This window comes from Lupinus angustifolius, chromosome LG18, assembly GCF_001865875.1.
Source record: "Lupinus angustifolius cultivar Tanjil chromosome LG18, LupAngTanjil_v1.0, whole genome shotgun sequence".
Taxonomy (NCBI): Eukaryota; Viridiplantae; Streptophyta; class Magnoliopsida; order Fabales; family Fabaceae; genus Lupinus; species Lupinus angustifolius.
The window spans coordinates 5,984,957-6,057,045 of record NC_032026.1 but is presented as its reverse complement, the minus strand read 5'-3'; the positions used below and the strand labels follow the sequence as shown (position 1 = coordinate 6,057,045).

General features: G+C 32.9%; 3 protein-coding genes and 1 pseudogene across 4 annotated transcripts in view; 3 read left to right on the top strand and 1 right to left on the bottom strand.

The window, feature by feature from the left end:
• Positions 4,274-8,893, top strand: LOC109332298 (annotated as a pseudogene).
• Positions 46,185-50,719, top strand: LOC109333333 (protein NRT1/ PTR FAMILY 7.3-like). The gene is made up of 5 exons (XM_019568773.1): positions 46,185-46,375; positions 46,571-46,688; positions 48,146-48,363; positions 48,456-49,018; positions 49,443-50,719. Exons 1-5 carry the CDS (start codon positions 46,349-46,351, stop codon positions 50,293-50,295), a joined length of 1,779 nt encoding a protein of 592 aa, XP_019424318.1. The 5' UTR covers positions 46,185-46,348; the 3' UTR covers positions 50,296-50,719.
• LOC109332155 (ribose-phosphate pyrophosphokinase 1-like) lies at positions 52,199-56,306 on the top strand. Of its 2 annotated transcripts, none has more exons than XM_019567014.1 (8): positions 52,199-52,512; positions 52,651-52,785; positions 53,735-53,983; positions 54,290-54,433; positions 54,512-54,679; positions 54,936-55,005; positions 55,591-55,672; positions 55,812-55,992. In XM_019567014.1, exons 1-8 carry the CDS (start codon positions 52,384-52,386, stop codon positions 55,990-55,992), a joined length of 1,158 nt encoding a protein of 385 aa, XP_019422559.1. In that variant the 5' UTR covers positions 52,199-52,383. The 2 variants fall into 2 exon arrangements, with proteins under 2 accessions (XP_019422559.1, XP_019422558.1); XM_019567013.1 differs by having other exon boundaries at positions 52,384-52,512; positions 52,612-52,785; positions 55,812-56,306.
• The window catches only part of LOC109333260 (tobamovirus multiplication protein 2A-like), a 7,507-nt gene continuing 1,841 nt past the window's right edge, over positions 66,424-72,089 (bottom strand). The window contains exons 3-7 of the mRNA XM_019568650.1: positions 71,177-71,276; positions 70,914-70,994; positions 70,733-70,837; positions 69,561-69,770; positions 66,424-66,793 (exon numbers count right to left, since the gene is read on the bottom strand). Of these exons, the coding sequence (XP_019424195.1) occupies positions 66,686-66,793; positions 69,561-69,770; positions 70,733-70,837; positions 70,914-70,994; positions 71,177-71,276 (604 nt within the window). The 3' untranslated portion in view covers positions 66,424-66,685. The remainder of the gene's footprint in view (positions 66,794-69,560; positions 69,771-70,732; positions 70,838-70,913; positions 70,995-71,176; positions 71,277-72,089) is intronic.

Here is a 72,089-nt window from a genome sequence, read left to right as displayed (position 1 = left end):
TGACATAGTGGTGTCCGAATATGACACCCGGATCCTCTAAACCATCTCAAAGGTTTTGGGGTTAACTTGGGTTTTAAGAAACCCAAGATTTTTATGTTTGAATGCTTTTGAATATATATGATTGTTGATGAAATGTGTTGAATATTGTATATGAATGTGGTTGGGAACTTTTCTGTGTGCAGGTGTTTGAAAAACCATGTTTAAATGTGTTTCAGTAGTCAAAAAGGGGAAAATTGGTATTTTGTCCAAGTCTCTGTCGCTTGGGCGAGAAACTCTCGCCCGGGCGAGGACTAGGCGAGGGGAAGTTTTGGTTCTGGGATTCCCTCGCCTGGGCGACAGAATCTCGCTTGGGCGAGCAAGTCTCGCTTGGGCGAGAACGCCCATGATTTAATGAGCCACTGGAACTCTTTCGCTTGGGCGAGAGATGTCTCGCTTGAGTGAGAAGAGGCCTCACTTGGGCGATAGTACCTTCGCCCGGGCGAAGAAGGCTTCATTTTATTTGATATTTAAAGATGAATTGTCGCTTAGGCAAGAGACAGTAATTGCATTTGACTATTTGGATTGATTGGTTGAGTATGTAATAACCCTAGTAGGGGTATGTGATATAAACTACTTTAGTATAACACCGTAATTGAATTAAAAAGTAAAGTATTCAAGGTGTTCGAATTAAATAGTCAAACTCGGTAATTAATTTTAAAGAAAGTATTCCGAGAAGGATGTATGACTTAGGGCGATGCCCAGAAAAGGATACGTGATACCGCGGAGCGAGATCGTCTGACCGTAAGTGGCTTGGTCTGGGACCGTCCAGGGTGATTCAGCGATAGTCGTAGTGGTAGGGACGTTACCCTTTGAGTTATGATGTGAATTAGGGCACTGCCCAGAAAGGCACCCAGGATACCATGGAGCGAGATCGGCTAACCGTAAGAGGCTGGGTCTGGGACCGTCCAGGGTATTTTGCGATGGTCGTAGTGGTTGGATGTATTTCCTTTATATTACATGTTAACGTAAGATCGGGACCCACAAGAAGCATTCCTGAGGGAGATGACTTAAGGTGGGCCAAGCATGATAAATAATGATTAAAAGATTTAATTATCTAACTGCGGTTAGTGTTCATATGCATATGATTAATAATGGAGTAGTGGAGAGGAAATTGACGGGATGCCTTAGAGCACCGTGATGTTGAGAGGGACGGCGTTGTTGGACGGTGATTCATCAACAATGTCTTGATGGAGAGTCTAGGTGAGTTGAGTCCCTTGTATTCCTGGGAGAGGACATCTTGTTGGATCAGACAGTTCTCACTGGCCAAACTAGACGATCTCTGACAACCCCTCTTTGCAATCTGGATCAATGAGAGGGATGGCCAGAAAGCGTTTGTACGACCTAGGTCCGGGTAGGACTGTTCCTGAGGGAACCGATCGATCTATTTTTAATTCCTTGCGAGGATATGTTATTTTAGGCACGCACAAAGTGGCTTGGTATGAGACCTGTACTCTTGATTTATTTCCGACTAGGTTATTGGGAGGATATTGGTGTGAGGTGGATGATCATGACATAACATGCATATATTGCACTTGTGGAAGTGGATTTCCACATTTGAGTTACAAACATCATGCATCATTAACCTTATGCACATATTATTACTTATGGTTCTGATATTTGTTTATGAAATGTATGTTGATACATTATTGTTTATATTGATAAATGGTGGGTTATGATGTCGGTTATAATATATGTGTATGTTATTATTTGGAGTATGATCTTCACTTATGTGCTATTTAATTATAGTCATGATATCTTGCCGATGAATTATACATTGATAAATGGTGAATTATGATATTGTTTGGGAATAAGTGTTATTTACCTTACATAGGTTGATTAGATAATTGTTTATGAGAACAATTGATGAGTTTGGTTATATTACTCATGTAGATTGGAAAATTGTTTACGAGAACAACTGATGAGTTATAATGTGATATGTTATATATATATGATGATATGTTATGTAAATATGAACTGTTTTTCATATCCGAGTGTGACATTCTGAGTAAGTCCACGCCGTCAATGAATTTACGTTCATTAGATGTTTTACTCTCTCTGCTGTATTGTTCTTGTTCTGTATATATTTGCTATGCAGATGGCTGACAACAACATTCACATTCGAGGTTATCACTTCACGATGTCCCCGAAGGGACAATGGGCTAGTTACGGGCACATATATACATACACAGGCCCCTGTGGTTTGTCGTTGCACATGGTGTGCAACGGGTCATCAATGATGATCCCTCATCCCGACACCCATATTGACGCTTCCTTCACCTTGCCGCCAAAGTGGCTGATGTCCCGGGAGGTTGGACTTTGATACTCGCCAATCAGGAGTGATGGTGCTGTTCCCTCCCACGGTTATAGGACGTGGCAAGATTGTTTGGATGGTCATCCAGTAGAGCCAAGAGGAGTAGTGGTCTTGGGGGAGGTCCTTGCAAGAAGGCTCCGGTTTTGAGTATGTCATACCCTCCGAATTATGCCGCTGCGTTATGGCATAATGAAGTGGAGGAAGAGGAGGAGGACCCGAGTGAGGGGTCCAACATTCCTGGAATCTTTTGAGTCATCTTGTGGGCCAGTCGATGTCCCCTTTTGTTTTTGGTGGGGGCTGTGTTTCTTTGGATTTTGTATATGTTAGTGGCGATGTAGTTTCTGCATTTACTAACCTAGTCCGTGTGAACTGACTATGACTTAACCCATTATATATATCTATGAAGATGTATATTCAGAAAATGTTGTATCATTTCAGTTACCGTTAGGTAACCGGTTTTGATTTCCGCGTTATATGTTACTTAAAGTGATGTCCCGGAAAATAAAGGTTTTAAAAGGAAACAATTTTATGTCACCAATTCAAAAGAAAAAAAATTTACTCACTTTTTCGCGTAATAAATAAAGAGTATTTTTCGGGCATTACAATCCCCACCCCAAGTCAAGCTGGTGCTTGTTGTTACACCCGGGGCCGTTGTGCTTGGTGCTAAAGCGTGGGTATTTTGTATCCATTGAGCAAAGACAGGTTGTAATTGTATAGCGGTATCTAAAAACATATCTTGGGGGCGCCTTAAAGCGCTCATGGTATCATTATGAATATACAAACCAAAACTGTGAAAGCCTAAAAATATACATGTTCTTAATGGAGGATGGTTAGTGAATAACATAGTAGTTCTTATCAACTATAAACTGAGAATGGTGATTTCGTTCTATCAAAGCCTCACTACATATGTGTAATTGAAGAAAATTATGTGCATATAAATTTATACCTATACTTTTATACTATATATAAAGGTAAAATATGATGTAACTGTCACTGTGGTGTAATTTTCACTTCCTATTTTGCCCTTTACATTATTTAATTTTTATAAAAAATCATATAATCCTAATTAACCACCAACAACACATTAATTAATCATATCTCTCACCTTAAACTAAACATTATCATAAACAAATAAAATTATAATATAAAGTACACTGAATATAACAAATATATTCTAATTATAAAAAATTAAATATATAAAAATTAAATACGTAATATCATGCAATATTGACTGACTGACACAAAGTACCTTTATACACTAGTAGCTATAATTGCTATAGTTGAGAAGGTATTCCTTTTGCTGCTTGAACTTATCCCATGATATAATAGATGCAAAATTTATTGCATATTTTGCATCAAGAAAACCCTAAGTAATGTCAAAATAATGGAATTAATAACATTTTGATGAATGCTTATACTATTTAATATATTAATTTCAATTTCGTTATTATAAATTTAAAATTGTATATATTTAGGGACGGATTTTATAAATAATTAAAGTTTAAGGAGTAATTAGAAAGAAAAAATAGTTTACAATATCTACTTGTAAAACACATAAAATATATAAGGGATTAATTTTTATTTCACTCTCCCATCACTTTTTCCTCACATGGAGAGAAATTTTTTTGTTAGATACTATGTAATTTTTATTTCTCCCATCCCTTACTTTCTTCTGAGGGCTCCAATAACAAATCATAACAAAAAAGAGGAAAATGTACAATGTAACTGTTTTATGATGGTATCATTTACTACTTATATTAAACTATTTTTCATTTTTTTTAAAATATAATTAAAAATAAATAATAAATTAATTGTATATAAATTTGTAACGTAATAATATATAGATATTAGAAGAATAACATAATGATTTTCAGTCCTAAAGTAAATGTTGAAGGTCATTCTCTGACACTGGCACTCCGAGTGTGTCATAGGTCCTTCCTCTTTCTCCTTCTTCATCATTCTCTGCAAAATCGAATCTATCAATCTCAAACCATAATCTTTAGCTTTCTCTGTGATCTCTCTTTCTCTCTCTCTCTCCCTCAAAATCACTTCTTTATGTTTTCTTTTATTTTGAGTCTGATTATTTATTTATTGGTTTCATAAAATTACAAAAAAGAAAAAGAACCAGAGAGGAAACAAGTTTTTTTTTCTTAGGTCGAAGGCTAATACCTTGAATTTAGTGTACGGATTGTTAATGAATGTCATAATATTTCCGTTTCAATTTTTGTGTGGCTTTTCAATCAAATGAATATCAGAGTTTTTCTCACAAAGGAAAAAAATGAAATGGAAAAGAAAAAATCGATTTAGTTTTTTTAGGTTAAACTTTGGATTTGGTGTACAGATTATGAATGGGAATATTTAACTCTTCAGTAGTATTGTTGAGATTTTTTAATGAATATGTGTATGTTTTAACTCGCTTGTGGTTCTTGAATATCTGGAATTCAAGTTTTTCTTTTTAAATTTTAAGATTATCATTTCACTGAATTTGTTATTTTTGGCAATGGTTGCAGGTGTTCATTATGCTGCAGAGGTTACAGCACTGATAAGTATAATTTGTAGAAATTCTTTTCCTAAACAGTTTAATTTCTTCTGTAAAGGATTAACATTTGTGTGTTTTTATGTGTCTGTGTTGCATTATTTTTCTTCTTTTGTTTACCTAATTAAGTAGCTGTCTTTTACTAGCTTTAAGTCCCTTTAGCGCCTTCTTATTATTGTAATAGTATTTTGCTACTACCAAGGGTATTTCCTCACCCTAAGGAATTAATCCCTTTCGGGGTGTGTGAATGCCCCATCCAACAAGTGTCGCTCTCAGGAATTTCTGACGATGTAGTAGAGCCTTATATCACTAGACCAACATCTTGTTGGTTTATTATCGTAATAGTTTGGTTTGCACTATAAAATTCCACGATATTTTGGATATGTTTGGTTCCAAATCTATTTTCTTGTACAGACTCAGTTCTGCACCAATTGGTTGCCTTCTATTTTATTCCATGAAGCTTGTCATTTTGTTCTCTGTTTTTTAGTAGTTTTGGGGGAAAAGGGGTAGGGGCTCATTTTCATTATCCTATCATCCTATGAGAGTGACCATTGAATTTAGACTTTTGACAGCCTTATGCGTTCTAAAAAATTGGAAACTTGGTCATGAAATTTGATATCCTGTTTTGGATGACGAATTTGTCATAAATTTGCTATCTATGCTGAAAACCATGCCCAGACCCTTGTGATTGATTACATATTTATTACACATTTTGGTTGGTTGGAATTCAGGTGACAGATAACGAGATAAAACAAAATAAGATAGCTTAAACAACTACGCATGATTTGTGTCATAATGACTGAATCTCTTGTTTTTTTGGTCCCAAGCACATTTTCATTTTAAATTTGTACTTTTAATATTCAAGTGTAACTTGGACTTAATATATTAGAGAACCATTTTTCTTCCTTGTATTGAGTCATGCAATCTTGTAAGACTACTTTTTATTTAGGAATCCAATTACTCGAATTTCCTTTCTTAAATCAAACTGAAGATTTCATTGGGAAAGGTTTTTCATTATTTTCAACTTTCCACGTGGTAATATGAGAAACTTTGCTATATACTCCTTACATATTGCTACATAAAATTGTTGATTATACCTTTTAGGCTTCACACGAAAATTGTTTGCTACATAAAATTGTAAAGAACATTTCTTATCATTACTGTTTTTCTTTTCTTAAAACTTGGCAATATATCTTGAGCTAGTGATCACTTTGTGTAATAGCCAGTGAGAAGATTTCTTTGAAAGAAGAAACCAGTTTTGATACTCTATCATTCATGTATTGTCCAAGACTTTCATTTTCTTTTGTGCACCATTGGCATATGCTTTTTCCTTTTAAATTTAATCTTGGCTGTGAGTTTACTGATTTTCTAATCGATTTTCTGATTTTTAATTGCTGCTAATTACAGTTAGGAAAGGATGCATACTTTATGGACTGGGAGCATGAGTGTTCTTACGTGTTTACTTATGAAGTGTCAACTTGATTCCATGTTAACGAAATTGAAAAAGGAAAATTAATACTATAGTCATGATAGGGCCCTTTTATTTAACTGATCTCATATGAGGAATTTTATGGAGGGGGTTTGGAAGTGAACTATAGATTTTAATGCGGGGCAAGTGCACAGATTTATGAGATCACAATAGTATTTTCCCCTGTTAATGTGTTACATTATTCAGATTTGGATTCAATTTGTTGATGAAAAGACATCAGGTTACCAAGTCATATGGTTTATCATTAGATTACGGAAAATGATAAACTACATGACGCGGTAACCTGCTGTGCTAGGCCAAATTGAGGTGCAATTCCCTTGTATTGTGATTTAAAACATCTCAAGCACCCACGTTATTTCACCACACTATTGTCTGTCAATATAATCTCAGATCATTTGAATCATAATATGCAGTTAGCTATTGATGTTGTAATAGTGTTGTGTTCTGTGTTTTAAGGAGACAAGTTAATCATTATGGAGGTTCTAACTCATATTTTTTCTTTAAACTTTTGAAAAAATTATAATTATATAATGTTGAAATTTTACTGTAGACACTTGAGTAGCAGAAATAACAAGATGGACCAACAAAACCCAAATAACACCCCAGTTGGTTCATGAGATGTGCCTTTAAAGCGGAAACGTGGTCGTCCTTGGAAATATCCAAGACCAGATTCAGGGAGAGTTCCTATATCCTATTTGGACAAAATAAAAGGCCAAATCCTGGTAGTGGTGAACAGACTTCATTACCTCCTGGATATGAAGGGGTTGATCGAAATCAACAACTTCAAAGGGACCAAAAAAATGGTTCATATGACACCATAGTGGGCCAGGCAGTTTCTGGTGTAATTGAGGCAGTATTTGATGCTGGATATTTGCTAAATGTTAGAGTTGGTTCCGATACTATTTTGAGGGGGGTAGTCTTTAAGCCAGGACGTTAGGTTCCTATTTCACCTGATAATAATGTGGCGCCAGGTGTTCCAATGATCTGAAGAAATGTAACCAGTCAGGTTCAGAATCTTCTCCCAAAGGAAAGGAATGAACATGTGAGTGTTCACAGAATTGAAACTCTTTCAATGAATGGGTCACCGATAGGCGATAGTGCCTCAGGTGCCTCAAGTAGCAGTTAGTCCTATTAATTTGGTTGCATCCTCATGAAAGAATGCACCTTCTGCAAGCCAAATCACTTCTCAACTACCCGGAGGTAACATGGTCAGATAATTTTTCAAATGGGGTGCCAATTTCTAATCAACCATTACAAGTCATGACCCAAATTTCTCTAGGAAGTGGAACAATTGTCAGCTCAGAAATTCCAGCTGGTGGAAGCCAAGCAATCATTTCTCATACTCAAAATAGCCAAAATATGTTGTCAAGCGGCATGCCAAGTGAAGGTGTTCACATTATCAACCTTCATCTAATGTGCTGAATGGAGTTGAGGCCAATTCAATGAGAATGCCCAGTCTTCCTTTTGATCACCTGGTTACAGAAGTTGTTAAGAGGGTTCAACCTCCATCAGATGCCATGGATTCCGAGACTGACAACAGCAAGTCAGGGGATAGGATTCCATTGAAGGATCCCAGCAGTGGGAAGGAAGACAAAGCTAATAACATGGATCAACCTGTCCTAATTAAGCTTGCGCAAGCAGTGCAGTCTCGTCCTAATGAGAACTCCACATCTGTCCAACAATTTTAGACTATATGAAAGCTGGTAAAATGACTGAGCTGTTGCAGGTAAAAACAAAGCTTTAATGTGTAGTTGTCAATACTGTACCACTGGTTCAATTGGAAAACCGGTCCACATACCATACGATATGACAATTATACCTGACATGCAATTAAACTAGTCTCAACCAGAAAATACTGGGCAGAACCCGTTCGCGCATGATAAAAAATTAGTTTTTCAAAACATGTCAAGAATTCGTATCTTGAACCCCGTAGTTGTTTGTACCATGGTCAACTACTATACTATTGTGATAATTGAGTTATATGTTATAAATAATAATATTTATAAATTTATTATATTTATGATAATATATAACTTAACTGCCATGCAGTTTAATTAGTGAACTATCTATTGAACCATTATACCAGTAGTGTGATTGGTTTGATAACCGGTATGGTAAAAATAACACCATTTTAGTGCCGAAATATTGTGACATGTGTACTGATATGCTATGATGTCATTAGATTTTGCAGGATAACAGTATTGAGAACCAGACATCCAAAGCAGCAGAGGTAGCATCTGGAAACAAGTTGGATAGTGTAAGGAATTTAGGAACTGAGCATGAAGACAGAGGAACTGTTCAATCAACAAAACCTATCTGATCATTCAATGCTTGAGTTTTATGTTTTATCACTAGTAACTATTGTGGCAGCAGGTTTATCTATCATAAGGTGGGTAAAAAGCTGGCACATTGAAATGTTTGGGTATTATATGGTTCAACTTCTAATTTCAGGGATTTTAAATAATTTTATATTTGCATTCATACCTTATTCCAACTGCTATTTATTGCTTTTAAACTAGACCTCGCCTTCAAGTTGGATGCTCATTACTTACTCTGCCAAGTTTGTTTTACAAACTCAATTTCATGTCTGAAGTTAGTTATTTAATCAAGGAGTATCACTTGGTTGGTGGTTACATTGATATATTCTTTCTCATATATCATTCAAATAAGTTCAAAATCATCTCCAGCATGGGAGAATCCCAATTTTTTTGGTTCAGATCTTTATTTATTTTTAAATTAAAAAGCTTATAAATATCCTCTTCCCCTCATATTCAGGTACTGAAGGGTAAGAATTTCAATTTCATTCAAATGTACAATTGCATTTATTACCTATTTAGTTTTTGCTATGTAGAGGAAGCTTTAGGCCATATAGGTGGTCCCCCGTAAAAAAAGAAATTTGTCACTCCCTTAACAATTTTTAAGAGTGATTATATACTACGATTGCTCAAAAAATTCTGCGTGTACCAATATGGTCTTTAAAAAGTAAAAATTTAAACTAGTCCTTAAAAATTGGGAATGTGAGTTAAAGTAGTCCTTCATGGATCATGAGGACCAAGATTGTTAAAGTGTAGAGTCAACCTTGGAGCATAGGAGGGGATAAGATTGTAGAAATGGTGGAGCTTAACATGAAGTGTATATACAACTAAAATATAAAATTACATTATATCTAGAAAAATAACAAATTAGTAAATCACAAGTGACAAGACAAACTAATATCATATAATGTCACATACTCAGATGTCCGATAATTATAGAATTATAAGGTTACTTCTACCTAGAAAGAGTTGAAGGAGTAGAAACTATTGAGATGAAAGAGTAGTATGAGTTGAAGAATTGGTCGATGAGTCAGAAAGGTATTGAAGCAAGAAGAGTTGAAGCAGATAATGATAATGATGGGTTGATGGGTAGGGAAGCAACCAATGAGATCATCATTGTGAGACTACAACAAGGCTATTCAGATTCATGTGAGGAATGAGTGTTAAAATTTGGTCAAGGCATAATTTTGATGTGTGAGCCTCACCAAGCTTGTTGGGTCGCAACAGAAAGGTTAGAATTAGGTTAAATTTTAGGTTTAGTTGTGTTAGGCCAATACACGAGTTGAAAACTTGGGGACACACTCCCCTTCCCCAACGTGAAAATGCATCACAATTTTGCAATCTGATGCACCAAAGCGTTGTGCCCCATGCTCCACCCGAGGTATGCTTTTTCGTCAAAGTCAACACACTACTCAATGTGGAAAGCATTGAATCATGCAATTTAAGACTTCAACTCACGATTTGATTACCTTGATGAGGATTAAAGTGTCCCAAAAATTAGACATATATAAATGACAAAAATGACTAATTTGACACATTTTACATGAGATATTTGGGATCATTTTAGTTTTATTTTATTTATTTTTATTTTTCACATACTAGAACAAAATTTTGAGAAACTAAAATGAATCTTTACCCTAAATTTTATTACGTGCTTTTGGTTTATTATGCTATTTTAAAATGTTCATTTTCGTTTGGGAGTCATCAAGAATGAAGTTGCCCAAAAAGTGAAACACAAAAATAACATTAAAGAAATAGTAAGAGAACGATAATTCTACAAAAGTCAGCAAATAAATTGCTAACAAAATTTCTATAAGGAAAAGAGAAAATGTGGTCCAAAATCAAGCTCTAACATTTTATTTACTTGCTAATTTATGCACGCGTTGTATGGTAGGAATAAGAACATTTTCAATGTCTCTTTTTTACCTATTCTTATTCAAATGTAAGAATATTATCCCCTCATCTTGAGATTCTTATTTATTATGGACTTATGTAAGCTTTGTTTTATATAATTCTTAATATATTTTTTGTTTCAACTTTTGTTTTAACTTTTAAATTTTTTGTTTCAACTTTAATAATTTTTAATCATTTATGTTTTATAAACAAATTACAACTAGACTAAAGTATGTTATTTTAATAAAATAATAATAACATTTTTACGATGGATATGCACTAAGGAGCTTTAGTGATTTAAGCAATTACTTTTATGATTTTATGGGCTTGTGCAAATTTTGGTTTATATAAATGTACTTTTTGTTTTAACTTTTAATTTTGCTAATATTTTTTTTGTTTTAACATTAATAATTTTTAATATTTTATATTTTAAAAATCAATTACAAGTAGACTAAATGATATTACTTTAATAAAATAATATTAAAGTTTTTATAATCATTTAATAATTTCTAAAGCTATGCATATAACTTCAAACATAAAAATATACAAAGCGAATAAAATATTTGCTAATTAATCAATCTTTGGCCTCATGGACAAGAAAGTGGATGAGAGCAGGCGGGAAACAAAATACATGATTTATAAAAATGCTTGAAAGTAAAAAAATGTGCGAAGTTAAAAGCTCATATCAAATTCAACACAACCAAATAAAAGGTATAATTGTCATAAAAAAGTGTAAACTCCCGATTGTGTCTGGCATATACTTTTAAATCATAGAATAAATAATAATAAATAATCAAACTTTGAACGAGGCTTGATTCCATAAAAAAAATGGTGGATTTAAGAAACATATAATTTTCACTTTTCTGCTCATATAAAATGATATATGTTTTTAATAAAATTAATTAACATAATTTTTTATTATGGCACCTGTTATCTTTCTTAATAAAAACTTTAAATAAATTGGTTTTCTTTTTACCAAATTTTATCATTTTAATAATTAAAATCATATTTGCTTTCACCCTTTTTTAAGATTAGATCCGATGTTGGGCATAAGATTGCACTTCACTCTCTTGAAATATGTGAGCGAATAACGTTAAATGATTAACCATTAATTTACACCTAATAAAAATCTAAAAAATAAGGATTGAAATGCAAATGAAATCACACTTTCACCCTCCTTAAGATAAGATATGGTATTAGATATAGGACTATAATTCATTCACGTAAGAAGGGATGACAGACTAAGATTAAACATTATTTCTTCTTTTGGAAGCTTAAAATAAAAACCACACAATCAACAAAACATTTTTTATTCAGAAACTACACAGTTTTGATTTTCTATTACTCATAGGGACACATAGGAGCAAAATTCAATCTTAATAGATACAAAAACAAAAAAATAATGTTTTTCCTTCTTAAAAAATAAATAAAATAATAGGGGTACAAAATAGTCCATATAGTTAGTAAGGGTACAATCTAGTAAGAGTGGATGAAGTATTAATACTTTCACTGATCTGTAATCAACTCTCGAGTTCAAATCTCTAAATTAAAGACCAATGTGTTACAACAATGAGTAGGAAAAAAGTTTTCTATATTTTGACCATAAAGATATAGTGGCGACTCCAACCAGTCACATAATCATTGTTTGACCGAAAATCGGGGTATGACAACTAACGACTCCAATAGGGACACTTTTTAAGAGAGTCAAGCTTAGAACCGTTGACTACATTGACATAATACTCTTTCGCCCTGTTTGATTTTTTTAGTTACTTTAATTGAAGACTTAGAAGCATGCTCAACACAAGATCAAAATTAATTTGGCTTTTAAAATATGTACTTCTATCCTAAAGTCTTTTACTTTAAGCATCACCAAATTCAATAGTGAACCTTTTCGAAAAAGTATTTAAACTTTGTTTAAAATGAACATAAATTTTCAAAATTTTGAGTAATGAGTTACTTGAATTGAGTAATGAGTTTCTATGACAGAGTAATCGATTACCTAAACCGAGAAGAGATTATCAAACAAAATTAACTCAGAGTAATCGATTACTTATGAGAGTAACTGATTACTCATTGGAACAAAAACTTCTAGTAACACCCCAACTCAAATGGACATAAATAGTTAGTTGGAGAAAAAAGTTTATGGCAGAAGTAAAATAATAGTGAAAATATGAAAAAATTTCCCAAAATATTTTTTCCTCACTAGGCATTTAAAACTAATGAAAAATGTCTTGACACTTCTTTCCAAAATCAATTATACCTTACAATATAAAATTATCAACTTGTTGAAAACAAAAACATTAAATATTGACTCAGGTGTTACATCCGAGAGCAGAGCGACACACTACCTAGCTATAAAAGTGTATTTCCTTTCCTTCAAACAAAGGTTCGATCATACTTCATGAAGTCACGTACTCCCTAAAATGTTATTAGGAGATTAAACACTTCCTTATATATATACATAAGGGGTCACTCAAGTGAGAACAATTCTCATATAAAAACTATGAGAACAATAAATTTGACCCTTACAACCAATCATGGATGATGGGGATTAAAAGTTAGTTATTGGTCACATGATAGTCATGTACATGTATCTTTTAATCTTAATAGTTCAAATAAGATCTAATGGTCCATATTACCTATTCTTGTTTCTCACGATAACGAATTGTTCTCATGTGAGTTGCTCCATATATATATATATATGACACATAAAATATCAAAATCATATAACATATACCATAAAATAATTATCACATGAATGTAATCGAATATGGGATGCCAATGTCATAATGTATGAATATCTATGGTGTCAATCTTGACGCAAATATCGACTCTCTAAATGAGTGAATGAACAAATGTCTCATAACAGGGCCCTAATACATCATCAACAACAATGGTGTCGACACTAGTCAAGCCCGACCAGTCCTATAAGCAAAGATAACCGCTATATCAACCCAAACACGATACCTTCAAGGGGCGTCAAGGTTATTGTAGTTAAGCAAAGAGTTCCTTCAGCTCGGCGGAGCTGTCCCTCATCATTTTACTTATTTTTGTGATGTTAGTGTCTTCATTAAAACCGCGTCAAGTTCAAAAGTAAGATATTCTTCACAATCTCCCTCTTTTTGATGTTAGTGTCTGCATACAAATTCTTGATTTATAAGATGTAGACATGTGTATGCTTCCCATATCTTGTATACCCCCTTGTTTTAGAATAATTGCCATGAAAATATCAAATCTAGAAAACATAACTCAAACTTTTCTCTCCATTTTGACTTCAACAAAAAGAAGGAAAAACCAAGTTTTCCATATGCACAATATATAGTCATAATGTGGATACAAGATATCTAATTTTTTTAAGCCAAAGTTATATCCTATGAACAATATAAATAGAAATGCTATTTAGATGACATAAACCATTTAAGCATAAAACAATTAACACTGAAACACATATGTTCATACAACCATAAAATGAAAGGTAAAAGACATAAAACCAACAACAATAAAGTTTTACAACAAAAATACAGACAGACACAACTCTATGTCTAAGATTCTAGCTCACCATCAACATCATCATCAATGTCCAAATATTCCAATAGATTTGATAGATGTTTGAGTTTAATCTGGAATTGTTGGTTCTGAGAATCAAGAGTATTCATCATTATAGTGATGTAGCCTTAAAGAGATACCAAATTATCCATGATCATTCGATTGGTAGGCTCGTTGGACAATGAAGAGATATCGAATTGAGATTGGGAAGGTTGAGCATCAAGATCTGGAGTAGAAGGAATATCTGAATGAACAACATATTAATCATTTTGTTGGTTGAAAAGCAAATCATTTGGATCTTGAGAGAAGTCCATTTTGTGGATAAAATCCAGATTGATCTTGTTATCCCTAGCATCTAGCTCTATTTTGGATTCTCCATCAGTAGAGATACAAAATGATTAAGTATGATGGGTGACTATGATAACTTAAGGTAATGAATTGTGTTTTCCTCTAAATTACCACACCTGTCACATAATCATGATAACCCAATTAACAATAGTGTTATTTTTATGGCATACATGAATTGTAGTTCCATATCATTAATTTATGAATGACTAGAAAACTTAGGAACTAGAACATAACTTATACAATAATGCAACAACCAGTCATCTAGAGTGAAATTTCCATCAGAGATGATAGCTCGATTCTTAACAGACTCAACCACTACCCTTGCTTCTTGCTTTCAATATCCCTTGAGGAAGTTTACACAAAAAGTAGTAGAATTAATTCCTCTTGAATTCCTACCATGGATAATGAAGTCCAAAGTCGACTTCGACTCCAGTATGTGGTATTTTAAAGCAAACAAAATTAAAGTTTTTCAAATCCATGATAATTTCTACTCCCTTAACATATGAAAACAATTTTTTTCCCTTACATTAAGATTACAATAAAATACCCTCACTAGTTCATGGTAATATGCATGTTGTTCAATAGAAAAATCATAAATATTTTATTGCCTAAGGAACTTAAGAAATTAAAATTGCTCAAATTCAAAACATTCTAACCTACCATACTTAGGAGCAACCAATAGTCGTCCCAGGAAGTATTCTCGGAATACTACTCATTGCTCACCATTTGACTAAAGCCTTGACAAATCCAGAGGATTAGTCTCAGAAGCACTTAGTTGACCTCTTTGAGTAGCATTGGAGCGTGGATTCTTGGTTCTGCAAGTAGAAGCCATGATTTTGAGTTTTTGAAATTTAGGGTTTTCAAGAATTTGAAATTTTGGGAATTCTTGATTTTGGGAAAAAGCTGAAGTTTGTGATTTGAATGTGTTTAAAATTGAAAATGTAGAGTATTTTGCCACAAATATCATGAAAAACGAACAAGAAATGAGGTTTATGGGGGATGATAACCACAAGTTTGGAAGGAGGGTGAAGAAAAAGTTCTGGAAAAAAAATGAAGAGACACATATAAAGGAGATCAGAATAATCAGTTACACAATTAGAGTAACCAGTCACTCTAGCAATGAAAAGTTAGTTTTCTAGATTTTACATCAGGTAATCACTTACTCCTCAAAGTAATTGGTTACCCAAACTCTTTGTTCCCTCAGTAATCGGTTACTATCCTCAAACTTTCAATTTTCTTGGGACCCCAATACCTAGTAATCGGTTACAGATCCAAAAAAATTGAAAAAGATGAAATAAACACATATAAGAACAAGTAGGCAAACAAATATCTTAACGAAGCAAACATTTAAGCATATATGCATGATTTAAGATAAGTTTGCTTTATAGTTCAAATAAGATCTAATGGTCCATATTACCTATTCTTGTTTCTCACGATAACGAATTGTTCTCATGTGAGTTGCTCCATATATATATATATATGACACATAAAATATCAAAATCATATAACATATACCATAAAATAATTATCACATGAATGTAATCGAATATGGGATGCCAATGTCATAATGTATGAATATCTATGGTGTCAATCTTGACGCAAATATCGACTCTCTAAATGAGTGAATGAACAAATGTCTCATAACAGGGCCCTAATACATCATCAACAACAATGGTGTCGACACTAGTCAAGCCCGACCAGTCCTATAAGCAAAGATAACCGCTATATCAACCCAAACACGATACCTTCAAGGGGCGTCAAGGTTATTGTAGTTAAGCAAAGAGTTCCTTCAGCTCGGCGGAGCTGTCCCTCATCATTTTACTTATTTTTGTGATGTTAGTGTCTTCATTAAAACCGCGTCAAGTTCAAAAGTAAGATATTCTTCACAATCTCCCTCTTTTTGATGTTAGTGTCTGCATACAAATTCTTGATTTATAAGATGTAGACATGTGTATGCTTCCCATATCTTGTATACCCCCTTGTTTTAGAATAATTGCCATGAAAATATCAAATCTAGAAAACATAACTCAAACTTTTCTCTCCATTTTGACTTCAACAAAAAGAAGGAAAAACCAAGTTTTCCATATGCACAATATATAGTCATAATGTGGATACAAGATATCTAATTTTTTTAAGCCAAAGTTATATCCTATGAACAATATAAATAGAAATGCTATTTAGATGACATAAACCATTTAAGCATAAAACAATTAACACTGAAACACATATGTTCATACAACCATAAAATGAAAGGTAAAAGACATAAAACCAACAACAATAAAGTTTTACAACAAAAATACAGACAGACACAACTCTATGTCTAAGATTCTAGCTCACCATCAACATCATCATCAATGTCCAAATATTCCAATAGATTTGATAGATGTTTGAGTTTAATCTGGAATTGTTGGTTCTGAGAATCAAGAGTATTCATCATTATAGTGATGTAGCCTTAAAGAGATACCAAATTATCCATGATCATTCGATTGGTAGGCTCGTTGGACAATGAAGAGATATCGAATTGAGATTGGGAAGGTTGAGCATCAAGATCTGGAGTAGAAGGAATATCTGAATGAACAACATATTAATCATTTTGTTGGTTGAAAAGCAAATCATTTGGATCTTGAGAGAAGTCCATTTTGTGGATAAAATCCAGATTGATCTTGTTATCCCTAGCATCTAGCTCTATTTTGGATTCTCCATCAGTAGAGATACAAAATGATTAAGTATGATGGGTGACTATGATAACTTAAGGTAATGAATTGTGTTTTCCTCTAAATTACCACACCTGTCACATAATCATGATAACCCAATTAACAATAGTGTTATTTTTATGGCATACATGAATTGTAGTTCCATATCATTAATTTATGAATGACTAGAAAACTTAGGAACTAGAACATAACTTATACAATAATGCAACAACCAGTCATCTAGAGTGAAATTTCCATCAGAGATGATAGCTCGATTCTTAACAGACTCAACCACTACCCTTGCTTCTTGCTTTCAATATCCCTTGAGGAAGTTTACACAAAAAGTAGTAGAATTAATTCCTCTTGAATTCCTACCATGGATAATGAAGTCCAAAGTCGACTTCGACTCCAGTATGTGGTATTTTAAAGCAAACAAAATTAAAGTTTTTCAAATCCATGATAATTTCTACTCCCTTAACATATGAAAACAATTTTTTTCCCTTACATTAAGATTACAATAAAATACCCTCACTAGTTCATGGTAATATGCATGTTGTTCAATAGAAAAATCATAAATATTTTATTGCCTAAGGAACTTAAGAAATTAAAATTGCTCAAATTCAAAACATTCTAACCTACCATACTTAGGAGCAACCAATAGTCGTCCCAGGAAGTATTCTCGGAATACTACTCATTGCTCACCATTTGACTAAAGCCTTGACAAATCCAGAGGATTAGTCTCAGAAGCACTTAGTTGACCTCTTTGAGTAGCATTGGAGCGTGGATTCTTGGTTCTGCAAGTAGAAGCCATGATTTTGAGTTTTTGAAATTTAGGGTTTTCAAGAATTTGAAATTTTGGGAATTCTTGATTTTGGGAAAAAGCTGAAGTTTGTGATTTGAATGTGTTTAAAATTGAAAATGTAGAGTATTTTGCCACAAATATCATGAAAAACGAACAAGAAATGAGGTTTATGGGGGATGATAACCACAAGTTTGGAAGGAGGGTGAAGAAAAAGTTCTGGAAAAAAAATGAAGAGACACATATAAAGGAGATCAGAATAATCAGTTACACAATTAGAGTAACCAGTCACTCTAGCAATGAAAAGTTAGTTTTCTAGATTTTACATCAGGTAATCACTTACTCCTCAAAGTAATTGGTTACCCAAACTCTTTGTTCCCTCAGTAATCGGTTACTATCCTCAAACTTTCAATTTTCTTGGGACCCCAATACCTAGTAATCGGTTACAGATCCAAAAAAATTGAAAAAGATGAAATAAACACATATAAGAACAAGTAGGCAAACAAATATCTTAACGAAGCAAACATTTAAGCATATATGCATGATTTAAGATAAGTTTGCTTTATCTAAAATTTATAATTCTCTTCTTATTTTGTAAAAAGATTATTTTGCTAAGGTTTTAGTAAATATGTGTGCTAGTCGACCATAACTATGAACAAATTATAAATGCACATCTTTCGTTTGAACATGGTTCCTATGGAAGTAATGTCTTATATTTATGTGTTTGGTTTGAGAATGCATGATTGGATTCTTAGTGAGGTTTACAGCACTAGGATTATCACACTTCAAGGGAATGCACCTTAATTCTATACCATAATCATGTAATTATTGTGAAGAAGATCATGTTGCTCATCTTACACGATTTTGATGAAGATACCAAGATCACCAAAAAGAAGAAAAAAGGAAGAAGACATTGAAGACAAGCTTAAAAAGATTAGTCACAATTCTCAAAGTGGAAACTTATTTTTATCCTAAATCTTTCATGTATACTTAGTCACAATGCTCAAAGTGGAAACTTATTTTTATAATCAATTGAATACTTAGTCAAAATAAGTTAATTTTAAAAATGCTAAGTAACATGTTACTTGACCTGTGTAACAAGTTACTGGACCTGAGTAACTCATTATTTGAACTCTGTAATAGTGAGTAACAGGTTACTGAGATTGAGTAACATGATACCAAGTTTAGTAACATGTTACCCAAATTGAGTAGTAAGTTACCCCAAAAAAAAACACACTAACCGATTACTCAAATGAGTAACTGATTATTCAATTGAGCAGTAAGTTTTGGAAATCAGTTACTAATATACTATAATCAGTTATTGAATGTTGTTACACTAGATTTTCAAATCCAAACTGAACAACTTTTATACAAAACGAATGGGTTTCGTTCCAAATGTCTCCTACATTTATCTTCAGGTATGATGGCTATTTGGAAGCCAATATAAAGGCCATGGAAAACTCAATCCGTGACACACAACATACATACAATCTTTCAAAGAATTTTCTGCACTTTGTTCTTGCAACTTGAGTTTTAACTTTCAGATTTTTCTGAAGTTTCACCTAAGTGTTTGTCTCCGAGTTTTCATAACTAAAACATTAAGATCATCATTTACTATTCTTATAGAGAGATCCTAAGGATTACAAGTTATAGAATTTTCATATCTTGTAAAGCAATCCTTGCCCTAACAAATTTCTTCATTCATTTATTGTCATTTTTCACCATAGGATGAGGTGAAAAAGGGAAGAGTATTTCTTAGAAGAGGAATTCTTCTAAGTGTGAGAAATATTGGTGAGTGTGTGATGTATTAGATATCTCAGTGTGAGATTTATAATTGCAACTCAAAATATCAATTGAAACTCTCTTGTGCTACAACAGGACTAGACATAACCTTTAGCGAACAAGAAGGTGAACCAATACAAAACTCCTTCTATTCTTCTACTCTTCTCCTTACTATTTCATTTTTATGTTATGTACTTAGTTAATTTTCTGAAACATTTCTACTACTACATACATTTTTAGTGTAGAAAATTCTAACTCAGTGCAGAAAACTAATTCACCCTTCTTAGTTTTCCATCTTGATCTTACAATTGGCATCACAACTTAGTTTGGGTAAGATACTCCCTAGATCTTGGTCTTAAGATGACCTCAAAATTCTCTGGGAGAAGGTCCCAACATCAACCACCATCGAACTTTTATTGGAGAGTGTTATGATTTTTAGAAAATTAGGATGAGAATCTTCATAGAATCTCAAGGCCTCAATATTTGGAACATGATTGAGGAATGACCTTATGTACCCTTTGTTGTGATAGATAGTGTAAGGGAGATTAAAATAAAAACCTCTTGGAATGACAATGACAAGAAAAAGGTTCAATGTGACCTTAAGGATATTCTCACATCAGCCTTAGACATAGATTAGTTCTTTAGGGTGTCAAACTGTAAATCAACCAAAGAAATATGGGATCCCCTAGAGACAACTCATGAGGGAATTGAGGAAGTCGAAAGGTCTAGGCTCACTACTCTTTCACAAGAGTATGATATGTTTCGCATGAAACCAAGAGATAAAATCCTAGATCTTTAGAAAAGGTTTACCTATCTTACAAACCATCTCATTGTACTAGGCAAAGTGCTGTCCAAAATTGATCTCAACCTTAAATTCCTTAGACAACTAACCAGACCTTGTCAACCTAAAATGACAAACATCTTAGAAAAAAAGAATATTTCCAAGATGTTGTTGGCTACACTTTTTGGGAAATTGCAGGAACACGAATTGGAGTTAAGCCAACTTGAGTACCATGAGAAACAAGGAAAGAAGAAGATAAAATTTTCACTGAATGCAAAGGTAGACACATATGAGACTTCTGATGATGACTCAAAAAATGAAGGAATGAAGGACATGGGTTTACTTGTTAAGAAGTTGATCAAGTTTCTTAAGAGAAACAAGGCACACAAATTAGGACCACCAAAGATATTCACAAGAAGCAATGAAGCTTCAACATCTGGTCAAACATGTACTTGTTTCGAGTGTGGGACCTCAGGCCAAGTGAAGGCAAATTGTCTTTCAATGAAGAAGAATCCCTTCAAAGGGAAGGCTGAGAAGAAGGCAAGATGAAAAACATATATCACTTGGAAAGATAATGATAAAAGCTCAAACTCAAAGCTTGAAGATGATGAGCAAGCGCACCTGCCCTTAATGGCATCTCATCACCCAGAATGCTTGGAATCTATTCTTGGTACACAAGGATGAGGCGTTTAATGAACTTCATTTTCCGAACTTCAAAATTATTTCAATGAACTATATAGTGAATATGTCAAACCATCTAAATTATTTTAAAAAAAAAAATCTGAATTAGACATTTTAAGAAATAAACCCTCTTCATTTTCTTCATGTTCGAATTGTGTTACTCTTAAAAAGAAAATTTCAACTTTAAGTCATGAACTTAATAATTTAAATAAGAGTAACAAAAACTTAGATATCATGTTGAGATTTCAGAGACACTCCACAAACCGAAGAAGTCTAAGGATATTCAAACGGACACACATCAAAGAAAAAGGAGGTCTATAAAAAAAAATTCTTAAACAAAGTATCCATACTCCTAAAAGTCATAAAAATAATCTTGAGATACTTCAGCATTAACACATGTGTTCTCAATGTAAATTTTTTAGCATACACCAAATACGTGCATGATTAGAAAATATGGCATGCCCTCAATAAATTTTAAATGGGTAGAGAAAGGTGCTAACCCTCTAGGACCCAAATCAAATAGACCTAACATAGCTTAACCGGTTTTGCAGGAATGCTTGGGATTAGCCAATGATTTATGGTATTTAGATAGCAGCTGCTCAAAACACATGAGAGCGATAAAAGCAAGTTCTTTGCCCTGACTCTGGGAGACAAAGGCCATCTCACATATGGGGATAATAACAAATGAAAAATTCTTGGAGTAGGCCATGTTGGAAAGCCACCTTCTACCACAATAGAAGGAGTTCTATATGTTGAAGGACTCGAGCACAATCTGTTAAGTATCAGTCAACTATGTGACAAGGGGTTTCACGTGGCTTTCTACCTCGACAAATGCATCATCAAGGACATGGTAATTATGCATGGCTTTGACATAGGAGAATAGCTCATATTTATATGAATCATTTGAATGAACTGATAAAGAAAGATCTTGTTGTTGCCTTCCCTAATATGAAGTTTGTTAAAGACAAGCTATGTGATGCATGTTAAAAGGGTAAGAAATAAACATCTTTTAAACCAAAATATATGGTTTCATCCGATAGACCATTGCAGTTGTTACACATGGACTTATTTAGCCCTTCTTAGACTAGAAGTTTTGGTGACAATTACTACGCTCTTGTTATAGTAGACGATTCTTCTCATTATACTTGGACTATATTCTTGGTACACAGGAATGAGGCGTTTAATACCTTTAGCAAATATGCTAATAAATTTCAAAATGAGAAGTCCTTAAAAATCGCTACTATAAGAAGTGACCATGAGGAAGAATTTAAAAACACTTATTTTAAGGAATGTTGTGATGAACTTAGAATCACTCATAATTTCTCTACTCCTAGAATACCACAACAAAATGGTATTATAGAGAGAAAGAATCGATCTTTGGAAGAACTGAGTCGTACTATGTCGAATGAGACTAATCTCCTAAAATACTTTTGGGCAAACGCAGTTGCATGTGTTTGGTTGTAAGTGCTTTGTTCTTAATACTGGAAAGGATAATCTTGGTAAGTTTGATGCAAAAGCAGATAAAAAAATCTTTATTGGTTATTCTCTTACAAGTAAAGCTTTTAGAATATTTAATAAGAGAACTTTAACAATGGAAGAATATGTGCATGTTTCTAGTGAATGCAAGTATGCAAGAACATGATTTTGATGAAGACAAAACTCAAAGTTTATAGACTATGGATAAGGACAAATCAACTACAACAACATGAAGACTCAAGTTCAATCTTCATAAGGATCAACAAAGCTAGAGTAACTTTTTATTGTAGGCACTAAAATGTTTTGAATGAATAGAGCCTAAGTTTGGTGAACCTAATGATAAATCTCACATATTAGAGTATGAGCATAATGCATAAGAGATTTTCATCCATTACACGATTTAGGTGCATTTAGCATAAATACATGATTTTGATGAATTAAAACTTATATCATTTTTGAAATCATGCATCAATCACTCATGTTAGAGGTTCATGGAATATTAACTAAGTCATTTCAGAAAATTGTTAATCAATTAAGACATTGGTTAATCGATTAAATCTTTGCAAATGAGAAACTATTAATCAATTCAGAACATGGTTAATTTATTAAGTCATTTTCTGTTTTGGAATCTTGGACATTTTAAAGAAACATTAATTGCTTAAGTAGTAACATAATTGATTATCCCCACCAGAAAACAATTTGAAATTGAAGGTTATTTCACCATCCTTTCCCATGGAAATTTTTTTGACATACATGAACTTGAAGCAAAATTTATACACGGATTTTCAAGAGTGTTTTTTCTGAAAAAAAGTGATAGAAACTTTTATGTGAGAAGAGATAGTTTTGTGAATCTTTGAAGGAGCTTTACTTTCAAGCATTGATTGTTTTCAAAGATTTTCATTTTCTATCTCATATTCATCTATGATATTGTGATATTCATCAAATGGTTGTTAGTTTATTAAGTGCAATGTCGTGAAGGAAATTCATATAATTTTTGGGCAGTTATGGTATAGTTATGATGAAATTCATGCACAAATCTAAAGAATCTAGTGTGATTAATCATGTTGAAGGACCTTACATGTTTTTGTGCCAATTGCAGGAGAATGAGGAGTAGAAAAGATGGAAATTGAAGGAATCTGCGTAAAAGAATCTCTGGATCCCTAGCCTAAGCGACAATTGCTAATTAAAGGAAAAATGCTTAAATCACCGCTTGTCCCTCGCTCAAGCGACAATTCCCACTTTTGGATGTCAAAGTTTCTGTGTCTTTCTCGCCCAAGCAATAGCACCTCACTCAAGCGAGAAAGACAGGTTCAAAACTCTGATTCTCTCGCTCAAGCGAGAGATCTATCGCTCGAGCAAGAGATCTATCACTCAAGCGAAAGATCTGTCGCTCAAGCTAGAATATTTTCTAAATGCTGAAATTTGCTCTCTCGCTCGAGTGAGAATCTCTAGCTCGAGCGAGAGACCAAAAGTTTGGAACAAATATAGGCGATTACGAAAAAGAAAAGAGGAGTGATCCAACCATTTTTCAAGCTTTTTCACACGATTTTAGACAGAGAAACACTAGAGAGGAAGAGAGAAGTCGCGGGAACGATTTTAGATCTAGAATTTCTTGTATTTCTCATGATCAGAGTGTTGTAATGGTAAGGATGGGTGGCTAGTTCTTTGTTGTTGTAATTTGAAATGTAATCTTCTTACCTTGTACTAGCAAGTAAACGTTGTTTTGTAGGTGTGCCTAAGGACATATGGACATCAATGGAACTTGAACATCAAGTGTTTTAGGCACATTAAGTCATCACCTAATTAAAATTTATTGATTTCTTCTAGATCATGGTGGTGAATTTGAAAAGCACAAATTTGATAAGTTTTATGAAAAACATGGTATTGAACACCAATACTCCGCACTTAGAACTCCTGAACAAAATGAAGTTGTTGAAAGGAAAAATAGAGTTCTTGAGGAGTTAGCTAGAATCATGTTGAATGAGAGCAAAGTGCCGAAGTACTTTTGGGTGGATGCAGTTCATACCACTTGATGTGTTATGAATAGAATAATTTTGAAGTATATTCTTAAGAAAAACCCCTATGAACTTTTTAAAGGCCGAAAACCAAATATTTCTCATTTTCATGTTTTTGGATGCAAACGTTTCATTTTGAATAATGGAAAATAACTTTTAAGTAAATTTGATTTAAAAGTGAACATAGGAATATTTTGTGGTTATTCTAATCATAACAAAGCTTATAGAATTCAACTATATCTACCTTAGGCATAGTCCTCTGTTGGATCATTACCTAGCTTAGAGTCATTATAAGTTTTTGGTTGTTTGGCTTATGATAGCACCCTTGCTGCAGGGAGGGGTAAGCTTGACCCAAAGGCTAGAAAGTATATGTTTCTAGGCTATAAAGATGGGACTAAGGGCTTTATTCTTTATGACCTGGTCTCTAATGACATTTTTCTATCGAGAGATGTTATATTCTATCAAAATTTATTTCCCTTGTCTCCTTCCCCATCTAGTCCCTTAACACCTACACATGAGTCATCCATTTCTCTCGTTCCTCTAGTTTCTGGTCATTCTCCTCTTGAGTCAAACAAACTTCCCCCACCTTAGTCCAGCACAATTCCCTTGTTTGAGTCAAACACATATTCTGAATCACACATATCATCTCAGTCTCCTACTCCATCTTCTGAGTCACATACACATCCTTATTCTAGTCTTCCTCTCATACAGTCCATGAGACAAAAAGACATCATTATGATTTGCAAGATTATCACTACAATCTTGCTCATATTGTTGCCACCACCACACAATCTTCTAAGGTCCTTTATCCTTTGTCTTCTGTTATGGATTACATCAGATGTTCTCTTGACTACAAGAGATTTTGACTCACAATATCTAGTATACCTGATCCAACTACTTATAAACAAGCTGCTAAGTTGGATAACTAGAGAAAGGCTATGGATTCTGAGTTGCTAGCCTTAAGTCAGAATAACACTTCATCATTGGTTTCCCTTCCACCTGGTAAATTTCCCATAGGCTGCAAGTGGGTGTACAAAACCAAGGTCTATGCCGATGGAACTCTTGAGAAGTATAAAGCCAAGTTGGTTGCAAAGGGTTACACTCAGTTGGAGGGCGTGGATTTCTTTGACACCTTTTCTCCTGTGGTTAAAATCACCACTATTAGCACTATCTTAGCTTTGGCTGCCATCAAGTCTTGGTTTTTGGATAAACTTGATGTAAATAATGTTTTTCTTCATGAAGAGGTTTACATGTCTCCTATTCCTGGTCTCTCCCTTGACAATCCTCATTAGGTTTGTAAGCTTCACAAGTCTCTTTATGGCTTGAAACAAGCAAGTAGTGAGTGACACACTACTCTATCATCTACCTGATCTCCTTAGGGTATTCAAACTCACAAGCATATCAAGCTCTTTTAGCTAAGTCCAGTTCCACCTCCTTTACTGCAATATTGGTGTATGTGGATGACATGATATTAGTTGGAGATAACCTTGCTGAAATCCAGCTAGTTAAGCAATTTCTTGATCAAACCTTCAAAATCAAGGAGCTAGGCCCACTCAGGTTCTTTCTAGGTCTTGAAATTGCTAGGAGAAATGATGGTATTCACTTAAATCAGAGAAGATATGACTTAGCATTTCTTGAGGATTCAGGTTCCTTGGCTGCCAAGCGTACCAATATTCCTTTTGATCTTTTACTTAAATTGCAGCTTGAACAAGATGAGCCTTTTTCCTGATGTTCTGAGTTACAAGAGGCGTGTAGGGAGGTTGTTATACCTCACTATTTCCAGGCCTGACATAGCCTGCGTAGTTCAATAACTTAGCCTCTTTATGTGTAAACCTATGATTGTGCCCTATAAGGTAGCTTTAAAGGTGCTTCATTATGTGAAATCATCACCTGCTCAAGGGCTCTTCTTCTCTTCCACCTTAGCCCTTAAGCTTGCTAGTTTTTCTTATTCATATTGTGCCTGTTGTTTGGACACTATGAGATCCATCACAGGCTTCTGTATCTTTCTTGGTTCCTCTCTTATTTCCTAGAACTCCAAGAAGTAGTATATAGTCAGTAGGTCCTCTTTTGAGGCAGAGTATAGAGCATTGGGTAACCTTGCTTGTGAAATGCAGTGGCTCAACTACTTGTTTATTGATTTGCATATTCCCTCGCTAAATCCTACATTTGCCTACTGTGACAACAAGTTGGCCATCTATCTAGCACACAACCTTGTTTTTTATGAGAGATCCAATCACATTGAAGTGGATTGTCATGTTGTACGTGAGAAGATTTAGTATAGCCTCATTCATCTCCTTCCAATTGCTTCTTCTAATTAGTTGGGAGATGCTTTCACCAAACCTTTGCCCTATGCATCCTTTCAATTCTTTGTTTCCAAGTTGGGTTTGTGTTCTCTTCACCACCCAACTTGAGGGGGATGTTGGTTTATAAGCTTGATTGGTGTTGATTGTGTGTTTGGTTTATGATTGTAGCTATCCTCCTTAAGGGATGGATTAGTTTAAGCTTATTCTATTTGTGGAAAGTTGTTAGGGTGGTTATTTAACTGATTACTATATATAGTAGTTTAGTGTATTTTGTAATTTATTCCATTCAATTCAAAGAGAATGTTTTCACACATTTCAAGTTCATTCTCCTCTGCGGATTCTAAGAAGAATAGAGATTTGTTTTATCAGATTATGTATCATATACTGTCATAAGTCAATAAAAATATGACAAATTGATTAAAAATTGAAAAATTTAATATTATAACTGTTTTTGCTTCATTATCAATGAGCCTACACGTCATATGGGTGAAGATATGAAATAATAGATATGTTCCTAAAAATCAGACAATATTGACTAATCTGAATTCAAGTAGGATAATACAAGGGAAAGAGATCTTCTGGTTAAGTATTTAATATATTTATATTCCTGAAAGTTTAATATGGAGATCTTAATTTAAGTTAAAACAACTCACATTCTTCCAAAGTCTAATTGTACATGCCTTTTTAAAACAATTCAATGCCATACAAATCCCATAAAGCAAAAAGCAATGAAAGATTTGCAACAAAAAGCAAAGAAAACTGGCCCAACCTTATGATGATGAAACCCATGTTTACTTGAAGAATTAGCAAAATGACATTTTTGTATTGTGTGATTGTCACTCTCCCATTATGGCACCTACCTCTTATTCATCCTTGATTGCTCATGCAATAGTTATTTATTTATAGTAATTACAATGGTGGGGTGGAAAAGCTTCATGCAGGACCACAAAGTGTTACATCTGAATTTTAATGCAGTGAAGCCGTGAAGAAAGCTCTTTGCTTGTTTGTATAAGAGTTTCAGTTGTTTCAGGAACTCCTATATACCCCACTTTCCTCTTTTTTCTGGTACATATTTGATGTCCTTAATTGCAGAGAATGAATCAAAGTATATAAAGTTGTTAATTAATGCTTTTCAAGTTCCTTCAACTAGATGGCATAGCTAGAGACAAAACATTCATCATATGATCAGTCACTTACGGCATTTTCCATTGCTTGTGCAAGAGATTGTTGTAGCATGTAAATGTACCGTAGTGCTATTGTGCCAATTATTGCTACCTTGGAATGTTTGTCAAAGGCAAAGGTATAGGATGCTAGGAAGCACATGTATACTAGGCGGTTAAAATCAAGATTTTATTATGACAAGAAGGACCATCAAAAATTATAAATGTAGAATGGTAACAGAATTCACAAGATCTTAAAAAATAAGGTTTCACGCTTATAAGTTAAAAAACATTGGGCTTAAAAGAATGAGTGCATAAGATGCTTTTTATAAATAAAAAGAAATAGAAAGATATATTGTTGGTGCATCATTTATTATTCATGTTTAATTATTATTGACTTTTAGAAAAAATAATATAAATAAATGATAAATAATATATTGACTGTGTATAATTATTTTCACTAACAGTACATAAATATTACACTCATAAAAAATTAAGGTTTTCAACAAAGTGTGTCATACATAACCCGGTTAGCTTCTTCTCTATCCACAACTATAGCTGAAAGTGTAGAATCTCACACTGAGATAGAGATGAAGTGAAGAAGAGACTTGGAGTGTGTGAGGGAGGTTCCAAGCAGAAAATCGGAGAGGTTTAGGGAGTAGTGGGCTCGTCAATTCCACCAATTTTATGCACGACGGATCCCACCCAGTCCCACCGAGGTGCGCTCAAGATTGAGATCAGCACAAACTAGTGGTCAAGAATTGTAAGATCATATGATTTAATAAGTAGGATCACGATTTTACCTATCTTATATTAGTTGCATATATATATCTACACACATACTAAAATAGGTAGATATGAAAAAATATAAAATAATTAGAAATAGATAAAATAAAATTATCTAAAAATATCAAAATATCTTGTACAATACATATGCCTATTTAGTATGTTAACCATTCTGAAATAGCAATGCTATATATAGATAGGATAATTTAAATTAGGGAAAAGTATAAATATGGTAGGATGATTTGTGTGCATAGTTGACTTTGAAGATCAGCAACTTCTTGGTTGCTTAAATTTAATCCAAAATCAGATTGAAAACTTTTAGATGCTTAAATTTTCATACTTCGAGAGCACCTAAGATTTTCTGAGTCGGATTAGAAATTAGCAAATGTAAGAATATATTATTTTGTGTCTGATATATATAGATATGATTTGCAGTCAATGATAAGAAATTAAATAATTATTGGCCACATTGATGGATTGATTTTCTGATGATAATAAAATATTTTCTCAGTGGAAAAATTCTTTCATAATTATTAAAATTATGATATTTGTCCTCATTAATCAATTTTCATAAAAATATTTTGAAATTTAAAAAAAATAAGATCCATGTCATAATATTAATACTTAAAGGAGACAATTTATATTCCAAACATGAGAAGAAGGAATGAGATTTCATTAGAAGAATAAGAGTAGTAGACTATACTTCAAAAAGTTCCATTTAGATGAAATTTATTAATTTGTTTGCATTACATTTTGGACATATGTTAGAGAAGATCCACAGCACACTCTAAATTTTTAACCTAACATTACCTCTTACACACAAAAAGTTTGAGAATTGAAAATTGTATATTAACAACTGTCAACCATGCAGTTAGTAGTTGTTATCGCTGCAATAACATGAAACTTATTCAATTAACAAATTCTTTATAATAAATTTTTATTCTCTGCCTTTAAGGATGAATATGATGTCTCTAATACATTTATTTATATATATATAAAGTGAAACAAATTTGTTTATAAAGTATAGAAGTGACCTAACTGAGAAGATAGCTGGTGGGTACTCACTCCCACATACATTATATTTTTGTGGCTAGATTTCTGTCTTCCATTAAGAGCTATTATTTCATTGTCAATATTTGTTTAATGTTTTATTTCATGGTTCACATTGCACATTAATTAATTGTTCATTATTGTTAGTTCATGAAGCTAACCTATAAGGCTACAACGTCCATTCCTCATGAGTCATGTAGCTAGTGACAAATGACATATGGCACAATACACTTAGACAAGTCATCAATTGTATATAGAAAGTGACAAATATTTTTAACCACATGAAATCTCAACTTTTCAAAAATACTTTGGATCTAAATATACTTTGGATCTAGAAAGTGCCTAATACAATAACTTTATTTGAAGGGAAGAGATATGGATCTAAATATACTTTTTGAGTTCACTGCTTTCAGTTTTAGTATTCCCTCTCATGTATACTTTGAGGGTATTATTTAAGAATTTAAAATATAATTTTTTATTAGAAATCATAACATGAACCAACGAAGTAATGATATAGTAAGATAGATATTTATTAGAATGGATAGTTACATACATTGACCTGATCAGTTACTTATACACTGGGACTAATCTTTTGAGGAGAAGGTGGGGGTAACTGCCCTGAATCATTTTGGTAATTTTTTTTAATATATTTATCTTGCATAATTTATTAAAATATTTATTTTACTCTACACGTAAATGTTTAAATTAAAACCTAATTTATTAATTTTGGATGGCCCATATGCCTGTCAAATAATTCTATTATTCTATTCATATTGTAATAAAGCCATACAACATTATAGGCTTGTAACAACAACAAAAAAATCAAGATTGTATCTTTGAGAGTGCGTTTCTTAATGTGCTTTTATTATAAAAAAAATTATTACATGATTCTCTTCATTACTCATGAATTCATACGGTGTTTGTAAGTAATTTTCACTAATATTTTCTTTATGCAATATTCTTATTTCCTCAATTGATAAATTAATATTGTAGTATCAGATGCAGTAATAGATATTGTTGATATATTATAAATTTTTATTATAGTATATTGATTCAATCATTAATCAAGATGAATTTTTTATTGAAAATGTATGATTTATATTGAAAATGATATAACTGAAATTTTTACACCTGGTCAATTATCGATGAGTTTAAGTATTTAAAAATACGAAAAGTGACACTTTAAATGAATGCATATTTTTTTAACATCTTCAATTGTTAATTGATGTTATTTAGAATTAAGAGCAAATATTTATTTTAGTCTCTCATGTTTTTTGACCTTATCAAATTGATCTCTCAAAAATTAAAAATCTCAAAATAGTTTCCATAGTAGTAAGGTTGAAAAAGATGAGGGAACAAAATGAGTATTTATTCTAGAATTAATATATTGTCTTGAAACGTTGCAACAATTATATATATATATTATTTTTAATCAAATAATTTTAATTAAATATTATTACTTCTCCTAAATTTTAAAGTAAGATCTGCCGCTACTTATGCATAGGTTTGAAAGATTTAAACTAAAAAATCATAACGTTATTTTAAAATATTAAATATTCGGTTTTTAATGTAAAGTTTTTTCTTTTTGAATTCTTAGATGGTGTTTTTGGACATCATTTGTTACCATTCCTTTTTAATGTAAGTTTCAAGTTTTATTGAGCATGTAATTGGGATCTTGACCATATTTAAAAGATGAGAATAGAGAAGTCTTACCCTTCATACCACCGATTATAAAATAAAGAGGATATGAACTAAATTAGTAAGGATCCTCTCTGTTAATGAAGAAATAAATACCATAAAAAACAAAGGAAATAATAATATGGTAGAACCTTTTTATTATTTTATATACAATATAATAACACATTTGTCATTAAAAATATATATAAAATTATGTGTTTGCCCCTCCATTAATGGAGAAAATGCTTATTCCAACTAAACGTTCTAGAAAATAAGATTTGTATATGGGATACAACATACAACCTATTTGAAAAGAAATCCCATGCACGTATATATACTGCCAAAGCTTAACTCCAAGAATCAATTAGTTTAATAAGCTTGCATCACACGAGTAATTCTTGCATGACCACATGCTTATTCATCATTAATCAAAATCTTAAAATAACTTTAAAATACTTTTTTCCAAGGGAAGGTTCAGTAGTCCTTACAAGGAGAGAGAAAGAGAATAAAAAAAGGTTCAAACTATACTTCTTGGAATTCTAATCCCCACACTCACTTCATATCAAACAAGTCTATTAACTAATTTGACAATATTCACACAACTCTATTAACTAATTGAGAGGGGGAAGATACATGAATTAATAATGTACGAGTTTTATATACTGTCAGTCTATTATCTGCAATTCATTTTCGATTATAATTAACTCTTAAAAAAAGTAATACAAATAAATAATTAATAATATATTGAATATATATAAATATTTATACGAATGATGCATATATATTACATTCTAACTAATTTGATTATAAAAATGATATATAACTTCAAAATAATTTTAATAAGGAGTTAGGTGCTGGGCACAAGAATATTACATTACCTGTGATTATTAGACACTGTTCCCATGAAAGATTTATAGGCATTACATGCTTTATGCAGGGTTGCAGCTTAGGAAGGTTACATTTAGAGCAGTATCCACTATCTAATCATTGTGTATTACATATTTAAAAAGAAGATGATTAACATCTTCCCCTTTTTTGTGCGTATCAAATATATTCATGCTCAAGTTTATAGTGCATTAATTAATTATTATTCAAAGATCATATCTAGGAATGATATAAATATTAGACATGGAAATACACATAATAAATACCAGATATTTGCAATAATATTTTATTGTTGAGTATAAATATTATGATACTAGCCCACATGTATATATGTAATTTAATTTAATTTTTAATTAAATATTTTATATAACATAATTTTGTCATATTTTAAGATTATATTATACTTATATTATTATACAATGAACTTTAATAATTGAACTATACGTTGATAAATTTTCATACACATATATTATTATATAATATTTATTTATATATATATAACTATTACAAAATATATAAGATATACTTAAACTTGAAAATTTATAGAATATCTGCTAATATGAGCACGGGTAACTATTAATCTTGCCTGTCCCATTGCTAGCCATAATCATACCACATAAAAGTATGAGAGTAAATGGAAAATGATGTTTGCACACAAACATCGAGTTATGATTGTCTGGAGTAGTAGAAAAAAGAATACATCACAAACGATATAAAAAACAGAAAATTATGAAATATTTATCCTTTAAATATAATAATATAACATTTTTACCCTATAATATATGCAAGTGAAAAAACAAATTGTATCTATAGTACTAGAGAATATTATTTTCCACCAATTTCAGACAACTTATTATGCATGATTACTAATTAGAGGTGCTAACTAATTGATTACCCAATTAGTAAACAACCTGTATTATGTATTGTTAGCCAAACTAATCACTTTTCTGTTGTGTATTTGATGGACACTATGAAACAAAAAGTAAGTAAAAAAATAATGCACACCAAAAGCAGTGCCTGGCTCAAATAAAATATGTTTGGATCACACCTCTAGCTAATTAAGGTTCCTACTGATTACTATATATAGTAGTTTAGTGTATTTTGTAATTTATTCCATTCAATTCAAAGAGAATGTTTTCACACATTTCAAGTTCATTCTCCTCTGCGGATTCTAAGAAGAATAGAGATTTGTTTTATCAGATTATGTATCATATACTGTCATAAGTCAATAAAAATATGACAAATTGATTAAAAATTGAAAAATTTAATATTATAACTGTTTTTGCTTCATTATCAATGAGCCTACACGTCATATGGGTGAAGATATGAAATAATAGATATGTTCCTAAAAATCAGACAATATTGACTAATCTGAATTCAAGTAGGATAATACAAGGGAAAGAGATCTTCTGGTTAAGTATTTAATATATTTATATTCCTGAAAGTTTAATATGGAGATCTTAATTTAAGTTAAAACAACTCACATTCTTCCAAAGTCTAATTGTACATGCCTTTTTAAAACAATTCAATGCCATACAAATCCCATAAAGCAAAAAGCAATGAAAGATTTGCAACAAAAAGCAAAGAAAACTGGCCCAACCTTATGATGATGAAACCCATGTTTACTTGAAGAATTAGCAAAATGACATTTTTGTATTGTGTGATTGTCACTCTCCCATTATGGCACCTACCTCTTATTCATCCTTGATTGCTCATGCAATAGTTATTTATTTATAGTAATTACAATGGTGGGGTGGAAAAGCTTCATGCAGGACCACAAAGTGTTACATCTGAATTTTAATGCAGTGAAGCCGTGAAGAAAGCTCTTTGCTTGTTTGTATAAGAGTTTCAGTTGTTTCAGGAACTCCTATATACCCCACTTTCCTCTTTTTTCTGGTACATATTTGATGTCCTTAATTGCAGAGAATGAATCAAAGTATATAAAGTTGTTAATTAATGCTTTTCAAGTTCCTTCAACTAGATGGCATAGCTAGAGACAAAACATTCATCATATGATCAGTCACTTACGGCATTTTCCATTGCTTGTGCAAGAGATTGTTGTAGCATGTAAATGTACCGTAGTGCTATTGTGCCAATTATTGCTACCTTGGAATGTTTGTCAAAGGCAAAGGTATAGGATGCTAGGAAGCACATGTATACTAGGCGGTTAAAATCAAGATTTTATTATGACAAGAAGGACCATCAAAAATTATAAATGTAGAATGGTAACAGAATTCACAAGATCTTAAAAAATAAGGTTTCACGCTTATAAGTTAAAAAACATTGGGCTTAAAAGAATGAGTGCATAAGATGCTTTTTATAAATAAAAAGAAATAGAAAGATATATTGTTGGTGCATCATTTATTATTCATGTTTAATTATTATTGACTTTTAGAAAAAATAATATAAATAAATGATAAATAATATATTGACTGTGTATAATTATTTTCACTAACAGTACATAAATATTACACTCATAAAAAATTAAGGTTTTCAACAAAGTGTGTCATACATAACCCGGTTAGCTTCTTCTCTATCCACAACTATAGCTGAAAGTGTAGAATCTCACACTGAGATAGAGATGAAGTGAAGAAGAGACTTGGAGTGTGTGAGGGAGGTTCCAAGCAGAAAATCGGAGAGGTTTAGGGAGTAGTGGGCTCGTCAATTCCACCAATTTTATGCACGACGGATCCCACCCAGTCCCACCGAGGTGCGCTCAAGATTGAGATCAGCACAAACTAGTGGTCAAGAATTGTAAGATCATATGATTTAATAAGTAGGATCACGATTTTACCTATCTTATATTAGTTGCATATATATATCTACACACATACTAAAATAGGTAGATATGAAAAAATATAAAATAATTAGAAATAGATAAAATAAAATTATCTAAAAATATCAAAATATCTTGTACAATACATATGCCTATTTAGTATGTTAACCATTCTGAAATAGCAATGCTATATATAGATAGGATAATTTAAATTAGGGAAAAGTATAAATATGGTAGGATGATTTGTGTGCATAGTTGACTTTGAAGATCAGCAACTTCTTGGTTGCTTAAATTTAATCCAAAATCAGATTGAAAACTTTTAGATGCTTAAATTTTCATACTTCGAGAGCACCTAAGATTTTCTGAGTCGGATTAGAAATTAGCAAATGTAAGAATATATTATTTTGTGTCTGATATATATAGATATGATTTGCAGTCAATGATAAGAAATTAAATAATTATTGGCCACATTGATGGATTGATTTTCTGATGATAATAAAATATTTTCTCAGTGGAAAAATTCTTTCATAATTATTAAAATTATGATATTTGTCCTCATTAATCAATTTTCATAAAAATATTTTGAAATTTAAAAAAAATAAGATCCATGTCATAATATTAATACTTAAAGGAGACAATTTATATTCCAAACATGAGAAGAAGGAATGAGATTTCATTAGAAGAATAAGAGTAGTAGACTATACTTCAAAAAGTTCCATTTAGATGAAATTTATTAATTTGTTTGCATTACATTTTGGACATATGTTAGAGAAGATCCACAGCACACTCTAAATTTTTAACCTAACATTACCTCTTACACACAAAAAGTTTGAGAATTGAAAATTGTATATTAACAACTGTCAACCATGCAGTTAGTAGTTGTTATCGCTGCAATAACATGAAACTTATTCAATTAACAAATTCTTTATAATAAATTTTTATTCTCTGCCTTTAAGGATGAATATGATGTCTCTAATACATTTATTTATATATATATAAAGTGAAACAAATTTGTTTATAAAGTATAGAAGTGACCTAACTGAGAAGATAGCTGGTGGGTACTCACTCCCACATACATTATATTTTTGTGGCTAGATTTCTGTCTTCCATTAAGAGCTATTATTTCATTGTCAATATTTGTTTAATGTTTTATTTCATGGTTCACATTGCACATTAATTAATTGTTCATTATTGTTAGTTCATGAAGCTAACCTATAAGGCTACAACGTCCATTCCTCATGAGTCATGTAGCTAGTGACAAATGACATATGGCACAATACACTTAGACAAGTCATCAATTGTATATAGAAAGTGACAAATATTTTTAACCACATGAAATCTCAACTTTTCAAAAATACTTTGGATCTAAATATACTTTGGATCTAGAAAGTGCCTAATACAATAACTTTATTTGAAGGGAAGAGATATGGATCTAAATATACTTTTTGAGTTCACTGCTTTCAGTTTTAGTATTCCCTCTCATGTATACTTTGAGGGTATTATTTAAGAATTTAAAATATAATTTTTTATTAGAAATCATAACATGAACCAACGAAGTAATGATATAGTAAGATAGATATTTATTAGAATGGATAGTTACATACATTGACCTGATCAGTTACTTATACACTGGGACTAATCTTTTGAGGAGAAGGTGGGGGTAACTGCCCTGAATCATTTTGGTAATTTTTTTTAATATATTTATCTTGCATAATTTATTAAAATATTTATTTTACTCTACACGTAAATGTTTAAATTAAAACCTAATTTATTAATTTTGGATGGCCCATATGCCTGTCAAATAATTCTATTATTCTATTCATATTGTAATAAAGCCATACAACATTATAGGCTTGTAACAACAACAAAAAAATCAAGATTGTATCTTTGAGAGTGCGTTTCTTAATGTGCTTTTATTATAAAAAAAATTATTACATGATTCTCTTCATTACTCATGAATTCATACGGTGTTTGTAAGTAATTTTCACTAATATTTTCTTTATGCAATATTCTTATTTCCTCAATTGATAAATTAATATTGTAGTATCAGATGCAGTAATAGATATTGTTGATATATTATAAATTTTTATTATAGTATATTGATTCAATCATTAATCAAGATGAATTTTTTATTGAAAATGTATGATTTATATTGAAAATGATATAACTGAAATTTTTACACCTGGTCAATTATCGATGAGTTTAAGTATTTAAAAATACGAAAAGTGACACTTTAAATGAATGCATATTTTTTTAACATCTTCAATTGTTAATTGATGTTATTTAGAATTAAGAGCAAATATTTATTTTAGTCTCTCATGTTTTTTGACCTTATCAAATTGATCTCTCAAAAATTAAAAATCTCAAAATAGTTTCCATAGTAGTAAGGTTGAAAAAGATGAGGGAACAAAATGAGTATTTATTCTAGAATTAATATATTGTCTTGAAACGTTGCAACAATTATATATATATATTATTTTTAATCAAATAATTTTAATTAAATATTATTACTTCTCCTAAATTTTAAAGTAAGATCTGCCGCTACTTATGCATAGGTTTGAAAGATTTAAACTAAAAAATCATAACGTTATTTTAAAATATTAAATATTCGGTTTTTAATGTAAAGTTTTTTCTTTTTGAATTCTTAGATGGTGTTTTTGGACATCATTTGTTACCATTCCTTTTTAATGTAAGTTTCAAGTTTTATTGAGCATGTAATTGGGATCTTGACCATATTTAAAAGATGAGAATAGAGAAGTCTTACCCTTCATACCACCGATTATAAAATAAAGAGGATATGAACTAAATTAGTAAGGATCCTCTCTGTTAATGAAGAAATAAATACCATAAAAAACAAAGGAAATAATAATATGGTAGAACCTTTTTATTATTTTATATACAATATAATAACACATTTGTCATTAAAAATATATATAAAATTATGTGTTTGCCCCTCCATTAATGGAGAAAATGCTTATTCCAACTAAACGTTCTAGAAAATAAGATTTGTATATGGGATACAACATACAACCTATTTGAAAAGAAATCCCATGCACGTATATATACTGCCAAAGCTTAACTCCAAGAATCAATTAGTTTAATAAGCTTGCATCACACGAGTAATTCTTGCATGACCACATGCTTATTCATCATTAATCAAAATCTTAAAATAACTTTAAAATACTTTTTTCCAAGGGAAGGTTCAGTAGTCCTTACAAGGAGAGAGAAAGAGAATAAAAAAAGGTTCAAACTATACTTCTTGGAATTCTAATCCCCACACTCACTTCATATCAAACAAGTCTATTAACTAATTTGACAATATTCACACAACTCTATTAACTAATTGAGAGGGGGAAGATACATGAATTAATAATGTACGAGTTTTATATACTGTCAGTCTATTATCTGCAATTCATTTTCGATTATAATTAACTCTTAAAAAAAGTAATACAAATAAATAATTAATAATATATTGAATATATATAAATATTTATACGAATGATGCATATATATTACATTCTAACTAATTTGATTATAAAAATGATATATAACTTCAAAATAATTTTAATAAGGAGTTAGGTGCTGGGCACAAGAATATTACATTACCTGTGATTATTAGACACTGTTCCCATGAAAGATTTATAGGCATTACATGCTTTATGCAGGGTTGCAGCTTAGGAAGGTTACATTTAGAGCAGTATCCACTATCTAATCATTGTGTATTACATATTTAAAAAGAAGATGATTAACATCTTCCCCTTTTTTGTGCGTATCAAATATATTCATGCTCAAGTTTATAGTGCATTAATTAATTATTATTCAAAGATCATATCTAGGAATGATATAAATATTAGACATGGAAATACACATAATAAATACCAGATATTTGCAATAATATTTTATTGTTGAGTATAAATATTATGATACTAGCCCACATGTATATATGTAATTTAATTTAATTTTTAATTAAATATTTTATATAACATAATTTTGTCATATTTTAAGATTATATTATACTTATATTATTATACAATGAACTTTAATAATTGAACTATACGTTGATAAATTTTCATACACATATATTATTATATAATATTTATTTATATATATATAACTATTACAAAATATATAAGATATACTTAAACTTGAAAATTTATAGAATATCTGCTAATATGAGCACGGGTAACTATTAATCTTGCCTGTCCCATTGCTAGCCATAATCATACCACATAAAAGTATGAGAGTAAATGGAAAATGATGTTTGCACACAAACATCGAGTTATGATTGTCTGGAGTAGTAGAAAAAAGAATACATCACAAACGATATAAAAAACAGAAAATTATGAAATATTTATCCTTTAAATATAATAATATAACATTTTTACCCTATAATATATGCAAGTGAAAAAACAAATTGTATCTATAGTACTAGAGAATATTATTTTCCACCAATTTCAGACAACTTATTATGCATGATTACTAATTAGAGGTGCTAACTAATTGATTACCCAATTAGTAAACAACCTGTATTATGTATTGTTAGCCAAACTAATCACTTTTCTGTTGTGTATTTGATGGACACTATGAAACAAAAAGTAAGTAAAAAAATAATGCACACCAAAAGCAGTGCCTGGCTCAAATAAAATATGTTTGGATCACACCTCTAGCTAATTAAGGTTCCTAGTAAGATGCCATAATTTACCAAAGGTAACAGTGAATCTAAACCCTTCCTGACAATATAAACATAAGAGACTAATAGCTAGTACCTAATCAGTGCCGATTCTAATATTTAGAATTGGATACAACAATGTCAAAATTAAATAATGAATATCATCGTGTATATATTTATATAAAAAATTAAAACATTATAAAATTACAAATGTGAGTGAGAGATCAAAGAAGAGTGATATATGAATCCAAAGGGTTAGAGTGAAGAGTTTGAGTGAAGGAGATTATGGATTCAAATCTCACCCACAATAAATATAAACATACTAATATTTGACAATAAAAAAAAACAATGTTTGACTTAGATCTTGTCATGTTAATATACATGACCACATAGAGGACAAACAGCAGAACCCACTTAAGGACAACCAATTAAAGTGTACAAGTGTGCCCATCAACATTGAACTGAAAACAATTTTGTTTGTCTCACCCCTTCAAGATTGTAACATGAAATGGATATATCATGATAAAAATTTGGTCATGATGTTGATGTTTATAGATCATAGTTATGAATAATGGGTGGGATCTGACTATTGAAATAGACTTTAGAACAAAATATGTGGAGATCATAAGAGATTGGTTTTATTTCACTGGAATGCATAAAATCCATAATGTGCTTTATGATCGATGTTGCTGTTGATAAGTCATTTACATAGACACAATAAGAGCACTTCCATTTCACAGTTAGAGGTAATATATTTTTTTAATCAGAAAATATTAGTATTTATTATGTATAAGACTCAAACACACATACAATTTTTTTCACTTCATTCCTTAAATCTTTCCTCCTAACTATCAGATCACCATAAATGTTGCTAACTTATTAATCATAATGGGAAAAGTTTCTTGATTTGAAATTCTACCTACTAATTTGCTATTACCATCAATCCTCACCCTCCATATTGCACCACCTAGCTATATATAAAAAGTAGATGCTCAAAATGTGTTGGAGCTTAAAATTGAAGAGTTATAACTACAAGAGAAATTTTTGCACAAATTAAACTATTCAAAATAGTTCCACCTGCTTGTATATGTCAGATTTATGCAAGCATTTCTCACCATACATGAGTAATTCTTGCATGGGTAATTTTTATTTGGTATAATCAATCAAAACTTAAAATAAATTGAAAATAATTATAGTAAAGGTTTTATTATCTTTTTCAATTATATAAGGGCGAACTTTAAAACAACAGTAAGATTCCGTATATAAAGTTGTGTATACTTATCATCTCTAGATGAACTACCCTTTTCAATTATTACTTTAATAACTAAAGATTGTGATTCATCATACTCAATGGACACCTTGTCCTACAAGATTCTTCATGCATTACAACTAACCATGCTTTTGTCATGATCTTAATCTTGCAATGCATCCACACCCTGAGTTAATGGTCATCTTGCTTTTGTCAACTCTTGCTTTCTCTATGATTTTCCATTTGAGACAAAAGGGGATATTGGAGTTTGTTAGGTTCGTGCATAACAAGCGTGTTCCTTGTAATAAGCTTCTTTTTAGTTATATATGCATACAAATGTTTTAAGGTTCCGCTAGATCAGGATGACCAAAAGGTAAAATGTTTATTCCTGAGAGTAATATTTGTTGGAAAGAGCAGTCATACACCCTAAAAATATATTATTTCTTAATGATACACTTAGTAGTATAAAAAATGGTTTCTGAATAGGAAAGATAAAAGTTACTTAGGAAGATATGAATCTACGATAACAACAGAATCTAATCTATATCTAATTGTATGATTCGATTACCAATATAATCCAAATCAAGATAAAAGGCGTTTGGCTTAAGGTTGGATCACTTGCATTAATGTCAATATAAATATGCTGGAATTGAATATGCTGGAATTGAATTTTACTTGAGTTGATTTATTTTTTATTTGCTACTTCAAAAAGATGAATAAAATTAAGAAGAAGCTCTCAAATATGACATTATACCCTTTTATATATATAAATATGTGTTATTCTCGTTTTTTATGATAATAGCTATGTTTATAGGTTGAGTTACCGACTAAGTTGTTTTTTTAAGATATCTACAACAATATCATAAAATGTTCAAACATATTATAAGTCGTGTCATCCACAAGATAAAACAAACTAGTTCTCTCTATTATATGATATTTTACTACACGATAGAAATCTTCAAACTGTACCTTCCAAACTATTTGTCCTCCGCTAATCTTGTCTGGGTCGATCATATGCCCCTATGATTGTGTTGTCCTTCTTCAACAGTCTTTTTGTTGTGGAGTTGCTTGGGTGGCATTGCCCACCGGAGAGACATCATGACGAAGGTTATCCCATGTCGTGACACACATGTTTTTCAGGTTAGCTATATGGTGTTTAAGTTCTCCAAATGATAATTGAAAGCTTATAAAGATAAAAGATTATATGCTATATGATTGGATCAAATCACGAGTCTGTAGTTTATAAGCTACAAGCTACTCCGATTACTTATCAAATGATAAATCATGTGGTTTGTGGTTTATGGTTTATAAGCTACAAGCTATTTCCATTTACTTATCAAATACAAGTCTATAAGCTAACATCTTATTACTTCGATTTAGTTATCAAATACGAGTTTATAGGCTAACATCTTATTCAAATAAGTTCATTTATCAAATATAATCAAATAACTTATTTTTTCCAATTAATTAGTTGATTATCTTATAAAATACTTAATAATCTTTTCAAACGCATTGTAATATAATAGAAGACTTCCATTATACGATTTACTTTTGGTGTGTCTATATGATAGACATCTTAATGCTTGTTATAAATTGTTTATCTTGTAGAGTATCTAATGATTAAGTTGGGTATGTTTGGTTACTTGACAAAAAATAATTACACATTGGTGTTTAATAAAAAAAAAGTTATATCAATAAGATATGATTTTAAGCACCAAAAAAATAAGATGTGATTTTATAAGCTCATATTTAATATATAATTTGTGTTTGGTAACATATGAACTTATAAGTTAGTCAAATAAATATAGCTTATTTAATAAGACAAAACTAATTGGTTGTGTTTAACAAGTGATAAATCCATATTTCATAAACTACTCGAGCACTACTTAATATCATCTCTTTTTACCTCGATTAATATTTTTATTTAAATCACAACCCTTATCCCTAATCTTTATTTTCCTCATTTTAGACTTTTTATGTGAAACATCATCATCTTACTTACTCCATAATTCAGGGTGAGTATGATTCATTATTACTCACTTATCATGTTTACCATCGAGTTCATATTTAAATGTTAGACTTGGACGTCATTTATAGTCGGACAATGGACAAGCATGACCTGACTCGTTTTATGGTAACTCATTTATCATATTTGTAAGTATATTCAATTGTGTACCGATTAATGGTCTCTTTGATGAAAAATATTATTGACTGTCTAATTTTTTAATATATATACATGATTAACAATATGTACATACATGATATCACAAGTCAAATTATATAGAGAGAAAAAAAGATATATACATCAGCAGTGTAATAGTTTTTTACATTGTCATTGTATCATTCACTATTCATTTTCAATCATCATTGACTCTGCAATAAAAGTAATCCAAATGAATGGTAGATGCTACATTGGATGTGTATAAATCTTTATGGTGTCAATGCGTAGATATTACACTCAATTATATATTATAATAATAAATAATATTGAGAAAACTTTATCTAAAATGGGAATGCATTATATTTAATCAGATGCGTTCGGATTTAAAGGTTGGCACAGTCGACATTTGATATCAGGTTAGCTTCAAGTCTAGGACTGAGTTCAGATTTAAAATTAACACAACCAACATTTAGGACCAGGTAAACAATAAGTCTTGCCCGACCCATGCTCACCCCTACCATATATTCATAGAGAGGACACTCTTAAGGCTCACAAAAAGATCTGACAAAAAAAATGAGAACATTCTAATTAAGAAACATCAACATATTCTACTTTTTAATTCATTGAATTAAAAAACATCAACATATCCTAATTAATTATATTAGATATTGAGAATTAGTTTGGGAGTTGAATTTTGAAGGAAAATGGAAAGTTTGAGAGTCATAAAATACATTTGTGAGGTGACTCACAAGTCTTCTCTTTCCATTCTTTCCCCTTCAAAGTTCAACTCTCAAACTAACCCTAAAAGCTTGTTTGGGAGTTGGATTTTGGAAGGGAATGAAGAGAAAGGGAATGCTTGAGAGCCATGAAATACACTTATGAGATGACTCTCAAACCTTCTTTTTTCATTCATTCCCTTCTAAAATCTAACTATCAAACAAACCTAAACTGATGGGTTTTACACTTTTACTTATAATATCACATACAAATATTTAACTATCAGAATATTAGCTTTCAAGAATGAACTAAAATAGCAACACTTTCTCTCAATTTGAAGATTTAAAATACAGCCCAAAGGGAAAATTTTATGTGGGTACTAAAAGAGATGTCGACCTGCCATATATTTCAGTCCAAAAGAAAAGTCTTATGAATTAATCAATAGCTGCTGTATTTGGTTCCATATAATATTTTTCAAAAATATAATAAACTCATAAAATATATAATAAATGCTTTTATGGCTGGAAATTCAAGTGTGATGGTTGTAGTCGTACAGCAGTGTTTGTGGTCACTTTGGATGATTTTTAGGCCAAAAATTATATGATCCAAATATATAATTTATTTATGGTTCGGTTTGGGTTGATTTTTTTCAAAAGATTGACATTTTAATTAAAATTAAGAATAATTAAATATTAAAGCGTAAAAAAAAGAAATAGTGTAAAACACATGAAAAAGTGTCTAACAACAGTAAAATAGCAATAAAAAATGTTCAACAACACCAAAATTAACATAATTTTAACAATATGAGCATAATAATAGCAACAACAATATGATAGCGAGAGAAACAACAAATAACAAGAGCAATAACAATAACAAGAGTTGGAACTTTGTCATATTACTTCGGTCCGGCCAGGATCTTAAAGTTAGAATAAAAATCGATTGAGATTGATCAATTTTTTTTTAAAAAATCTAACACAATCCAAATAGATTTAATTTTCACAATTTCAATCTAATTTGGATTAAGTTTCAATTTTATTTTTGGACCAATCTAGATTTGAACATCCCTAATCTTACATGGACAAGAATAATCACTTAAGTAGTTTGTTTGTATGTGAGGAAATTTATTACCAAATTGCTTTACATATTTGGGTTAAGATAAAAAAAATAGAATTGACTCCATAACTAAACTACCTTATCCATTCTAATATATATTATTAAAATTGACATACTATATTCTTTAAGGTATTCAACTTAAAAATCATCCTATCCATATAAAAAATGATGTGTTTCTTTTGTATGTTTAAGAAGATTTTTAGATTGGTTTAATATACATATTCCATTAAATGAGAGATAACTTATTTACTTACTCCTAGAATAAGTTTAAAAAAATCATTCAACATCTTAATTATTAATTCTAGAAAATCTAATGGTTTGAATTACTGAATAGATTTAATTCTAGAATTAATGGCTAAGATGTGGAATAAGTTTAAAAAACTTACTTTTAGAGTAAGTGAATCCTCTCTCCCATTAAAATACCTAAAATATTAATTGTATAATTAACATTTTCAACCAACTTCTATAAAAATACAAGTAAAAAATCATCCACACTTTTTTGAATTTTTATTTCTCATCCTTTTGGAGGGATTAGTGGTAAAAATAACATTAATTAAAATATTGAATTCATCTATATTGTTATTTAATGTTTTTCTCTATTAAATGGTAATATTTTTACATGAGAGAACAAACTTATCTTGTTCTGGTTTTTTTTGACACAATCTTGGACAAGTATGCAAGACACGTTGGAACCCCCACTCTTAAAAGAATCTCCACCATTCATACTAAATAAAGATTATTTCCATTAATGAAGAGATAAATATTGTTTTTTACTTATATTTTTAATGACAAAATTTTTATTACATTATATATAGAAGAATAAAAATGTCTTAGCATATTATTTTCTCCTTGTTTTCATAGTATTTGTCTCTAGAGAGAGTATCTAAACCTGTTCATGCCACTCTTCCTTTTCTATTTATAATTACCACTCCCACCCTCTGCTTCATCATGTGCAAATTTTGTTCTTCTCTCTAAGCCTTCATCCCAATCAACCTTCTCTTTCTTCTTTGTTCTCTCCTTTACATTATTTACTATACAAAGTTCAGAACTTAATTGCTTGAACTATCTCTTTTGTCTTTGTGTTTGAGATCATCACCAATGGCCTGCTTAGAAATCTACAAAGAGGTTGGTATTTATATATATACAACTTTTCAACTATATGTTAACAATTTATTCTTAATTTTTGAAGAAACTTGAAAAATCACTCATTCTTGGCTTTCTCTTTCTCTCTATAATTCATAGTTGTGAACATTTCTTGACTTTTTAATTCCATTGATCACTACCATTTCCTTAAGTTTGTGTGTTCAAAACTGTGTGTAGGAAAAATACAAAGAAGAAGAAGAAGAAGAATGCACACTTGATGGAAGTGTTGATTGGCAAGGCCGTACTGCAATTAGAGCCAAATCTGGAAGATGGGTTGCTGGAATTATCATACTTGGTAAGCTCCAAAAATCAATAGCAGAGTATTCATTTTTTTTTACTATATCTTGTACACTTAACTATTAGATTATTAACCTTAAAATGAGGATGTTCCTTAGGTCAAGCCCTACTTAATATGAACCTCTAAAATTCCATTTTTTGTATGTTAAAGATAAAATTTGTTTAAGACTATAATTAACTTTATATCCAATCAATCACTTCATTTTGTTTTAGTTTATTTTTAACATGGTATAATGCCTCAAATCACATGTATAATCTCGGCCTTATTTTATGTGTTTTCTTAACTTACAATAGCCCTGTGTTCCCATGCATAATTATAATATTAAAATGATGATATTCTTAGATACCCCTTAATATTTCAAGACTTAATCAACTTATCCAATATCATAGGATAGCAAAAAAGACAATCCAGTATATAAAGTTTTAATATAGTAAAATCTAAAATAAACAAATGTATATAACCTTACTCGATATGATCCCATAATGAACTTATTGTTAATTTGAGCTTATCATTGAGCTCAATTATGTGTGTAAGGAAGATACATCTACGTATAGTTTAAGATGAAAGGGGTGAGTCGTGGTAGCATTTGAAGACGTAAAAGCTTCACCAATTAACCATGTGGATCCATCAAATTTTAATAATAATGGGGTCGATCGTTTAAATATCTTATATTAATAGCTTATGAAGAGGAGTATAAGGTAAAGTTTGGAACTTGTTTTTTTCAAGTTTGTTACACGAAAAACAAAGCTCTCTTGGTCATCTTATAAGTTTCAAAGAGTAGAAAAAAGATAACTTATATAAGTAGTAGTAATGTTATGATTCATTGAATACACAATGTTAAATTTCTAACAAATTAAGCATTACTATAAGATCTTTTATGTTGCTTTGAGATCTTTGATGTCATAGATAAGATACGACAAGGCCTTAGCTGGCTGAATTGAGTTGATAATAGAGAAAGAAAAAGGGTTAGAATCATAGAACATAGAGATTCTGAATCTTGAATAAACGACAAGATCAATGGTGAAAAGAGAGAGAGAGAAAATTAACATGTATATTAGAGGATTATGTTCCTGACACGTAACCAGTGCAACGATGATGTGGTATGACCCAGGTCATTTCCACGTGTCATAAAAAATTACATTAATTTTTTTATTAATAGATTATAAGCTAGCTATCGAAACTAGCTTTTAGGAAGAAAACTTAATTTGAGAAGAAAAAAAATGATAATACTTATTATAAAAGACAATCATATATTTTGGTATATCTTGATAGATATAAGTTCCTTAATTAAAGAATGAGATGATACTAGTAGTACCAAAAAAACTCAATTTTTTTTGTGTACAAAAAAACACACAAGGATGCATGGATGCATTTAATTAACACTATCTACATTATTAGCAACATGGTTTGTGCTAACACTGCTTGTTATGTATTTTGTTGATTGCACCAATCAGTGAACCAAGGTCTTGCAACACTTGCATTCTTTGGTGTTGGTGTGAACCTAGTCCTGTTCTTGACAAGGGTGTTAGGACAAAACAATGCTGAAGCTGCTAACAATGTGAGCAAGTGGACCGGCACGGTTTATATATTCTCTCTTGTCGGCGCTTTCCTTAGTGATTCTTATTGGGGAAGATACAAAACTTGTGTCATATTTCAAGTCATCTTTGTAATAGTAAGTATTATTCTCTTAAATTCCTTATTTTCCTCTCTTAAATTTAGCTTGTACATTTTTCGAGTAATTACTAATCTTGTAATTTGATACAGGGTCTAGTATCATTGTCCTTATCATCATACATATCATTGATTAGACCTAAAGATTGTGGGAAAGAAACACTTCAATGTGGGAAGCATTCAAGCTTGGAAATGGGTTTTTTCTACCTTTCAATATATCTCATTGCCTTGGGGAATGGAGGGTATCAACCAAATATAGCCACATTTGGTGCTGACCAATTTGATGAAGAGCACTCAAAGGAGGGTTACTCAAAAGTGGCATTCTTTAGTTACTTCTACTTGGCTTTGAATCTCGGTTCGCTCTTCTCAAACACTATCTTAGGCTATTTCGAGGACGAAGGAATGTGGGCGATTGGGTTCTTGGTGTCTGCGGGTTCGGCTTTTGCTGCACTTGTCTTGTTTCTTGTTGGAACACCAAGATATAGGCACTTCAAACCCAGTGGTAATCCTCTTCCAAGGATCTGCCAAGTCTTTGTTGCTGCATCAAGAAAATTGAAAGTTCAAGTTACATCAAAGGAAGAGGACTTATATGTAGTGGGTGAAAAAGAATCTTCCAATAATTGCAACAGAAAGATTCTCCACACAAATGGGTTCAAGTAAGTAGTACAAGCTAATTTCAGTTTAAAGCTTAAAGCATATAGTTCAATACTTTCATATAATTAAGCACTTAATGTTTATAGCTCTTAGGCTGCATTGAATGCTTTTAAGACATTTATGCAATCATTTTGTTAAGTCCATGGCATGACTTGCAAATTAAACACCATAATATAGGAAGCACAGATACAAACACCGAACACTAATACGACACAATACAGATATGGAAAATTAATGAAATAGTTGAAAGACAAGTATTGAAAAAGTATCTACGTATTTGTATCACATACTAGTACAACAACATTTTTTGCAATATCAGAGCTAACATAGACCATAAGTTTTCAATATAATTTGTCAATTGTCATTATTGATTCTACTAAGCCGTACCGATTTGATTATTTTGCCATTTTGTCATCTGAATTGCAGGTTTTTGGATAGGGCAGCATTCATATCCTCAAGAGATCTAGAGGACCAAAACGAAGGCATATATAACCGATGGCGCCTCTGCCCTATAACTCAAGTTGAAGAAGTGAAGTGCATACTAAGACTTCTTCCAATTTGGCTATGCACAATAATATACTCAGTGGTTTTCACACAAATGGCTTCTCTTTTCGTGGAGCAAGGTGCTGCAATGGAAATTACTATTTCTAATTTCAGAATACCACCAGCAAGCATGTCTAGCTTTGATATCATCAGTGTAGCTTTCTTCATTTTCTTATACCGTCAAGTACTTGATCCACTCGTCGGAAAACTTAAAAAGAAAAGTTCCAGGGGACTTACCGAGCTTCAGAGAATGGGGGTTGGGCTTATAATAGCTGTAATGGCAATGGTTTCGGCTGGAATAGTTGAATGCTATAGGCTTAAGTACGCGAAACAAGGCACAAGCTCTCTAAGCATCCTTTGGCAAATTCCTCAGTATGCACTTATAGGAGCTTCTGAGGTTTTTATGTATGTAGGCCAGTTAGAATTCTTCAATGCTCAGACACCAGATGGCCTAAAGAGCTTCGGAAGCGCGCTTTGCATGACATCGATATCCCTCGGTAACTATGTGAGTAGCTTACTTGTTAGTATGGTTATGAAGATATCGACCGAGGATCACATGCCAGGGTGGATCCCAGGAAACCTTAATAGAGGTCACCTTGATAGATTTTACTTCCTCTTAGCTGCATTGACATCAATAGACTTGATTGTTTATATTGCATGTGCAAAGTGGTTTAAGAGCATACAGCTGGAAGTGAAATATGAACAAAATGATGAGCCTGATAGCTGCAAAGTCTAATTTGGAATATACAACAATCAAAGGCAATGGTAACAAACATGACATATAAATAAGAGAAAGAATGGTGTCAGAATAACTTGGCCTATAGCTACAGTTTGAGAAGCCCTTTTCACTTGAGTCTCTTACAAGTTACAACAGTACTAACTGTTAACTAAGGTGGTTTTGGTTTGTTTTTTGTTTCTATTTTCAGTTGTTATCTTTTCACCAAAGAAAATAATGTAGCATTTTTAAAATTACTGGTGAAAATATAATAATTGAAGAAGCAAATAGAGGAACAAGCCAAACAGGTTTCAAATTTATGTTTTTGGAGCCTAGTCGTGTAGAACTATAACTTTGTAGAGACAATGATAGTTTCAGGGCTTATTCCCTTCCTTCTGGTTTGTAATTACATTGCTAATGATGATTATTCCATTTTGATTTCCATTGTGAAATAATTCCATCTTCAAAAACATATGAAGAAGCATTTATATCCTTTGTCTCTAGAACTATTTTTCATGTAAATACATTTCAATCATGAATAACCCCACCACGAAAAGGCACTAGTTTCAAAAGAATTGGAGAATGCAAAAGTTCACTTTAAAAAGCAATAATCGATCAATTTAAGACATATTAATCACATTTTGCATGACAAAAATAGGAGTATCAAGAATAAATCTCTCTGATGCTAGAAAGGAAAACACCATAAAAATATTATGATATAACACTTTAACCTTCCGATAGAATAAGATTATATTTTACTCTTAGATATACAACTAAAAACAACAACTTATATCTCTAGTATTTGATAGAATTATTTTTTGAATTAAAAATTCATTAAAACCTTTATTATTTTTTAACATGAGATATTTTAATCTCTAATATTCGCCATTAAATACGTTCAATTATGGAACATGTGTTGGATGCAACTCATCCAAGTGACAATAAATTAGGTTCTTTTTAATTAAAAGGAGCCATTAATCTACATTATCATTACTAACATTCTATGTACTCTCAATCTTACCCATTATCTGCTTAAGTGTAAAATATAAAAATAGGAATTATATTACACCATGTTTTATTTTTATATATAATATAGAAATATAGATTTATATATTATATAGATATATAGTTTAGATATTAAATCTAATTGATATATATTAACTCATTGAAAGTTTCTCTTTCCTAGCGTATATCATTTTCCATGCTAATTTTCCCCATTAGAAACACTACTTTCCAAAACTGTTATGGTAAAATAGATTGTTTTTTAGAAATAGAAGAGAGATAAAAAATCAATTACAACCATAAAATTGTAAATTCAAAGCTCACAAATGAATTCACATTCTAGTTCTTCTCCCTTTTCAATCTTTCTAAAAAAATCATCTGTATTGGATATCAACAATACTAACAATTTTTAATACAAACGAAGTAATGGGATAAAGTTTAAAAGGAGTAGCTTAATATTGATGTAAATGGATCTCAACTTTTTTTCAATTAATACTAATTAGAATATATCTTTGAGTAAATCTTCATATAAATAAAATTGGTAAAGTTTTGTTTCACGAAAGTAATACTTATTGGGAGGGACAATCTCACATTTAGTTCCTTACTCATGAAGTGATAATTTTAATTGTAAAAAAAAAAAATAGAGTGTAATAACTTATGTATTATCACTATACAATATCAACGTGCGTTGGTTCAAGTGGTACATGTTTGATTCTCCTTAAGCAAGAACCCCAATTCGAGTCTTGTGGATGAAAAAAATGCTCGTTGGGAGAGTTAGCCTCACGTACCTGTGAATATTCTCAACTGACAGGACTGCCCCCAATGCGACGATACCTTAATATACCTACCTGTGGATATATTGGACGTATGAAAAATGGTATATTAATATTTCAATAGAAGAAAAATGTAGTTTTATCTTGTCTTCTTTAGTAATCTTTGTGAGAAGATAACGACGTCGTAGAACGCCGAACAACTTTTCTCTCGTGGCAAAAAGACCCGCCACAATTCTCGAAATTCGCTCTCTTTTCCCCTCTTTCCGTCGCAACAGCAGAGAGAATAAGAATCCCTAACTCCGAAACGTCGTCGTTTCATTCCTTTACTCAACACATGGCTTCTTCACTCCTTCAACCTCCTTCTTCTCTCTTCACTTCCACTTCTCGTTCCTCGACTCTTCGAACCTTCGCACCTTCCGTCCCTCATTCTCGTATCACTCGAATCTTCTCACTTAATAGCGTGGTAATAATTTATTACTATTAATTCTTTTTATTCATATTTTATTTTAGTTTTAATGGTTCTATTATGTGATTTCATTTTTTTTGTTTTTGGTTATGGTAGAAATGTGATTTGCCAGAACCTTCAAATATAATGAACCGGAAACCGATCATTCCGGTTCTGAATGAGAAGACGCTTCCGAAGTTTATGGATTCTGCGAGGATGGAGAGAACCGTTAACAAAAACGGTAACCGGTTGAAATTGTTCTCTGGCACTGCTAATCCTGCACTTTCTCAGGTATTGATTTAATTCCACTTTTAATTAGTTTAATAATTTTTTAATCTATTTAGCTTGATAATATTATAATTTCTGATTCATTGAAGTGGTTTGATTTACGTAGTTAGTGTGAAATTGATTGTTGTTATTCTTCTTACTGTTCTCGCCATTTAAGTATTTGCCTATTTGGGTCTGGTTCTTTCGACAAGAAATAGAAAGAGTGAATGATGTGTAAGCTATAGATTCATGCATGGAGGAGTGTTTTGAGTTTTAGATGTGAAAGGAAAATATCACTCAAGCTTAAGTGAATTACCAAATAAAAGATTTACAATGAGAATAAACTCAATGTACCAAAGATGAGAACGTTGTGTGGGATGCGTCAGGCCGTCAACACACTAGACAAGATAAGATTAGTAATGAATGCTAAAATGGGAAAGTTGAGGCAACAATTATTGTAGAAAAGGACAGTATAATCTCACATTAGGTGGTTTAGACATGTGTGGAGAAGACCCATGGAAGCCTCGGTAAGGAAAGTATATGAGATGGAGGATAGTCTCAATGCTAGAGGCAAAGGGAGACAAAAAACTATATGTGAAACCATTATGAATGATTTAAATGTCAATGGTAAATGGTTTGTATATAGACATGATTTGCGATAGGACATTATGATGTCGTTTGATTCATGTATCTGACTAGACGTAGTTGGAAAAGGCTTGTTTGTTGTTGTTTTCCTTTCTGATTCGAAGGGTTAGTATAAGAAAAAAGATAGCTTTTTTCAGACATTACTACTCTACTGTTTTTGGGCTGTCATGTAGCACAACAGTCACTAGAGTGTGCTCCAATGGATATTTTTAAACATGATAGGCACTGTAAAAGATTGCTTTTTTGAGTTCAGAATCTGAGTGATCTTTCTACTGGACAAGTCTCTTTTGGTGTTATTGTTTTTAACTTCCGTGTTTGCTTTGACTAGGAAATTGCTTGGTATATGGGCCTGGAGCTTGGGAAAATTTCCATAAAGCGATTTGCTGATGGTGAAATCTATGTCCAGTTACAAGAGAGTGTTAGAGGATGCAATGTATACCTTATACAACCAACCTGCCCTCCTGCAAATGAGAATCTCATGGAGCTTAAGATCATGATTGATGCTTGTCGGAGGGCATCTGCCAAAAACATCACTGCTGTGATTCCGTATTTTGGATATGCCAGAGCAGATAGAAAGGCAAGTGTTTCTGTACCTAACTGATCTAAAAAAAAATTTAATGTGGTTTTTATCTCAGGATCTATATATCACGCACTGTGGGAGACTAGATTCTCCTACTCATTGGTTTATTACTCTTGTGTACTTTTTATTCTTTCTATAAATTTTCCGGTTGACTTGTGATATAGCAGTTTAATTTGGCTTTGTCTTTATCATTGTATTGAAAGATTCACACTTATGGCCAGTTTCTCTTTTGGTTTGATAATGGAATTGAAGCTGACCAATGGCTTTTAATCAATAAGTGAACCTTTTTTTCTTCCATCACAGACTCAAGGGCGTGAATCCATTGCAGCTAAACTTGTTGCAAACCTTATTACAAAAGCCGGGGCAGATCGTGTTCTTGCTTGTGACCTTCATTCAGGGCAGTCCATGGGTTACTTTGATATTCCCGTGGATCATGTACATTGCCAAGTAAGTAAGCTCTAATGGTTGTATTTATTTCTTGATAATAACTTGTTTTCTAATGATATTGTGTATGATGTCCACTAGCCTGTGATCCTTGACTATCTTGCTAGTAAGGGTATAAGTTCAAATGACTTGGTGGTCGTCTCCCCTGATGTTGGTGGTGTTGCAAGGGCACGTGCTTTTGCGAAGAAATTATCTGATGCTCCTTTAGCTATTGTAGACAAAAGGCGCCATGGACACAATGTGGCTGAGGTAATTACTGGAATAAAATCTGTGTATTATCCTTGACATGCCACATTTGTTTTGGAATTTGCATTTATTTAAGGGATTGTACTTTTAAGAGTTTAATGTTCAGTATCAAATTTTCTTAGCATGTAATGTTCATTATCAATAATTGCTTTCTTTCCTAAAATACATATGCCCCCGCTTTGGGACATAGTGGGGATAGATTGAAGTTACTATGTGGATCTTTCAAGGAATGTTCATCTGTCTTATGCTTGCCCTGCAGGTGATGAACCTGATTGGTGATGTAAAAGGCAAAGTTGCAGTAATGGTGGATGATATGATTGATACTGCTGGTAGGCCATATTCAAACCCCAATTTAACATTGAAAAGATAGACTATTTTTCTTGTGCTGTTCTGTCACATAGATCATCTTCAACCCCCAAGTTTTCTTAGTTTCTTGCTATTTTTTGATATTTTCTCTTTATAATGTCCCTCTGGATTCTGGATTTTGTTTTGCTTAGTGTGTTTTCCTGGACCGACCATGTCTTAAGATTGAGCTCAACTATTTTTTATGACCTTGCATCAAACATATCCCGAAAGTTTATTTTGATCTGCCTAAATTTAAAATTATCCGCAAGGGAGCTTACATGACCATATACTCCTTGAGGGCACTGCTGATTGTGACATTAGATACCTAGGAGAAGGAGTTAATTACTAAATAGTAAATACTTATGCATTTCAATCTTATTCTATCGCATGCATTTGCCCTAGTAAATGGTTAGTTTGAAAATGTCAGTTTGTATTTCCCTATGATGTGGCCTCTTTGTTGTGTTATCAAAGATGATGGTTATGATAGTTCCTTTTTCCCTTTCCTTAGTTCACATTTGTTGCTATATGTGATATGTTCATATGTCTCATTCGATTATTTGGTGGGCCAGGGACTATTGCTAAGGGTGCGGCACTATTACATGAAGAGGGAGCCAGGGAAGTGTATGCATGCTGCACTCATGCTGTTTTCAGGTATTGCCTTTGTTCGCGTGGGACGTTTTTATTTCTATATGTTTTCATCACATAAATATGTGTCGCCCACAGCATTACAATTGAACAAGTATTGAGATTATGTTTGTTTGTTTGTTTTGTCTTATTTTAATGATAAAAGTCCTCCAGCAATTGAGAGGTTATCAAGTGGTTTATTTCAAGAAGTGATTATTACAAACACCATTCCAGTTGAAGAGAAGAACTATTTCCCACAGTTAACTATTCTCACCGTTGCAAACCTGTTGGGTGAAACTATTTGGCGTATACACGATGATTGTTCTGTCACTAGTATTTTTCAGTGATCAGTTCAACTTACCTTTTTGCAGTTAGTTTTTTTCTCCCTTCTTTCAATCATGGGTGTTCCCAAGTTGATGTTAGAAACTAACCCTTTCGGTGCGTAGAGATTACCGAATTAGGTTTTGCTTCTCTCAACAAAGCATTTTCCATATGCATAGTAAAGATGGAATATCTGTTAGCAATTAGCATAATTAAGGAACTCGAATGGTCATGTTGTTACCTTTTGTATTGTAGTTAGATTATTATTTTTGGGTATAACATTTGCAGTTTATTTAACTAATGCATGTCTTATTTGTTTTAGACCCTGCCTTCTTTCATTTCGTCTTAATTTTACTTTTAGTTCTCGCCTATTATTTACTATGTTTAATTCATCATTTTGGGTTGTTTAATTGGTCAATTTAGACGATAGTAGTATATAATTTGGCACATGCATTCCAAATTAATAAAGCAGGGAAGTAAAAATGTAGTCTGAATTTGTTTTCACTTGATATGGTGTACTAAATATAGTAACAGCATTAAAAAGAACTTTCAATATTAAGGTTTGAACTTAGCACAAAGCATTAGTTAGTCAAGTCCTTTCTATTTGGATCAATCGACATTGGTCATATTTATTTTATTTTTATAAAAAGTTGGTCATATAATGATTTCACTTGATGACGTATTTTCTAAGTAAACGTTTTTCTATTTCATGAGTATTTTATTAATTATTTCATTTATTCCATAAAAAGATAAAGATCATACAATACAATTTTTGACAATCTTTATTTGTCTTCTAAGTATCATGTTTGATTGTTGTAGCACCCATATAAAAAATGAGATGTACTAGAAAATGTTCATTAAACTAGCAATCTAGCACAGACATGTATATGACGATATTTTTTCTGTTTAAGGAGTTGAATATGATTTTCATTCCATGTCTAAATGTGAGTGGAAAAAAAGGAGAGAGAAAAGTGTATGTATTTAAGGTGTAAAAGTTGTATATATTATTAGTTTGTCATTCACTATTTATTTTTAATTAATATTAATTGTTCAAAAAGAATAATACAAATTAATAGTGTGATATATTAAATGTGCATAAATTATTACACTCATATTATATTAGATATTATAATAAAAAAGAATGAGAAAGTTGTACAACTACGAGCATTCCTAATTACCTATTTACTGCATGTGAAACAGTAGAGCTTAGAAAACGGATAGTATATTGTTTAAGGAAAATAATACATTCTCTTATTAAATCCTTCTACAAATTCTCATATCTATAAGAAATTGATATATATTATAAAGTGATATTTGATTTTTTAATAATTGATTTACAAGTTGCATATGTTAATTTTTTATGGGTAGAAAGATTTAGTATGAGAATATATATTAATGACAGTTTAAGTTTTCTTACCTTTCAAAAAAATGTTTTGTTCAACCAAAATTAAAATTTGAGTTTACCTTGCTCATTTGACCATTTCCTATTTAATTATTTTTATTTTTGAATTATCCCTCAACTATTTTTTCAACTTAATACTTCACAAATAATTTTTTGCTTTTCTTAATTCACTACACATATACAAACCATTTGCACCAATTAGGGCTCGAAATGAGTCGAACTGGGTTGAACCAGAGCTCAGCTCGGTTTAGCTCAATAATGATTGGTTCGGCTCGAAACTCGACTCGAGTTCAATACGAGTTATTATTTTAGTTCGAGTTCGGCTTGGTTAAAGTTCGCGAAATGTTTGGTTCAATTCAAATAGTTCATTTGGACAATTCAAATAATTAATTAAATTTTGAAAAAATACTTCACAAAAGTTTATATATATAAATATAATCTTGTTTATATATAAAAAATAATATATGGTTATAAACTTATAATAAACTTAAAAATTAGTTTATATATATCGAGCCAGCTCATGAACCAAACAAGTCGAACTATATCCAACTCAAGTTCGACTTGTTTATTTAACGAGCTCAATTTCCAGCTCAAGTTCAGCTCATTTGGTTCATGAACCAAGTTTATCGAGCTAAATAACGAATCGAGTTTCGAACAAATACCAAGTTGGTTCGGTTTATTGCCAGCCCTAGCACCAAAATATATATATATATATATAATATATAATGAAACGAACTTGTTTAATTAACCAAATAAACTTGTTTAGTTACGTATTTAACGACTCTAATTATAATAATTTATGAATAACTTAGTTTTTTTGTTGGTGAATACGTGTAACTTAGGTTATACATAAATACTAATATAGTAATATGTAATAAGAATTTTATAAAATTTGCCATGAATGCATTGGGCCTTTTGGAATGTAAATTTAAGTCCCGCCTGATCCAACACGTTGCGGATCAAAAACCCGAATGTTGCATGAAACCCTAATTTGTTTTATATAAACAGTTCATCACTGATTTATCCTCGCGAATATGCTCGTCTCATTGCCTTCAAATTTGCCCGAAATTTTTGATTCATTCTCAGTCCACTCGGGTGTTGAACTGTTCATGTAATTTTCATCGAAAAAATATTTGCCTTTCTCAAATATAAATATTTATTTACAAGTTGAGTTTTGCAAGGTGTGAGTGGAAGGATAAGACTTATGAGTCATGTGAGATGACTCTGAATATTTTTTTTTCTTCATTTCCCTCTAAAATCTAACTTTAACATGCAAGAAGTAAGAAGTAATGAGATCAACCCCTCTCTTTTTTCTCTCTGTTTTTTTTTTCTATTTCCTCACTTACCCTTCTAAAATTTTATTATTATTTTTAAAAGTTTCAAATATGATGGGTTGGTCTGATTATGATGAATTCGTTTTATCCATCGCTCTCTATTTTCCCTCTTCAGTGTTGCGCCCTTCTTTTTAATGTACTTTTGTAAAATAGTATTTGGAGATGATTTTCTTCGTATTTAGAATAGAGTTTAAAATTTGTTAGTGTAAAGTTTTTTACACTATGGTATATTATCTAGGATTGATTTCTATTAATTTTGTTTGAGAGTTAATAATAGTTAATCCAAATAGAATAAGTGTGTGAACATTTTGAAATGAAAATAGTGGTGGGCATGTGATGAATCTCATTTTGTAAATGGGTAATTTGCGTCTGAATTAAATTGATGCTTTATCACCTTGGAGAACTGATGCCTACTCTATTATAATAAATAAATATTGTGTTGTTTGATGTGTTTCTTTCAATTAGTCTTGTTTATTTGTGTTTAATGTTTCTCTTGTGAGAGAACTAGTTAATTCAATTGAAGCTAGACTTGGTTGTTACCCTTCCACTGTCTTTTCAATCCTTAGTGAAATTGAATCTACATATATATCAAATATATAAAATCAATCAATCAACATATAAGGCATTCTATCTATTACATATAATAAATCTAATAATTAAGTTTATTATATCTTATCAAAATGTTTAAAAGTTTGATCCCTCCTCATAGTTACATGGTTTGAAACTGATTAGTTCTTTATTGTAAGATAAAGACACTCTTGGTATACAAAAAAAATCATTTACCTTTTCCATTTTCATGCCCTCAAATATTGTGGTCATTCAAAAGCATTGCTCAAGAAAAGGGATAAAAAACCTTATGAAGGTAAAGATTCCATTACTAAAATAGCAAAAGGCAAAGACATGGCATGAAATGTAGGAATGAAACTTGTATAGACATAACTAATTAGATTTATAATAATAATTTGAGAAGGTAGCTTATAATAACAACTTTTAAGCTATCATCTTGAGATTTTGACTGGTCCTACTTGAATAGACACATTATCAGTAAAGAGGGGAATGCTCTCAAAGTTCTAAGAACATGACTAGTCAACTTCACTGTATAAATCAGTACTCGAATTTTGCAACAAAAATTAGTTAGTGATACTATAGACAAAATAAGAATAAATTGGAAGAACATGAAGTGAATTACTGTTTACCAATCATATTTTGAACTCATCTTGATGGATTAATTGATATTTAGGTGTAAAGAAAGCCTGTTATTCTTAAGGGTTACATTCAATAAAAGTACATCATGTGTAAAGAAAGCCTGTGGATGTGTACTACAGCACTTTTGAAATTTAGAGCTCTTTGTAGCTTGCAATTGTCAATTACTTCAACATCAACCAAGAATATTGAACTAACTGGTCTATGATCTGAGATCTTATTTTCTACAATCTCATATATAAGTTGCTTTATTCCATTTCCTAGCCATAATATACGACCACACCTGCATAATCTTACATAATCACTTACAACATCTTTGCCTAATAAAGAATGAGTCTCTAATGCATGTACCTATCAATAAATCTCATAGGCCACAATCTCTATTAGGCACAACTAATGAAAATCTTATTAGTTAGAGTAATAATTTAAACAAAGATAATAAAATCACTATCACAATTACTCCTTAAGTGGCCACCTTAACCAATATTTATCCTACTCGCCGCCATAAAAATTCATTATTATTTTAACTATATGCCACAAGCCCACAACCACCCTATATAATTACTGCCATAAGTCCATAACCACTATTCTGCATATGGATCTTTCAGCTTTAGTTTCTTGTTTCTTTATTTCTGGTATACCAAAAAAACATTAACAAAAACGACAGTAATCCCTTGAGAAAAGGGCGAAAATAATTGCAATCTATGGGTCCACAAGTCCTCGTCATGAGATCTTTAAGCCTTGAAAGCCTGAAGGATTCAAATCTATTTTTTCCCATCAAGTACTGCACTTTATAAACATTATGGTTATGGGGAATAAGCAACTAAGCAAGCATTGTTTTGAAGTCAACGATATAAACATCTGATAGGATTCAGCCAGAGGATAGTTCCAGGCCCACAAGAATGATAACCAAGCCCACTTGGCATAAAGATTACAAATTTCATTAAATAATTATGCTTAAAAAAACAGGTTGTCAAGTATACTTGATGTCACCAATTGTACGGTGGAGATTGCTTTCAAGTAGATATTTTCACCCATCTTCTCTATTTTAAGGATGTATTGAACCCTAGGCAGGGCAAGTAATGAATGAATTATATTTTTCTGCACTTATCCTTAGTTTTTTTCTTTAATTCGTTAAAACAATTGCCTTCAAGGATTATCATCCTAACATTTGGTGCTTTCATTTGCTTCTTCAATGCCTCCCAAAGCCACTCAAAAGGATCCAGAAGATTCTCTCACCCAACTTCTAATTGACAAAATCAAGGAAAATCAAGAGCAGCAAGATGCTAGACATGCTGCCATCACTACTATCCTCCATAACATCACAGATAAGTTGGCTGGTATTCACATCCTACCCTCTCTTCCAGCAGATCATCCTCTTTCCCCACATCAACCTTCTCCATCCCATATCACTCACTCTACTACTCAACCCCGTAGCTCTTCACCTCAACCCACACCCATTCCCCCCCACGTCCCTCCCACAATTCCAGACCCCACCTCCCCACTTCCACCCACCACCCTCTAATTTTTCACACCAACCACTTACCACAAATCAGCCACGCCCACCCAAACTGCACCTTAACCCATTTGATGGATCTGAACCCCTTGATTGGATTTTTCAAGCCGAACAGTTTTTTCAGCTTTATATGGTTCCACAGGAACAACGACTGGGCATGGTTTCCTTCTATATGCAGGGTGAGGCCCTTAGTTGGTTCAAATGGATGTTCCACAATTTTCAGTTAACGGATTGGCACTCCTTCACCAAGGATTTAGAGAATCGTTTTGGTCCATCTTCCTATATTAATCATCAGGCAGAATTGTTTAAACTCAAACAACATACTACAGTGGCTGACTATTAAAAGCAGTTCGAGAAACTATGTAATCGCATTTGGGGCCTCTCTCTGGACATTATTCTCAACTGTTTCATCTCAGGTTTGTTCCCTGAGATCCGACGAGAACTAGCTATTTTAAAGCCCAAGACCATATCTGAAGCATTGGGCTTAGCCAAACTAGTAGAGGCTAAGGTAAAAGATTCCACTCGTGTGGCTTCCAGACCACCACGTTTTGGTTTCCAACATCAGCAACCACCGCCTCTAAGAAATCCACCCTCATCTCTGCCAGGTTCACAAAATTCAACTCCGGCACAGCCTATAACAATATGTCGTTTATCCACTGCACAATTGCAAGAACGGCGAGCCCAAGGACTCTGTTATAATTGTGACGAGAAGTTTATTCCTGGTCACCGTTGTCAACCAAAGAAATTTTTTTTGATGCTAGATGATGATGCTTATTCAGACTCGGTGGACACTGTTACTGAGGAGATAATTGACCCCATGTTGGACCCTCCCGTGGATGAACTTATCCATTTTCACATCTCGGACCAAGCTTTGGATGGACATTTCTCACCCAAGACACTCAAGTTTACTGGTTCTATTTATGGACATCCGGTAACGGTTCTGGTTGATACAGGTAGCTCTCACAATATACTGCAACCTCGCATTGCATCTCACTTAAAACTACCAATTTCACAGACGCCTCAATTTCCGGTCATGGTGGGAAATGGCACCCATATTTACTGTAGCGGGTTTTGTGATCACACACCCATCCTTCTCCAAAACTAGGAGTTCGTGATTCCATTTTACTTATTACCCATCAAGGGGGCGGATGTTGTTCTGGGTATCGAATGGTTACGAACCCTCGGACCAGTTACTTCAGATTTCTCAGTCCCATCCATGCAGTTTACAGTGGGACAGACTCTAATTACCCTCACCGGCGAATCTAATTTCACACCCCAACCCACAACCTTGCACCAACTCACCCGTCTACTCCATACAGACAGTATCTCTACTTTTCACTCCATTACTATACTTCCTTACCACCTACCTGACTCAGACCAACCCACGCCACCAACTCATCAACCTCACACACAAATCCAAACACTTCTCCAATCCTATGATTCTGTTTTTCAAACACCCACCACTCTTCCCCCCCACACTCACATGACCATTTCATTACCCTCTTACCAAACTCCACCCCAGTGAACTGCAAACCTTACCGCTACCCACATTCCCAAAAAGAAGCTATGAGTTCAATGTTGAAAGAGATGTTGCACACCGGTATTGTAGTACCTAGTACTAGCCCATTTTCTTCGCCAGTGCTGTTGGTGCGAAAAAAAGATGGGAATTGGAGGTTTTGTGTGGATTACAGAGCTTTGAATTCTGTTACAGTCAGGGATCGGTTTCCCATTCCAACTATTGACGAGCTTTTGGATGAACTCGGAGGTGCATCTATTTTTTCAAAAATTGATTTACGGTCTGGCTACCATCAAATCCGAGTAAACCCACCGGATACTCATAAGACGGCATTTCGCACGTTTGATGGGCATTATGAATTCTTGGTCATGCCCTTTGGCCTTACCAATGCACCTTCTACTTTTCAAGCGGCCATGAATGACTTGTTTAGGCCTTACCTAAGGAGATTTGTTTTAGTCTTCTTTGATGACATTCTGGTTTATAGCACCAATTTACATGATCATTTGTTGCATCTTTCTACTGTTTTGGCCCTATTACAGTCTAACCAGTTTTATGCAAAAAAGTCTAAATGCACTTTTGGGGTGAATTCTGTTGATTACCTGGGACATATTATTTCTACGAATGGGGTGCAACCTGATCCAGACAAGATCCAGGCAATGGTAGCTTGGCCACCGCCTCAGTCGCTGACGGCATTACATGGGTTTTTAGGACTTACCGGATTTTATCGTAAGTTCGTTAAACACTACGCCACTCTCGCCGCTCCGCTCACCAATTTATTAAGACTTCACAGTTTTACATGGACAACAGAGGCTCAGCTGGCCTTTACAAAATTAAAAGAAATAATGACTAAAACACCAGTACTCAAGCTGCCGGATTTCACAAAAGACTTTGCAGTCGAAACAGATGCATCCTCTGTTGCAATAGGAGCTGTGCTCTCTCAAGAAGGTCACCCCCTCGCCTTCTTCAGCCGGAAAATGTCCACCTGCCTCCAAAATGCTTCAGCCTATGTCCAGGAGATATACGCTGTGTATCGGACGCCCATTTACCATATTAACTGATCAAAAAAGCCTTCAACATCTGATGACACAGGGCTTACTTACACCAGAGCAACAAAAGTGGGCTACCAAATTAATTGGGTTCCAATTTGTCATCAAATACAGAACAGGTACCTCTAATAGAGTAGCCGACGCTCTGTCCCGACATCCCTCGGAAGAGCAACCCATTTTTTCATCATTGTCTTCACCAATCCCGGCCATCCTGGAACAACTTCGTGCTTTTTATCTCACACCAGCAGGTACTGCGTTCATCACAAAAACAGAAACAGATATTAGCATGAAGAAACGGTTTCATTTTTCAAATGGGTTAATGCTCTATGATCAGCGTATCTACATACCCGATCATAATCAACTCCGACAATCTCTGATCCGTGAGTTCCATGATTCACCTTCTGCTGGACACTCTGGACTTAAGCCTACATTGGCTCGGTTGGCAGCATCTTGTTATTGGCCCGGGATCTACAAACAGACAAAAGAATACATTCGTCATTGCTCAGTTTGTCAATATAACAAATACATACCGACTAAAACTAGTGGTCTACTACAACCACTCCTTATGCCAGATAAAGTATGGGCAGATATTTCAATGGATTTTATTACCAACTTACCCGTGTACCATGGTCACACTGTCATCTGGGTGGTGGTGGACCGACTTTCTAAGTATGCACACTTCGTCGGTTTGCCCACCAAGTTCTCTGCCGAAGTACTAGCTGGCCGTTTTATGTCGGAAATCGTGAGACTCCATGGCGTGCCTCGCTCTATTGTATCCGACCGCGATAAACTATTCCTTAGTTCCTTTTGGAAGGAGTTTTTTCGCATCCAGGGCACCAACCTCTGCTTTAGTACTGCCTACCACCCACAGTCCGATGGACAAACTGAGGTGGTCAACAGGTGTTTAGAAACGTACTTGCGATGCTTTGCTGGTTCTCAACCACAAAAATGGTTCCGCCATCTTCCCTTGGCGGAGTATTGGTACAACACCAACAAACACTTTTCCACGGGCTTGTCTCCTTTTGAGGTATTGTACGGCCGAGAACCTCCATCTCTCACCGACGTCTTGCAACCGCAGTGTAACCATGATAGCGTTACATATCTGTTACAAAAAAGAAAAGACATCATGAAAGTACTCAAGTGCAATTTGCTCAAGGCCAAACAACGAATGTTAGCACAAACACAAACGGGACGGAGAGATGTTACCTTTGAGATCAATGACTGGGTCCTTTTGAAGCTTCAGCCATATCGACAAACCACCGTCGCAAAACGCCTCTCCCACAAACTGAGCCCACGATTCTTTGGACCTTTTCGGGTGATGAAACGTATTGGACAAGTTGCATATGAGCTCGCACTACCACCGTCAGCTAGAGTTCACCCGGTCTTCCATGTTTCACTTCTACGGCGTTTCCTTGGTGATCCAGTCAGCCAGTATATTCCTCTTCCACCGAGCCAAAAAGAGGACATCACGGTGGAAGAGCCAAACAGAGAAGATAAGACACATGGGAAGAGTCAGTCTTGGGTTACCAGAGGCAACATTCCAGAAGAAAAGAAAAGCATGCAAAGAGAACTCCCAACCCAAGGAGTCCTAGTTGAGAACGAAAATGACTCTCCAGTTGAGAGTGAACGGGTTGTATGGCCACTTAATGTTCAGATTACCCATGAGGTACCCTCTTTAATTACTGGCACTCAAGCACCACCGTTGGATGAATCCAACGTATCCACCTTCAAGAGACAAGTCATTAAAGTGGGTCTTTCCCCTGCTGCACAAAACCACACGGCAACTCCTTGTTTTTCAAATTGTCGAGCCCAACAAAAAGCTATTAATGAGGTGGACACTTCTCTCTCTGAATCCAACGGTTCCCAAGAGGAGTCAAACAGCTCTCTTCCCTCATCCAACGGGTCAACACAGAAACCAAGACTGCTACCAACTGCTGTGCAGAACACGGTTTCCCTAGCATCCAGTGGGCGACAGCTGTATCCCACTACCAATGGAAATTTAAATCCTCCCAACCGTGACCCTTCTCTTTCTGCAGACCAAATCCTCCCTGCCTCCATTGGGCCCATGCCTTTAACCAAGTCAATCCATAAACCCAACCTTGAGGACAAGGTTGCTTCTGTTGGGTTGGGCAATGATAGGATTCAGCCAGAGGATAGTTCTAGGCCCACAAGAATGATAACCAAGCCCACTTGACATAAAGATTACAAATTTCATTAAATAATTATGCTTAAAAAAACAGGTTGTCAAGCATACTTGATGTCACCAATTGTACGGTGGAGATTGCTTTCAAGTAGATATTTTCACCCATCTTCTCTATTTTAAGGATGTATTGAACCCTAGGCAGGGCAAGTAATGAATGAATTATATTTTTCTGCACTTATCCTTAGTTTTTTTCTTTAATTTGTTAAAACAATTGCCTTCAAGGATTATCAGCCTAACAACATCATAGTCATAGCTACTAACACGACTTCATTTTCTACTCTCTTAAAACTAAGAACATAAGCAATGACACAATAAACTCAACAGAATGCTACAGACAACAAAATGAAGATGTTGACATGCCATGTAAAAAGTAATAGAGATTCAGTAATGTAAGTAGTAGTACACATACAAAGCAAAAGAAAAAAGGATTTTTGTGACAAACTTTATAGTCCCAATACCCCACATAAACAATGCTTTGAAATTCAATCCACAAAAGCAATCACATGATGGTGCAGCGACTCTTTTCTTCAGTTGGCTGTGAGTTTACTTGCTGGAATCTTTGTGAGTCTGATGGGTTGTATGTAAATTCTGAAGTATCCAGCCCATACTGATTAAAGAAAAGTGCTTGTGTCAGAAAGCCATGTAAAATGTCATAATAATTTAACATAACAAGAATAAAATTAATGTGACTTTTCTAATCATCTCTTATGAAACAATCTACAATGATTCAGAACAGAACTACATGAATATTAAATCTACACTAGTGGATAGGTTGTTGGGGCTTATAGAGAGCTTATAAAAAATAACAAATTGTAGAAAACTTATTTGGGCTGAGGAGAATAGCTTATTACCTTCTTATAAGTTCTTTTTAGCTCATTTCAATAAGCTTATCGTAGAAACTTATGAAAATAAGTTCATTTTAGCTTATTTGAAACAAAAAAACTTATTGAATGAATGCTTAACTAAGTTGTGAACCCAAACACACACCCTAAACTATTTTGGATAGCTATAAGACAGTTAATTAAAAATGTCAACGCAAAGAGGCATGAGTTAAATCTGAAACAATCAACTTTGGACATCTGAGAAGACAACATACGGATCTAGATTGCAAAACTTCATAGTGTCTAACGTCAAATCCCTATATCTGAATTCTGAAATAATGCTATAATTGAGGGAAAATGACAAACCTCAAAATGCTAACGGTCTGTTTGCAAGTTGGATTTTGGAGGGGAAAGAAAGGAAGAGGGAGGCTTCAGAGACATCTCAGAAGTGTATTTCATGACTTACAAGCTTTTCTCTTTCCTCCATTACCCTCCAAAAACCAAACTCGCAATCAGACCCTAAAAAAACTCATAAAAAGAGCGGCTTAGTGCACGAGGCTCCCACCCAAGATTATCAAAAGCGCGCTACAAAGCATTGAATAGTACTATTCAATGCTTTTCATGGTGGAAACCATTTGAAACGGCCAGAAAAACGAACCAGTGGCGGGGCGACATGTTGGAGCGTCGAATTGTAGAATCGATGCATGTTTTTTGAGTTGAGGAAGAAGACAACCTTTCAACCTGACTTCTATAATTCCGGGTGTGTTGCCCAATGGCGGCCATGGCGGTGGCGATTTTTGGGCTATCGCCATTAGCCATTTGGAAAAATCCGCCATATGGCCGTGTCCGCCTTTTGTCAAAAAAAGCCGCCATGGCGGGGATGGCGGACATTTCTGTTTCTGGCCAGATTTTTTTAAATTTTTTGGCTCAAATGTGTTTTTTTGGGCCCATTCCATGTTTTTAAAAACTAAAACTAGCCTTTCTATTTTTGAAAATTAAAACCCTCCCTCTCTCAAAACTTCTTCCTCTACCTCCACTGCCGCCGCTGCCTCCGCCACTGCTGCCTCTGCCGCCGCTGCCGCCGCTACCACCACCACCATTCATAGGTTTTTTTAAGTCCTTTTTCATTGCTTTTCTTTTTCCTTATTTTTATTTATCTTTTTTTTCTAGTATTCTCATCTCTTCATCTATTTTTTCAATTTTATTTCTTTTTAATTTTTCTAATAATTTTTTTTTCCAGATTACTTTTTGTTTATGTTACTTTTTAGTGATCTTTATGAGACATTAATATTTAATGGTTTTTATTAAACTTTATGTTATTGTACTTATTATTTTATTATTCCTATTGTTATATTTTTTATTTATTTTTTTCAACCGCCATGATGACGTCCGCCATTTGCCCGCAACGCTGTCCGCAACGCCTTTTTGGCTGAATTTTGGCAGCCGCCATCTGCCATGGGCAACACTGACTTTTGACCCGGGTTCTGGCCCAACCCATTTTAACTTAATTTTAAGCCCAACCCTTTTAAAAAATATAACCCTTACATCTTTAGCCACCCAAATTCAGAAACCATTCACCTCTTTCTATAAAGTTGCTGCCACATGAGGGAAACTGCATTTTATCAAAAATTCATTCACCCATTTTTGTAAAAATCATGTTGCACTACTTCTTCATTTATCTCTTCTTAAATAGCACAACAACAGGGTTGTTCTCTTTCACCTAAAACCTTTCTGTTTCTTCCCAAAAACGTTATTGCTCCTCACCCCTCTCTTTTCTATCTTTTCCCTCTATTTTTTAACAAACCATGTCAACTGCCACTAATGCTCCAGGAAATGGGAAGGGGCCGAATAATACTAAAGGAATTAGGAATGACGTGGGGTGGAAACATGACATTTCTATGGATGCTTCAAATGATAAAGAATTTTTTCAAGTTGGACAAGATGCTTATGTTAATGATGTTGCTGGTGCATCTCTAGAAGATATTGAGAATCCTAATTTAGATCATTTGGATATTCCTAACTTTGACAATGATGGTGATGAAGATGCCATGGAGGAAGATTACTATTATTATTATGGCTTGAACAATTTGCTTGACTAGATGTCTAGAGTATAGAGTTAGGAGTTATGACTTATGAGTCTTATTACTATTTTGGTGTGACTTTTGATTTGACAGTATAATGTTAATTCAACTTATTATTTATGCTTTTCTAAGCTCTTATCTATGTTATTATTTTAGGTATATACATATATATGTGTCTTTTTTAATGTAACTTTGTATTTTAAGTGGAGCTATGCTTCCACCGCTTCTACGATCCAGCCTCACCCTCTCGCTCCAAGGTTGACTCTACGCTTTAACAACCCTGCTCCCACCTAGTGGAGTCTGAGGAGATGGATGTACACAGTCTTATCCTTGCAAGTGAAGAGACTGTTTCTGGGATTTAAACCCATAACCTCCATATCACAAGGCAAGCAACCTTACCGTTACGTCGACAATCAACCTCTGCTAAACAAATTATAGATGGAAGCAAATACAAAGAAAATAAATATCGCACCTTCTCCCTCATCCGTGAGCTCCATGCGTCATTTCTGCTTGGACGCTGATCAAGTGTACCGGCAAGTGGAACACCTGTTGCTGGGGCTGCTGGTCTGTTGAGAAGGGGCTGACGAGCTTGCTGCCTTGGATTAAGGAACTCTTCATCACTATCATAATCTGCTGGCCTATTTGCAGCCCTAACAATAAGGGCTAACAAGAAAAGAAGGGCCTGCAATTACATAAACATAACAATGGGAAAATCACATTCACATTATCTGTCACATACACGTGTAAGCATTCTAACTGTAGATTGGTGAGGTATGAGAAGTCTTTTCCTATCACAGTAGACCAGCGGATTTGGTAAGGCATCTCACAGGTTCAGCCACTACGTTTGCAATTTTTTGAAACACAAAGTTGATTAATGCTGAATTATGAAATTTGCATACTTTCACCTTATCTGTACTCTGTTAGTAGTTCCTCTCCCTCTTCTCTTCCAGATTTCTTTTTCTCCTAAATCTATTAATATCAGAAGTTCGGAACTGCTTTTTCTTCATAGTTTAAGTCCCCAGGGTACTATATCTATATAACTTCATTTTTAATCGATAAAGAAATATCCATAACTTAAGCTAAATAAACCAGAATCATATCATCGACCATTGGTTCCATTGTAATTGTTACAGTGATAATGATAATAATCAACTAACTCCCATATAATTGTTAAAATGAAAATGGAAATAAAGAACTTCATTTCGTGATCAAGAATTCAAACATATCCTAAATAAGGAGGTATTACTTATGGACATCCTTCTTAAAAGTGATTGTTACCCTATAGTGTTTGCACCTGCTCCTAACTGTACTTCACAATTTTAATTTTGATTTTTTTACGCTACTATAGATGGAAATGTTACAATAAGTAGATAAATATTCACATTTGATTACATTTACAACGACTCATGCTAACTTTAAAACATGATTTTTCTTTCAATTTAAGATCAGTACTCTTATGTTAACTTCACCAATTTTCTATTATGTATCATAGAACTTAAAAAAATTTCCCTCTCATTATGTTCGCGTCTCAGTGTCGTATCCATGCTTCCTAACTTGCAACAATTGTCTGTGGGAATATGCACGAGGACAGATGCATGTCCACAAAACAATGTTTTCATGGAAATCGTACCAATTCTTGCTTACCTCAAAGATGACAATTCCAAGAGCAACCCATTTCACAATCTTCCAATTCTCTCTAAGAAATCCATATATCATATCAAAATCTCCAGTTCTGTCCGTTGGAATTTCCTGAAAGAAATATAATTATAAGATTACAAATACCCCTTCTTGAATTACAGACCATAAATTAACAATAACAACTTACTTCTTTCCAGCTTTTGTCAAAAAATATAAAGGCTGCACATCCCAGCTCTGCCAAGATCAATAATACCACCAAAACTGCATACTTTATTGCCTTAAGGAAACTAATAATAATTCCTTTCAAGTTAATACATGCACACAGTTATACACAAACATTAGGAGGGAGATGCTCCTTTTCATGTTTTCATATATTAGAGGAAAACTTATGAGGCTGACACCATTAAATTATAATCTTTGGCTATGGAATAAGACAATGTATAAGGATACAAAGCTCAGGCAGCATCCGTTCCTTGTCAGAGCTCCAATACAACCAAAACAAGAAACGACAAAGAGAATTGCACCAACCCCAATAAATACGAAAATAAACCTGCAAAACAAAGAATACAGTAATCCACAATCAGTATAAGACGGTCCAAACCCAATGTTATTTGAGCTTTGTCAAGTTCCTTTGATAAAAGTAAAATGTTTATGTGACAATAATTCAACCAGGGAGAATGCAGACAGAAACTAATGCTATATAATAAAACCATGCATGTGTAGTGTGCCTTCACCTAACAGCTTAAGCTTTTGGTAGAGTTGGTTCAAGACATGATATTAGAGCCTCTATGACCAAATGTTCTAGAGTTTCATCCATCCTGCCTCCATTCCTCTAACAAAACAAAAAAAATTGAATTTCAACACTGGCCTGTGTAGTGTCCATGCTTCATGCCCATAGAACTCTTGAGTGAGAGAGCAATAGAGCATATTAAACCATTCATGTGCTTCTATCTATGAACTTAAGCTTTTGGAGAGATGGTTTATGACAATTATCAAGGACAAAATACTACATGTGGTCTTTCATTATTAGTAGGTCTTTCTCACACAAATACATAAATGTCACCAGTACATCTAAAAATCACATGTGGAAGAAATAAAGGTTATTTCATATTATTATCTTGTGTAACGATCTAGAAAGTGGATATAGCAAGTTTGTTTGAAGTAACATGAGCAACAACAATAAATAAGCATCAATTACATCAAATAATGAAAGGTTAGCCCCGTGTTATGCAACCACAATATACTAGTAAGGCTTTCTAAAAGCTCAACACAGCAGCTCTCACTGAACTTGACAAAATAGAAACCTTAAGATATAGGCCATGTCACTAAGGCAAATTTAAATGGTTTGATTCCTAAGATCTCA

Excerpts from the sequence above, each read along its gene's own strand:
- LOC109333333 (XM_019568773.1), top strand. The coding sequence starts at position 46,349 with ATGGCCTGCTTAGAAATCTACAAAGAG. Across the intron at positions 46,376-46,570 it reads GCTTAGAAATCTACAAAGAG|GAAAAATACAAAGAAGAAGA; the intron begins GTTGGTATTTAT and ends AACTGTGTGTAG. Across the intron at positions 49,019-49,442 it reads CTCCACACAAATGGGTTCAA|GTTTTTGGATAGGGCAGCAT; the intron begins GTAAGTAGTACA and ends TCTGAATTGCAG.
- LOC109332155 (XM_019567013.1), top strand. The coding sequence starts at position 52,384 with ATGGCTTCTTCACTCCTTCAACCTCCTTCTTCTCTCTTCACTTCCACT. Across the intron at positions 53,984-54,289 it reads ATGCCAGAGCAGATAGAAAG|ACTCAAGGGCGTGAATCCAT; the intron begins GCAAGTGTTTCT and ends CTTCCATCACAG. Across the intron at positions 55,006-55,590 it reads TGATATGATTGATACTGCTG|GGACTATTGCTAAGGGTGCG; the intron begins GTAGGCCATATT and ends TTGGTGGGCCAG.